At 36.0% G+C, this 72089-nt stretch overlaps 2 protein-coding genes across 4 annotated transcripts; both read left to right on the top strand.

Annotated features, from left to right (window-relative positions):
* The first annotated feature begins 19743 nt into the window (after nt 1-19743).
* Nucleotides 19744-25808, top strand: LOC121426605. Its single transcript, XM_041622962.1, has 2 exons — nt 19744-19881; nt 23971-25808. The coding sequence occupies exon 2, from the start codon at nt 24006-24008 to the stop codon at nt 25806-25808; it is 1803 nt and encodes a 600-aa protein (XP_041478896.1). The 5' UTR covers nt 19744-19881; nt 23971-24005.
* Nucleotides 25809-37412: 11604 nt separating this feature from the next.
* On the top strand, nt 37413-44853 carry LOC121426602 (carbonyl reductase [NADPH] 3-like). Of its 3 annotated transcripts, XM_041622960.1 has the most exons (6): nt 37418-37725; nt 39213-39478; nt 42465-42574; nt 43044-43172; nt 43555-43699; nt 44614-44853. In XM_041622960.1, the coding sequence occupies exons 3-6, from the start codon at nt 42504-42506 to the stop codon at nt 44818-44820; spliced, it is 552 nt and encodes a 183-aa protein (XP_041478894.1). In that variant the 5' UTR covers nt 37418-37725; nt 39213-39478; nt 42465-42503; the 3' UTR covers nt 44821-44853. The 3 variants fall into 3 exon arrangements, with proteins under 3 accessions (XP_041478893.1, XP_041478894.1, XP_041478892.1); XM_041622959.1 differs by lacking the exon at nt 39213-39478 and having other exon boundaries at nt 37413-37725; XM_041622958.1 differs by lacking the exons at nt 37418-37725; nt 39213-39478 and adding an exon at nt 40208-40496.
* The last annotated feature ends 27236 nt before the right edge of the window (nt 44854-72089 follow it).

The following is a 72089-nucleotide window of genomic DNA, read 5'->3' as shown; positions in this document are numbered from 1 at the left end:
ATTAACGAACCTTCGGAATTACGAACCTTATTTCGTTTTCGGATTAACGAACCTTATTTCGTTTTCGGATTGACGAACCTTCGGAATTACGAACCTTATTTCGTTTTCGGATTGACGAACCTTCGGAATTACGAACCTTCGGAAATACGAACCTTCGGAATAACCGAACCTTCGGAATTACGAAGCTTCGGAATTACGAATGTATGCGTTAGCGGTTACGGGATACAAGTAAATGGGCTAAATGTACTTAGCACAGAATGGCTGTTAAACACCTGAGTCTTGCCCTAGAAAGAGTTGTGATTGATATAAACATTGGTTATCGGCCAATTTCATAATTTTGTTTCTCAATACAGTAATTTTGTTCAATGGCACTTTAGAAATAAAGAGGAGCGTTCAGACGTGTCAAGACAATGAGGCATGTAACATAAAACATTATTTTAGAAAACACTTTGAACATACATTAGTTTTAGGTGTTGATGTTGTTGGCTTTCCTTAGCTAAAGTTGATCAGATCAAACGCAACTCTTTATTAAACGGGGCCAGTTTTAGATGAATTAGGATTACATGTATTATGATGAATATTGATTTGATTTCATTGGTTTGAGTGAATCTAATTTATCCGCATAATTATTACAACCGACATAATTTACTACAAAATGTTTGTAAAATACAGTAAACGAGATAAAACAGATTAGTAAGGATAGTAGACCAACTAGTAATTACCAGTTGATGGTCGAGTTAAAAAGAAAATAAACCTCTTAAGACGGAAGCACTTTTCTGCGCATGCCTATGATCATAGTGACGTAGATTTTTTTTCATTCGGGATTGGTAGGCATATTTGTTGCTTAAGTTTTTTTTTCATTGATTTGTTTCATTTCTTTTCTTTCCATTTTCACATACAAATAAAAAATGTATAAATACAAATACATGAATACAATTAATTACAATACAATTTCAGGAACGCCGATAATTATCAATCCATTTGATTCGTCCAGTGTTGATAAAGAAATTCCTTAATTTCATCTCAGATCACTGAAACGCATCTTTATCATTACAGAATGAGGAGACGATCTTAAAGAACACACATTGTTTTAACTTTCATATGTGAACAATAGCATTTTATTCAACGATTTACAACGGTGACACTTTATGTTATGTTTTTAACCAATATCAATTAGTGAGAGATCGCTATTTTGACAGGTTCCCTAAATTAATCTTTATTTGATACTCCGAAAATGAGTTTTCAAGAGGGAAAATGGGCCTACCACCAAAAATATATGCACGAAATTTAGGGACAAGGAACGCGTTCCACTATGCCTCCCTCTCCTCTCCACGAATTTGCACCTGAATACACTGTGAGAAATATTTATATAATATTGACTGGCCTTGAGGGGACATCAAGTATATTGCCAGCAAAAGAGTCATATTGGCCCGAGTCTTTAGACGAGGGCAATATGGGCCTTTTAAGGGCAATATATTTGATGTTCCCCGAAAGAAGAGCCAGTCAATATTTTTATTATCATCCAAATCAGATATCTAGAGCAAAAATCATGATAATATTTCTTTTAAAAATAGAGTTCTATTGTGTCATGTTAATATCGGTCTAGGCTCTGCACTTTACCATTATGACGTACTTCCAAGCGCTCGGATCCAGCGTTGTCTTTATTATGACGTATATTGTTGTTGCGCGGATCTTTATGAAGCGTATCTCTTTATACGCATCCACAAATGCCCAGATGTGAGACCAGGAAAATACAAAGGTATATTTTGCTTCGTCTCTGCATGCAAAGTTAATACGCGCATTGAGACCGAGGAAAATACAAACAATATACCTACCCTTCCCGATATTCAGAAAACGTAGGGCAATACGGTTTTGTAAATGACCAGCTCAGATGTCTGATACGGGTGATAATGGGTAATATTTTCCACCACGAGGGTAGTTATGTGTCCAACCAGTTTTGGGAAGTATTTTGCCCAATGTGGGAAGCATAATAATTGTCCAGTAAGGTTTAAAAAATGAAGCAATTACTTAATAGGCAGAATTGTCATCACACTGGATAAATAAAAATGCTCCAACGAATGTTGGTTGGACACAATTACCCTCATGAAGCGCTCTTACCCAATATAGTTTTAGAGTGTACATAAATTATATGGATACAAAAAATGAAGTCTGAAATATTTTGTTACTTGATTGTGGGGCATAAGTTAACGAATGCCAATGGTAATTTTGTTGCTTTGATAGCGGAAGCACATACACAATAATACAGTTTGGGAAATCTAGGTAGTAAATCCCGCATTATTCTTCATGCTGTACTGATCATGAGTCCTTACTGTTTGTACAGTGAAAATCAGATCACAGAGCCCAGGTCGTTTATACTATTCATGCTTAGAGGATTTTCATTTTTCAATACAAACATTCATAATTTCACAATAGACTCTGCACAGACACATGAATCCATAATTAAACATACCGTGAATGATTTGAAAAATGACGATGAGAGAGGGGGGAGAGAGAGAGAGAGAGAGAGAGAGAGAGAGGAGATAATGGGGGAGGTGACTGAGAACAAAAAAATATCGGGGATCTTAGAGAGCATGCAGTGATACATGTTTATTTGAATCTTTGGTCATAAATAATCCTTGTTGGAAATAACAGTGGGTTAACTTATTTGACAATTTATTCACACAGTTAAAACGTTCAATTTCAACCAGGTTAAAGATATTTTACACATCAACGGTGTTACTGTTCGTAGCGTGTTAACATATAATATACTATACATTAATATGTGATTCTCACAGATGATTTCACTTTTTTCCACACTGTGAAGATACTGTGTCATTCACGGTGAAGAGAGGGTGTGTGTGGGAGAGTTTGTGTGTGTGTGTGTGATTGAAAGAGAGAATGGGAAAGGGAGATGTCAGATTTTGAAAAAAACCATACCACTATTCATTATTATAATAAACCTTTCTTGTGATATTGAACTTCTGCAAGATGACGAGTAAGAGAGATAAAAAGTCTGCGAATGTGTGTGAAGGTTAATCAGGTGATGGGGGGGAGGGGTAGTTGGCGAAAAAATCAATTGTAATATGTTTATATACATGTTTGTTTGTTTGTTTGCGGCAGCCTGGTTGATGTCAAATGTGCGATGATATCAGGTTGAAGTGCGAGTTTAGCAAATCATTGTTTGATATTGATTGTCATATTGTGAGGTCTCCATTGAAGACCAGGGCTTATAGTTTACTTGTAATCAGGGTGACCAGACGTCCCGTATTTCCCGGGATTGTCCCGTATTTTGCTCCTTTGTCCCGGCGTCCCCGGCCGACAAACCCTTCCCGGGACGCCTATTTGTCCCTTTTTTAAGAATATTGAACCAAATGTAGTTAATAAAAATGATGAATTTAAATCAATTAACCAACAGATGACGAAGCAAAGATAACAATGAAACCAATTTGGAGGTGTAATCGGTAGAACAAATTATTAAGTTTTCATAACCAGATCTTGTTGTTTCAGCTTTCGTTTTGAGTGTTGTTGTGTATGATGCCGCTATGTTTCATCGAATTTTCAAGTTTGAAAATGTTTTACTTTGAAATTTTATTGTCTAAAACATTTAAGCTTTCAAAATTCTAAGAATGTATTAAAAAGCACCAAATATCATTATGATTTTTGTTAGATGACTGGATTTTTTGTTTGCTTGAAGTTTGATTTTTTTTCCTCTTTCTTTCTTTTGTATCATTCTTTGTTCATCTTTATATCCTTCCTGCTTGCCGTTTTTTGTTCCATCTATCTTTATTTCCGATCTTTTTTCCTGAACCTTTATCTCTCTCTGTTAATTTGTCTTTCTTTCCTTCTTTCTGTTACTTTCCTTTATTAAATTTCATTTTTTATTTCCTAAATTCATCTTTCTTTCCTTAAACTTTTCTTTGCTTCCTTCTCCCTTTCTCTCTTTTTTTGTTCTTTCTCTCCTTCCATTATTTTCTCTTTCTTTCATTCTCTCTTCCCTTCATTCTTTCTTCCCTTTCATTATTTATTATATATTTCTTTCTAATTCTTTTCCCTTATCATTTCTTTCCCTTCCTTCCTTCCTTCCCCTCTTCCTTCCTCGCTTCCTGTTTTCTTCTTTCTTTGTTTGTTTCTTTCTTCCAAAGAATGAAGGAAACATTTTTCTTTCCTTCATTCTTTCTTTTCACCCCATTTTTCTTATTTTCTTTTTTCCTTTCTCTCCTTTATTTTGTCTTTCGCACATTTATTCATTGCCCTTTTCTTTCTATGACGAACACCCTTCCTCTTTTATTCTTTCTTTCATCCTTCTTTTTTTCTAACTTTTTTTTTTTTTTCTCTTCATTTTCCCTTCAGTTCGTTTTCCTTTCTTTCATTTTAATTCATCTCTTTTCTTTTGTCTTTACTTTCTCTCCTCCATTCTTTCGTTTACCCTCCCTTTCAATTCTTATATTTTTTCACAAGTCTAACACTGTGTATCTATGTTGATCCTTTTTGTCGATTGTCCCGTATTTCATTTTGTGAAATTTGGTCACCCTGCTTGTAATTAGTGTACCAGTCAGGGGCGGATCCAGGATTTTCCAAGGGGGGGGCACATTTTCCGAGGAAAATTCGACAAGCAAACCCAAAAATCCCCAAAGCCCACGAAAGATTGGTACTGGTATTTTGGGGCATTTCATTCCATCATTGTTTGCTTCAGTGGTTGATGTTTGTTGACTTTTGTCGGCAACACAACAAAATAAAGTTATAATAAAACCTTTAATTCATTCTGGATGAAATCTTTAAAAAAAAACATACATGTAGAAAACTGGGGCATGTGTGTGCGTGTGGATGTGTTTGCTGTTTGTGTGAGAAATAATTGGTGATGGGGGAGGGACGGGTCTGTTTCGGCTGCCATGGGCATTATATTCTTAATGGCATTTGGCCTGTTATACTGAGCCTTTCATACGCCCTTAAAAGGTGATTATGTGTTTACATTGTGTTAAACCGAGTATTTTTTAATAACATGACTAGAGTATGATGACACCCACTCATTATGTCATTAGTATTCAACATTCCAAGTCATGTACATCAGTGTACATGATAAAGTCACTCCAGATTAAACTTTGATTAATTGAAACAATGCCTTTAAAATACCTTAAAGAATTATTTCATCAAATAATGTTTTTATGGCATATCATGTAGCTCATATTTATAAAAACTTTACACACTTATACGAAATCTTTTTTTTTAATGTGACCCTCCTTTCTACTCCATACCAACCCTTTATACACTTTCATACGTCCTGCGGCTTAATGCCGTAAGTTGTTGATTATCATTTATTCATAGCATATTGAAAGCGTAAGATCATTTGGATGTAACATAGCAGTAAGATTATATTGGAAATTTAACAAATTCACTCTGGTAAAGCCTGAAGACGTTAATTCAATAGTCTATTTCGGGTTTTTGTTGCCTTCAAAATTAGAGCATTTAGGAAGGCTTAGCATTGATCATCGTACCCCATCACCCCCCCCCCAATCACCCACACACATCCACACGCACACACTTTTTTTTAACCAAGTGCACACCTAGTTACCAATAACGGATGTAGCATTTCCATTTATTTGAAAGGAGGATAAAGAGCAATGTATAATAAATGCCTAGCATACGTACGTGCCGCGGCTGGGGATCGAACTTTGGACTTTCCATATATAGCCAGGCGCCTTAGACCACTCGGCCACGGCACCTCCACACACACACACACGCTTTTTTTTTCTTTTTTTAGCAAGTGCACACCTCGTTACCAATAAAGCATTTAGCATTTCCATTTATTTGAAATCTGGATAAAAGAGCATTGTATATTAAACATGTTAAATGCCTTGCTCACGGGCATATAGGTGCCGCGGCCGGGGATCGAACTCCGGACTTTCCATGTATAGCCAGGCGCCTTAGACCACTCGGCCACGGCACACACACACACCCTCTCTCACAAACACACTCACACACTCCGTCACACAGACACTCATACAGGCACACCCTCACACCCTTGACTGTTTTCTCTTCAAATATATTCGAATAGATCACAATGAATCTAACAAAAAGCCAAGAACTTTGTCAATAATATTATAAACATTATAAGGCAACGTTCACAACCTCGATTTGTCGCGTTCGATCATGCGTGATGTTGTTTTGAAATATATTTGATTTCAGATATTTACATTGTCATCACATACGGGCAGTCTGAGCCAATGATCAGAAATAGGAGTGTGGAGCCGTGATATGTGCAAACGCGGGATATGTGCAAACAACGGTATATGTGCAAAATTTCGCCGGGATTTGTGCAAACAACGGAATTTGTGCAAACGCCACGCCGGGAAATGTGCAAATCTGTCAAAATTTATCAACGGCATCTGTGCAAACGTGACGACGGGATATGTGCAAATGAACAATTTTCACGGGAAAAGTGCAAACCTTCGGGATATGTGCAAATCAATGTTTTTATCCATATTAAGGATATTTCTCATGAAATGTTTCATAATATTACTGTTGAAAATGAGAAACATGCCTGCATCAGGGAGAAGCTACAGCTAGTGTCATCGGCAATGAAACGCTTTTCAGAGAGGCAGTGGGGGGGGGGGGGGACCAGGCTTAGTGGACATTTGCTCCGGCTCAAATTGCTCTGATGGAAAATCTAAACATTAAGTGAAACATAAAAGCTAACCTCCAAAGTTAAATACACCCTAATTGTTATCATGAAAATATTCTGAACCAAAAACTCTATCACAATCCCAACACTAATCCTATGCCTTCTGAGATATTAATTGTCGCAATTGTCGCAGGAGTATATGTCGTGTCACCTTAAAGGGACATTTAGTACTGTTTCGAACACTGCATGGGGCAATTGATTAAAGGGGTGGGAGACGCAAGCATGATTTCCACTGATACACACATTGAACTTGATCTGTTGATTTCATTTCCAGATTTCATTAGAAGTTGTCGAATTTCTTTAAAATTTAATTATAAACCCAAAATGTCTTGATTACTATGGCATTATTTTTTTATGAATCTACGAACATTCAAACAAGACTCTGTTTCCTATCTCTTTCAACACACCAAGAGTGATGTACCGACGCCAGCTGCAATATCAGCCACATGTGTAAAAACACTGTACCCTCTAGTACTAACGTATATAAAATATTTCGCACACAATCATACTAGCGCACTTTACCAACAAGAGGCATTACTTTTGAACTATATACCCACAAATGCGATGCACTTTACTCTCTAAATGCAATATTTTTAGGTTGTAATTCATACACCTCGATTTAACAACGAATGTTCCATATGATATGAATGCAGGGGCTGTGATCCCGGGGGAGGGGTTCACAATGCCCCCACTTTTGAAGCACTTAACAGTTTTCCCTTTTAACCCAAGAACTTTGCCTCTTTCATCTTAGAAGGACCCGTTTTATGTATTAAAGTGTGCCCCTTTACCTTTTTATAAATATAAGTGCCCATTCTCGCATTAGATAAGTTTCCATTCCTTAAAACCGCTCTTTTCATGCCCTATCATTGCCCATTTTCCTTATTTCGCGTTCTTATCCCCCTCCTCCCTCAACGAGTCGCGCGATATTTTCGTCGCGCAAAATTTTTTGACAGCGCTGCTCGCAAACTTTTTACTTTTCAAGTCTTGCGCAACTTTTGAGACCAATTTTGCGTCACCCGGATACGCGGTTCCGAAGTTACGCAATGTTATGAAAGTGCATCTCAGACCAAAAATTGCTCAAAGAAGTGATTTCGTGTACAAAGTCAATGTAAATTGTGTTTTCAACGAAAAATCATAAATGTATAATTATTTTAGTTTTGCTGGCCTAAATGTATGTATTTTATGCTGTTTATGAACGAATTTCATTGAAAAAACAATGAAAAACAAAAGGTCCAAAAAACAAAGAAATACATAAGAAATTGCAAAAAACAATATAATACATAAGAAATTGATCTGATATCACAATTTTTTTCATGTACACTTGCAAAGAACATCACAAAGGGTTCCTATGCCAAAAATTATAATATTTGGAGCTTTATTTATGGAGTTAGAAGAAAAAGTATGATTTCACACATTAATTACGTATAAATTAGCATAATTACGTAATAACGATTGGCATGAAATAAACTACTATACAGTTTTGTAGATTATATCCCAGACAACATGCGTGCCAATTTTTGGTACGATCCCGCGGTCGACGGCCGAGTTCCCAAGGGGGGGGGGCCTGGGAGCCCCCCCCCCCGGCCATATGAACTCCAAAAAATACCCCGGCATAGAGAGGGTTAAGTTGCCCCTTTTCAGCGTGAATTTTTTCTTCTGTAGTGTGTACATTTTCACTTTTGATCAAGTGCCCCATATGAATATTTTGATAAATGCCCCTTCTCTTCTGGTTTGTCCAATTTGCTAATATAAGGTATATGTATTTGCAATTAGCGTCATTTCTTTTATGCAGGGGCATCTGAGCCGAGGGAGTGGGGGGGGGGGCAATTGCCCCCTTAAGAAATGGACCTCGTTCCTTGAACCCTAAAAGTTTTCAAGACCAAGAAAAAGAAAAGAAGAAAAGGAAAGAAAAGTGGTAAAATATGATAGTTTTCCTCAATGTCAAAATCTATCACAAATGTTTTTTTTCATTAACAGTTTCAAAATTTTTCTCGCTCGCTCGCAGCTTTAAATAAATTTGCCCCATACGCCATGTTTGCCCCCTTCAATCATTTTGCTCATTACCCTACTAGGGTACATATGCTTTTTTGTTTTTTTTTTAAGTTTTTTTGTTTCAAGTGCCCTTTTCAAAAGAGGAAGTGCCCTTTTTCGCTGTACCTTCCCCTCCCCCTATCAATTTTGCTCTGCCGACCCACGCTGGTAGTCTCCTTTTCCAGACCCAATGCGACCTTACCTACAAGATGAAGGTTATTAGTCTAGTTTTTAGTACTCAGTCTTGGCCATATACTCTTCCGAACAACATGATTGACGCTATACCTTGACTAGCTAAGCGTAGTCTTTACTCAAAACCCGGTGGTTAAAAAGATAAATAAACTTTAAGACTTAGACCTCACCATCTTCTAAACCATTGCCATGTAATCAAGCATATGGATATAGAGTTGTTATTTTCTCCAGATCCAGTCATTTGAAAAAAAAAATCAAGAATCTTCGAAACTTCAATCCCGTCATCTTCAATACTAAGACCCTGTAATGTAGAACATGGGTATACAGCGTAATTATACAGTGGGTGTACAGTGTAGTTTTTTTTAATAAATGGGTATGGAGCAAAGGCTATGCTATAGGTACCCGTGCTTTGTTATAGACTATTAGTTTGGAATATGATGGGGGTATGATGATGAAGTATTTAAGTTTTTTTTAATCACCAGGTTTGGAGTAAAGACTACACTCTATATCCATTTTTTCCCACAGAGATGAGACGGTGGGGTCGTCAAATTGAAGATCTCCTATTTTTTTTAATAACAGCGTCTGGGGTAAAGACTGTGCTCTTATATCCATGCTTTCTTACAGGGTCTTATTTTTGAAGATTATAACATAATTTTTTAAAATGGGTCTGGAGTAAAGACTACGATATGTACCCTTGCTTTATAACGGAGTCTTAGTCTTGGGTCTTAATTCTGAAGGTTTTTTAATCAAAGGTCTGGAGAAAAGACAACGCTTTATATCCATCTTTTTTCACAGGAATGAGACTGTGGGGTCTTCAAACTTAAATAAACGGGTCTGGAGAATTGAGAATACGTTATATACACGTTCTTTATAACAGAGTCTTATAGTAGTGGAAGATGGCGGGTCTTAAAGAGTTTTGAATTTGTTTAATCACCCGGTCTGGAGTAAAGACTAAAGAGCGGAGGACTGTAGATGATTGACAACTGTTAACCTTATGTCGCTGGTTCGAATCCGGCTCGGTGGATGTGGGTTTTTTGGTGCAAATATTCACTACTGAATGACCCCCGCCGTATAAGCTAAAACAACAGCAACAAATTATTCCATAGGAATTAGACGGTGAGGTATCAAATTGGATTTTTTTTGTGATTGATACAATAAGGTCTGGGGTAAAGACTACATTCTATATTCATTTCTACGAGGTCTTAATTTGGTAGACGGTGAGGTGTTGCAGTTTTTTTAAATAATTTTTGAATATGTGCGGTCAATTAGCGCTCAATTAGCATTTTGGTATTCTGAAAAGTCACTTAAGGGCGATTCCACACTAGAACTTCAAAAATATCATAAATTTCAACATGCTTTCAATAAGTCATAAGTAGTGTAATATTTTACTATGATACCTAAATTTTATGAAAATTATGAGTTTTAACCAAAAGTGAAGACAGAACTAGATTTTGGGGGGAGAACAATGGAATTTTAAATTTTCAATAATTTTGCTCATTGAATAGTCAAGTACAAATTCCGCCTGAAACAATTATTTGCAAAGCAAGAGAAGATTGAAAATATTGCAGGTCACTAGAATAATATATCATTGATGGTTCCAAATAATATCTACAACATTTTCATGATCCATAATAGGGGCAGCCCTGATTTTTCCGAACCTATTTTTGGCAATGTCCCGTACGACACATGACAATGCAAAAGTTTTTCCTACAATTTTATTTTTGATGATGCAATTTCATAAAATCAGTTTCTCTTTGTTTGACCCATGGGTGATCGATTTATCCCATAAGGATCTAATTACTGCCCTTCATTTTTCAATTATTGTCCTATTAAAAAATGTCCCGTACGACACAGCGTGTGTCGTACGGGACATGTCCGTACGACCCACAATATAATAATGCATTTAATTGCAGGATTTGGATTCAGAAACCATAAATAGTAGGCATATTTAAATTCATTTAATTGATTTAACATAAAGTGAACTGAAAAAGTATTTTGTTTATCTCCATAGAACATGAAATAGGCGATTCTAAACATTTAATTGATTTCATGTAGGCTTATTCTTTTGTGAATCCCTTCAGCTAAACTGGTGTTTTTCACTGATCAGAGCAGGTTAATTTCTTTTCATTGAGCATGAAAAGAAAACTTTTATAATTATTTCAACCTAGCTTGGAAGATGACTTCCTCTTGCATGCTAATGTGGAATTATAAGATGTAAAAAAAAATACATATCAATCATCATGATCATCTATTTGGACTTCCCTTGATGATCACTATTTTTATATACAGTATTGAAACTCCTTTTTTCAAGTTGTAAAAAAAATCTGGAAAATAAAACAAACCATATGGTTTCATGAAATGCAGTTTGTAAAAAATTGTTTGAAATGGGTTTGAAAAAGTAGAACCGGATTTCTTAAGAAAATTGTGACCAAAAAAAAAAAGCAAAAAAGTGACAGTTGTGACATAAATCATGTATAGATATACATTTTATATAAAAAATATAACATTTTAGCTCCATAATTTACACAAAGTTTCATTCATTCATTGTTTAAATAGTGTTTGGAAATCATCAATTAATTCCCTAAAATATAACTTCACACAAAACCTGAAGTTTTTCAGCTCGTAAAAATGCTGTGTACATTTCCCATCATGAAAAAAATTATAACATATTGCTCCCAATTGTATATATTGAGGTTACTTAATTGCATGGACCCTACTCCATGCTTAATTGTATTGTCCTGAATGACTACTTATTAAAAGATTTTTCATAAATAAGCAAGAATTTAGGGGCAATGCTCCTTCTGATTGATAAAAAGTTCATGTTTATTTATTCAGGCTGCCCAGTATAACACGCAAGTGCCTGTACAACACACCAGTGTCCCGTACGACACACAAGTGTCCCGTACGACACATAAATGTCCTGTACGACACACAATTGTCCCGTACGACACATTATTTTGGTTTATGATATATTGACAGAAATATTCACCTAATAGCGGTTTCTAACCTAATGAATGTCTTAGTTTGATAGGATTATCATTATCATCAGCCAAATAATGTGATTGAAGAAGTCAAAGTGACATAAAGCAAGAAAGTTTGGCTTCAATTTAGAGATGTCCCGTACGACACATTTTGAATGTCCCGTACGCCACAATGTTCTCGAAAATTATAATTTGCTTTATTTATTCATGAATGTTTATTTTGCTTTCTTTTATAAATGTGTTTGTTCTTGGGTAATTGAGTGTCAATTTGAGTTCAGTTTCTATGAAATTTATTTGCCCAACTCACAGACTTTTGAGTACAAACTTGAGGTTTCTAAAAAAGCCCCTTTTTCTGCGTCCGTACGACACATTTCTATTTTTAATCTGTATTATACAGGATGTGAATTCAAGTCATGTTAAGTCTTGGTTTTTCTTACACTCTGGTAGTAGTTGATGACCACCTATAGTTACTGGAATATATTTTGTTTTTACTTGTCAAAAACTGTCAAATGTTCTCTAAATGTCCCGTACGACACGTATGGAATCACCCTTAAGTGTCCCTTTCCTTATTTGGCAGGGTTGCGTTGCGCGCACTTGCAATACTACGCGTTATGACCGCGCGAAGACTTAATTGAGTAGTTACGAGACTTTTGGTATTCTGAAAAGTCTCATAGCGCTCAATTAGCGGACTTTCCAGTGGGGAAAGATAATGGTGATAAGAGGTCCATTAAGTCTCACCATATCTTGCTAAATGTTGCTTTCATTTCGTATAAATATCATCAAATCGGTTTAATACTAGGAGGAAGGAATAGGTCCATGGTAGAAACAAGTAAAATAAGGAATAAGGCTAGGGACTATATTTGGTAATAAATAAATTAGAAAAGGGGGGAAAAGGAGACAGAAATATTTGTGTACTTAAAGGGAAAACATGAATATTATTTTTCTATATCTTCTTTTATTATTAGCATCATAAACTATTTTGTTTTTGCACACTTTTTTTGACAATAATGAAATTGCCAAATCACGGCAGATGCAGCAATGTGCAGGAGTGAATTAAACCTTGTTTCTGACAATGAAAAAATAAGCATAGACCCCTTTAGTATTTAAACGAATATAGAATAAAATACAAAAGAAAAAATAGTGAAGTGATGCCATCGTTTTCTCCACCTATAGAAACCTATGTCACAACGTTTGTACATCAAATTTCAATAAAATTTCGGCTTTTTTTTTAATTATGCTTGTTTAATTTTTTAAAATATGTTTATTCAAATTTTGTTGGAGAATATTTCTCATATAAATGAAAAGTATGTAGTTTTTAGAATAAGTAGGAATTAAGTGAAAGAAGACCCCCCCCCCCCTCTATCATGGCCCCGAGACAGAGGCAAATAAAATATTGTAAAAAAAAGAAAAAGAAAGAAAGCTACAAATGGATTCAATGGATAGGGGGTTGTGAAAATCAGAACGCGTTCGAAAAAAAGAGAAAAGCACAAAGGTACAATAAATGAGAGAGAAAGGGAAAAGACAACAGTTAATTTCAACAACATAACGAACCTCTAATCTCCGATGCAAATATGCTTAAGCATTATTTTTCAGCAAAAATTCTTTGTATCAAGATCGTGGTGCAGTGCACCTGCAGCAGCCGGGCGCTGCGCTGCAAGGCAGCAAAGTGAAGAGACACTGCGCGCTAGGAGAAAAAGTTACGTTGTAAGAGCGCATTTGATTGGTTAATTCGGCTCAGTAGGGGAGTGGCCTAAAGGGACTTAATTGAGCGCTAATAGAGTTTTCAGAATACGAATTTGGAGGTACATTAGCGCTCCATTAAATGGATATTTAAGTGGAAACTTACGAGACTTTTCAGAATACCCCCCCGGGTCTGGAGCATTAAAAGACTACACTCTACATCCATGTTATTCCAAACGATACTAGTAGCTTGCCCCCCCCCCCCCCGCCTCTCTGAAAAGAGTTTCATTGCCGATGTCACTAGCTGTAGCTTCTCCCTTATGCAGGCATGTTTCTCATTTTTAACAGTAATTTATGAAACATTTCATGAGAAATAGCCTTTAAATGGATAAATGCAGTGATTTGCACATATCCCGGAGGCTTGCACTTTTCCCGTGAAAATTGTTCATTGGAACATATCCCGTCGTCCCGTTTGCACAATTGCCGTTGATAAATTTTGACAGATTTGCACATTTCCCGCGTGGCTTTTACACAAATTCCGTTGTTTGCACAAATCCCGGCGAAATTTTGCACATATAGGGGAAGGCGGGGTAAGTTGTGACACTTTTTGCATTTTGCATGTTAGAATTGATATGACTAGTACTATTGTAGAAATAAGTACCTTGCCTTTAAATTTGATTCTTGGGAAATGTTTTTCACCTACATATAACTTTCTACCCCCACACTGAAAGTCATCGTGACCTTTGAAAAAACCGATGTCAAATGGCTCAACTTGCCCCATATATGGGGTAAGTTGTGCCACCGTCTGGGGTAAGCTGAGCCACAAAACTATGTACAAAACGTATGGGGAGAGAACCAGCATGTCAATTTTTTTCAAAAGTCTTTTCACTTGCTAATTCTCTATAAATACTAACGTCCTTTAAAAGGGAAAGAGCAGTCATGTAACTTTGCTCCTTTCAGCCTGCATTTCAATCGATTTTTAGGGTTTGTTTGTTTTTTAAGATACATTACCATAAGAATTACCATGGCTCAACTTGCCCCATGCTGTTTGGCTCAACTTACCCCAGTGCGATAATTTTGTATCCACACATTTATTATGCATCCATCATATAAAAGACTATAACAAGAATGAAGATCCATACCTGGACTAACAATGTTGTTATCATGTCTTTACTATATTTAAAGACGTGTGTGTGTATAAAGCACTTATCTATTTCACACTCTTTTTTACTTTTTTGGCTGAAATTCATACTTTTCCCTCTAAAAAACTACTTTTTGTTTCAAAGTCGAAAACAATGTGGTGGGGTAAAGGGTTATGTAATGGGTCATCAATAAATGACACCACCACAATGTCTGACTCATTCATTATTGGCCTGGGGCTGGTGGCTCAACTTGCCCCTATGCTCAACTTACCCCGCCTTCCCCTACCGTTGTTTGCACATATCCCGGCGTTTGCACATATCACAGCTCCACAAGGAGTCAAGGGAAGCGAGGAACAGTAATGAAAGAGACTGGAAAGCTGGGTTGTATTATACCTGATTTTTTGTTTTCGAATTGACAATAAAAGAGACCAATTACACCCCCAATGCAAAATATACCAAATCGTGTCCTTTTATCAAGAACATTATTGATTGGGAAGTTGTTGGTACCGCGGCAGCAAAATGGCTAACGTGTACCTGGTGTAGTCAGATCGTCGAAGCACAATCCCATATTTTTTTTTTAGGAGGGTGGTGATTAAAGTGGTCTGAATTCTGAGCCTAGCAAGGAACCACGGACTAATCCATTGCGTGCCTTTTTTTAAGATAAAAAATCACCCAGAGAGGGCCCGATAAAGGAGACGATACCAAATTCAAATTCTAACGGTTGGAAAAAGGATGCAATGGCCCCCAATAATGTCAATTTATATAGCGCTTTTCCCATAAATGCCCAAAGCGCTTTACACATTACCTTACATATCCGGGCATCGGATCTTTACTTGCCCGCATACAATGTATGCACCTTCTCCACTCCCGGGAGAGCATTCCAACAATAGTTCCAAGACTTAATTGCTAGACATACTACATAGGCTTTCGCTTCAGAACTACGGTCATGACGGTAACGGGTACCCATTTAGCACCTGGGTCGAGAGTGGCAAAGTGTGGATTAACACCTTGCTAAAGGACGCTAGACCGCGGTGGGATTCGAACACACGACCCTCTGTTTTCAAGGCGAGAGTCAGAACCACTACACCACGGCTCTTCCCTATACACTTAATTCTGATTGTACTCAAGACTAGATGATACTCGAGTTATGAGATCGACTTATTGACCCTTTCAAAATGCGATAGACGGGCATTAGAATGTTAAAATTATTTGATAGCCATCTAATTTCTAAGCTTAATGATAATAAAAACAATAATAATTGAAATTCATATGATAGATCCATCCCTTTTCTTTGGAGGCAAGCGGACTTTTGACCAATTTTAACCCCTCCCCGTTGCTACATGAGCATTATATTTTATTTTGAATGACTATGCTACATCTTATAAGCTTGATATTGTAATTATTAATTCCTTGGTGTAATTATCAAAACAAAAAAAAATCCCTTATGAGGTTAAGGTGTCACGACCATCTACTATCACTTATATTCTTTTATATAAATTATATTTCCTTCTTTTCTCCTATATACTACTGCTCCTATTTCCACTACTACTACTACTACTACTACTACTACTACTACTACTACTACTACTACTACTACTACTACTACTACTACTACTACTACTACTACTACTACTACTACTACTACTACTACTGCTGCTGCTACTACTACTACTACTACTACTACTACTACTACTACTACTACTACTACTACTACTACTACTACTACTACTACTACTACTTCTACTAATAATATACTACTACTACTACATCTTCTAATATACTACCATGACTACTAATATTACAACTTCGCATTCTTCTTCTTCGTCGATTCCCTTGTGTAATTACTTAACTCTTTTTTTCGAATTCCCTTATAAGCTGTCACGCGCCCATCCTATGCCATTGTGTATTACTATTCCTCCTCTTTTTCTACTCCTTTTTCTTCTTTTTTATTTTCATTTTCTTATTCTCGTTGTTTCTTCCTAGTATTATTTTCCTTCTTCTTCTTCTTCGTCTTCCTCAACACCTCATCATTCTTCTCCTTTTCCTTCTTCTACTGTTTAATTTAGAAGTGCTTAAATCCTGTAGGTGTGTGTATACTCCCGATATCAAGTCAACTCAGTCATTTTACGTCACAGTCGTTAAGATAATAATTAATAATAATAAAAAATAATTAGCATTTATATAGCGCTTCATAAATCTACAACTGTTCAAAGCACTTCAAAATTAGTATTACCTGGTCACTGGATTCATATAGCATTCGAAGCAGCCAGTTAGGCGCAAACTTGCTAAACCAACCACAATGAGGGTTGTTTCCTACCGGTACCCAATTAGCACCTGGGTGAGAGTGATACATATATAATTATGTCCGTAATGTATCAACATAATTCAACTATTTGTAAACAGTTAAAAATCGTTTTCATGATAAACTTATACTCATTGAATGAGCCAAGTGACTCATAGAGAGATGGTCTAAAAATTATCAAAACAGACAAGAAATTAAACCAAACATGCATGGTGGGCATCCTGGTGAGGCTACTGCTAAAGAAAAATCGTCACAAATATATCATACATTTCTTTACTGATAAACAACGTACCTTGCATGTTGTAATCTAGTTTTCATTTCATTATTATTATATTCATGAAGTGCAGCAGTGCCTTTCATTAATTTCTTTGCTCATGGCATTACTTTATCAAACTATGTATTCAAGCATGTCAAATAATTCAGTTGTGAGCGTGTAGTGATTCTACATGCCCCGTCACTAGATAAGTTCATTGGCACAACTATCATAATAGACTCCATGTTTGTTGCAAGATTTACTGCCAAGTTGTACCTTTGAACTAGTTTTTGTTTCTACAAATTGTCAACTATCGGAGATAACCGACTCGGCTAAACCTGTGACTTACAAAGGTAAGAACAGCACTTATGTCATGTATGTGTTAGTTCGATATAGTGTTTTCGTCATGTGGTGGAATGATAATTGTAATTGTAAAGAGTGCGTGATTTTGGTCACATTTACGTGTTTGTGTAAGAAGCACATTTTTTTTTGTAAGAACGAATATCAGAAGATAATATATTATAGGTAAAAATGAAGGTACGCGTACTTAGAACTTTAAATGTAAGTGAACAGTAACCCCGCTATCACCCCCCCCCCCCTCTTCCCCTGGCTTCCTCTCTCTCTCTTCCGCATGCTTTTATGAAAGATTTCTGACTAAATGGGACAGAAAATCGTGTACAACTCTTGAACGCACGCACAGGTCACAAATGTAAGCAATGCAACATATAGTGCGGACTTTCCAATGTTTGGAATAGTTACAAGTTGAGCATTAAACATGTTAAATGTATTTTTGGCTGATAGTTATGTTGAGGACATGTATATTTAGAATCTCTCTTTCTCTCCCTATGTGTGTCTGTTCATCTATCTCTGTCTGTCTGCCTCCCTCCCAGTCGCACACACTCTCTTTTCTCCCTCTTTATCGGTCAGCCTATTTCTTCACTCTCTCCTCCATCCTCTAATTTGTATTCTTTTGTTTTCTTCTTTGTTTCGTGTGTGCGTGTCTTTAATAGTGCATGTCGTACCGTACTTCTTTCACCATATTTCCATTTCCATATCGTTTCATTTTTTCTTTAAGATATTTTTCCTATTATATTTATCACAAAGTCTCTTTTACCTTGATAGGAACTACGAAAAACAGAAAGAAAAGTAAGAAAGAGGTATTTTACCCATGATGTGTAATTTACGACCGGCCCTACCCCGAAAGGATACCAAAAAAAAGGTGAGGGGAAGAATTGGAAAATAGACTTTATATAGTTTTTTTCGCTCGCGCTTCGCGCTTGCATTGCCTGTGTAATGAATCCCATTAAAGAAGGTTAAATGACACTAATATATAACCAATATATATAACCAATATGTATCAAAATGTTCAGCTCGCGCTGCGCGCTCGCATTGTTTGATTTGTGAGAAATCTATGCTCTTTGGAAATTCTTATTAAAGTTTGTCAAAATGCTCCTTTATCATGTCAGTATATAAAAAAATTAAGCTCATGCTTTGCGCTCGCATTTAATTGTTTGAGACACACGGCTTGTTTATTTAAATAAAAACGCGCTTAGACTGGTCATTTTTTCAGGTCGGAATATCAGAAATATTAAACTCGCGCTTCGCACTCTCATTATTTAATTGGTGATACTTGTATCCTTTTCATTAATCACCAACAACAGTCCTAATTGAGTCACTTTTCACGTTACTATATGATAGAATTTCGGCTCGAGCTTCGCGCTTGCATTGTTTAGTCGGATACTTATCTTTGATCATGATTATGAAAACTGCTCTGAATCTTCAGTTCTAAGGACATAAAATATCAAAGATTTTTAGCTCGCGCTTCGCGCTCGCATTATATATATAGAGACCACATGAGATACCTTATATTGTTTATAGCAATAAAAACTAATACTTAAAACTTCAGTCTTTAGTCAGGACTACCCTCTGAACCCCCCCCCCCCCAAAAAAAAGCCAGATTGTAGCGGTCAATCGAGAAAAATGTTGATCAAAATATTTTTCGACCCCCTCCCCTATTGGCGAAAGCTGGATCCGCCCCTGAGAGTGGTAAATACATGATATGATACATATATAATTATGTCCGTAATGTATCAACATAATTCAACTATTTGTAAACAGTTAAAAAATGTATTCATGAGAAACCTATACTCATTGAATGAGCCAAGTGACTTATAGAGAGATGGTCTAAAACGTATCAAAACAGACAAGAAATTAAGCCAAACATGGTGGACATGGTGGTGAGGCTTCTGCTAAAGAAAATCGTCAAAATATTTCATACATTTCTTTACTGATAAACAACGTACCTTGTATGTTGTAATCTAGTTGCATTTCATTATCAGTATATTCATGAAGTGCAGCAGTGCCTTTAATTCATTTCTTTGCTCATGGCATTACTTTATCAAACAATGTATTCAAGCATGTCAAATGATTCAGTTGTGAGCGTGTAGTGATTCTACATGCCACGTCACTATAGATAAGTTCATTGGCACAACTATCATAATAGACTCCATGTTTGTTGCAAGATTTACTTACAAGTTGTACCTTTGAACTCATATTTTGTTTCTACAAATTGTCAACTATCGGTTATTTAACTGGCTCGGCTACACATGTGACTTACAAAGGTAAGAACATCACTTATGTCATGTATGTGTTAGTTTGATATAGTGTTTTCGTCATGTGGTGGAATGATAATTGTAATTGTAAAGAGTGCGTGATTTTGGTCACATTTACGTGTTTGTGTAAGAAGCACATTTTTTTTGTAAGAACGAATATCAGAAGATAATCTATTATACATGTAGGTAAAAATGAAGGTACGCGTACTTAGAACTTTAAATATAAGTGAACAGTAACCCCGCTATCACCCCCCCCTTCCCCTGGCTTTCTCTCTCTCTCTTCCGCATGCTTTTATGAAAGATTTCTGACTAAATGGGACAGAAAATCGTGTACAACTCTTGAACGCACGCACAGGTCACAAATGTAAGCAATGCAACATATAGTGCGGACTTTCCAATGTTTGGAATGGTTACAAGTTGAGCATTAAACATGTTAAATGTATTTTTGGCTGATAGTTATGTTGAGGACATGTATATTTAGAATCTCTCTTTCTCTCCCTATGTGTGTCTGTTCATCTATCTCTGTCTGTCTGCCTCCCTCCCAGTCGCACACACTCTCTTTTCTCCCTCTTTATCGGTCAGCCTATTTCTTCACTCTCTCCTCCATCCTCTAATTTGTATTCTTTTGTTTTCTTCTTTGTTTCGTGTGTGCGTGTCTTTAATAGTGCATGTCGTACCGTACTTCTGTCACCATATTTCCATTTCCATATCATTTCATTTTTTCTTTAAGATATTTTCCTATTATATTTATCACATTTTACTTTCACAGTATATAATATTGTATATTTGTACATTTGTATAATCGAATGAATTTCCACATTTCATTAACTTCTATTACTTTTCTCAATGGCTTAAAACAAATTATTTCTTCAACTCGCTTTATTGGATCCACGCTCTACAATCAATACGTCTTAGTGGATCTCTTCATTTCCATACACGCTTAATACTATTTTATACAAACTTTTATTATATAGTTATGAAGTTGAGGTAAAATTCATCTTGTACTCATACTTTGACTTTTATCTGTATTTGATTTATATTTGTCATGGAAATGAAATAAACTCCTTGAATCTTGAATCTGACAGGGACAACTTCGTTTTCTGACCGTCTTTTTCACGTAGGTCATTTTCACATAGGTCAGCCTCTTAATTCTCATCTAGTATACGAAATTATCTAGTATACGAAATTATCTTATCTATTATACGAAATTAACGTTTACCCTATGGTATCAAACTAACGCTTATGAAAAATGGAATGTACATTTATACAAAAATAAAACACATGCCAAGGTCACCTTTCATGTCATTTAGGCTCATGAAAGGTCTAAAGAAGGCGGGAGTTTATCAGTACTTACAAAAGTGTAACATTTTTTTTTCTAAATAACCTACACAAGTGTGATATTTTACACCATATCGTGTTATATTCCTCTCTCATCTGGCATCTGTCCCTTACTCCCTTTCCTCTTCGACCATGTCGACCAGATGCTCGTCCGATTCCCCTTCCTCAACAATATCGACTGCATGTCTCTACCTAACCTGTATACTATAAATACTATACATATATTATAAAAATAAATGGTATTGACTTCCAAAAGAAAAACAAAGTTAAATTTGATTTTATCAATTTAGAATTTCATTTTTGGAATAAAAAAAAATGTAATGGATGGGAGAAATAGGAATTTGTCCGGACAATATTAAAGGTTCATTAAATTAAATGACCTCCCTGATTATGAATGCAGTCCATATGATGTCGATGAAAAAATTGTGACAAGTCGACTGAAGTAGCGGGTCTCCGATGACCTTGAAGACTGATGACGTAGAATGACGTGTGTCGGGGGTTATCGGAGATCCACGAAGTCTGTCGAAGAATGGCGTCACCTAAGTCTAGGCGCTTTCGACCTGTCGCATGACGTCAAGAAGAACTTAGCAGAACTCAGGGCTGAAAACTCAGGACATTATGGTCTTGGCTCAGGGCTGACGAAAACTGAAGACATCTATTGGTGTAGCCCCAAAATAAAATTGATGTCTTTGGTAAAAGCTCCCTGACCAAAGGACCCTTGAAAATTGAATAAATTCCCATTGTATATAATGACAAATCCTAGTTTTTAAATTTCAATGATTTATAAATCATTTGATCAATACATGTCTTTCATATAATTTAATAAGCATCAAAAGAATATCTAGATAGTATTAATTCATTAGCATAAATGTATCAATCCTTGAAAAATTGACATAAATTCACTCCTGGAAAATATTGAAATACAACCATTTCATAACTGCAATATTCTTTCGATAATTTATTTAACCCTATCTAGGCCGGGGGGGGGGCCTCAACGAATCGCGCGATATTTTCGCCGTGCGAAATTCTTTGACCGCGCCGCTCGCTGACTTTTTACTTTGAAGTCTTACGCAACTTTTTAGACCAATTTTGCGTCACCCGGGTGCGTGGTTCCGAAATTACGCAACATTGTGTAAGTGCATGTCAGACCGAAAATGGCTCAAAAACGTGATTTCGTGTACAAAGTCAATGCAAACTGTGTTTTCAACCAAAATTCATAAATGTATGATTATTTTTAGTTTTGCTGGTCTAAATGTATTCATTTTATGCTTTTTATGATCACAGAAGAGTCCCCAACAAATCTCATTGAAAAAACAATGGAAAACAAAAGGTCAAAAAACAAAGAAATACATAAATTGCAAAAAACAATATAATACGTAAGAAAATGATTTGATATCACAATTTTTTCATGTACACTTGCTAAGGACACCACAAAGAGTTTCTATACCCAAAATTAGTACATTTGGAGCTTTATTTAGGGAGTTAGAGGAAAAAGTATGATTTCGCATACTAATTACGCATAAATTAGCATAATCACTTAATAGCGATTCGCATGAAAAAAATTACTATACAATCTTGTAGATTATGTCCCAGGCAACCCGCGTGCCAATTTTCGGCGCGATTGCGCGGTCGACGGCCGAGATCTTAGGGGGGCCTGGGAGGCCCCCCCGGCCATAGGAACTCCCAAAATACCCCGGCCTAGATAGGGTTAAATCCGGAAAGTGATAAAAAAGCTCACAACGTACAATTATGCCTATTAAAGTTACAGAAAACAAGCTGATTGAATTATTACAACAAAATCAGGATCCAAATTCAGTCAAAATAACCTTTTAGATTAAAGAATCTAATAATATTTTTTTTAAAGCTGAAATATACTGATAAAATATAAAATAGACTCACATCATTATGGGTAGTAAAAACTCAAAAATGAATTAAAACTGTGTGTCATTTCTTGCTTGCTCCTCAGAACACAACCTCTCTCAAAGAGTAACAAAGTGAAAGTGATCCTACTCTCTGTGCACAGCAATTAGGTGCACTGTACAATCAATAGACCTCGGGCGGGTCTTGGAATATTAAGTGTTTATTCCACCTGTTACTAGAACCTGGGACCTACAACAAAAGAACCTGCAAGAGCTGAATGCATTGTAGCCCTTTCTATTTAAAGTAATTAAATACATTGGTTTTCATTACACAACTCAATCGATAATATTGCCATCACAAGACCAAAATGAGTAATTTATCATTAACTTTTTTAATTTAGATTATCTACATTATTTAAACACAACTTTCAGGATTACACCATTAAACATTTTTTCCTGTTAACATTTTCTATGTTAAATAAACAAATTTTAGAATTTGGCTTAAGTGCGAGAAAAAAATTGCTTGCATGCATGCATGCATGGCGGGCATGGTGGTGAGGGTTCCGCTAAAGAAAATCGTCACAAATATTTCATACATTTCTTTACTGATAAACAAGTACCATGCATGTTGTAATCTAGTTTCATTTCATTATTATTATATTCATGAAGTGCAGCAGTGTCTTTCGTTTATTTCTTTGTTCATGGCATTCCTTTTTCAATATGTGTTTTCAAGTATATCGATATAGTTTTGGGTGTACAGTGACTCCACACGTTCTCTCTCTCTCTTGTGTACTGTGTTCCCGGTAACAGTGAATAAAACAACATTATCTAATAAACTTATATGATATTTTTCCAAATGCGTCTCGCCCTCAATCCTACTTTTTATGCCCTTTCTTTACAGCCCCCAACCTTGAATCCCTTTAAATTCTTTTCACGATGGCGTCTAAACTCAGCTCAGATGAAGATGGCGCTGTTTGTGAAGAAGCCGACTGCGAATCGATTACTGACGTCACCTATGTGGTGAAGGAAAAGAAGAAACTCTGTCATGACTGCGCCTTGAAAAAAGAATGCATCGGAATAGCACGAAGAGGTGTACCTAATCTCTTCTGTGAGAAACACGAGAAAATCATGGATATGTACTGTAAGACGCATGGCGAAGTTTTATGTCTTTCTTGCGCTATGATAGATCATCATGAAAAACCTTGTGTACGGCAGGACATAGAGGACGCACTACGGGAAAACAAAGCAAAGCTCAGCAGCCTTCATAAAGCAGTGATGGACAGATTGGAGCTATTACGAGTTTATGGAATTGAGATTCATCAGGGTAAACAAGTCCCGGACGAACATTTGAAAACTATTCAGAATGACGTTGATTCCGAAATCGAAGAGGAGATCGAAAGAGACAGAGCCAAGGAAAAAGAAGATGCTGATAAAATCGACAAGGAGGTTGATGGGGAAAATGAACAGCATCAAGAGGAGATTCGAAAGCTCCAGGATAAAATTAACCAGAACAACGCGAAGAGAGAGGAGCGACATAATGAAAATCGATTAAACGCAGAGAAGAGACGAAAACAGATAATTGACAAACATCGCATTCTTCAGAATGACATTCAGAACATCGCTCAAGAGATCGAGAGAAAGATTGGAGAGCTTGAGAAATCATGGCAAGACGACACCAAATCAGCAGAGAAAGCAAAAGAGACACTAGACAGAATTCTTGAAGATGATAAAAATATTGTCATAGATGGACATCGCGTGAGTGCATCAGTGAGCGAGGAACTAAAGAAGCAACTGAATGAGGGTGAGGTGAAAGAAATAAATCGTGTTGTATCAGGTGTGAGGTTTGTGAAGGGTGTTGGGAGAGAGAAGTATGATGGAAGAATTGATGGGTATGATGGAGAGTGGAAGCTCATTGATACAATCAATGTCAGAGATAAAATCACATTCCCGCGCATTGTTGGATGTATAGATAAAGATAAGGTAATTATCACAGATTGGACGCTTAATGGATATACCTACATGTTAGATTTGAACAGTAAAACCACACAGAGAGTGATCAACGGTAGTGATACATCATATATAATCTCATGTGCAGTACTGAATGATGACAAGATAGTATGTGGTAGATACATCAAAGGTTGTACAGGAGACAGTCTACCTGGGTGCATCAGTGTATACGACAGACAGTGGAATCACATCAATGACGTCACAATACCAAGAAACACGACGCGTAATAATGCAGAGGTGCGCGTTGCAATCGATCAGGATGGGATGATCATCGCTGCTGAAGCGGGTCAGTCTACGATATACGTCATCAACCCAGCTAATGATGAGATTATCAATAATAAAGAGAAGATAGTAATGCGCGATGTGCTGACATCAGGTCACATCATCGCTCGACCTTCACCACCTGATCGCAGAGCACTCATCATTGACAGAGAGGGTGATCATAGGGAAATCCCCCACAGTGATGTCATCTTGAATGTGTGTGTTGATCGTATGACAGACGACCTCTACGTCGTGACATCAGATGATGAGTACAAGACGTGTGTGATTGATCAGGTGATGAGTGAGGGTGATATGAAGAAGAGAAGAGTAGCATCATTCCCTTTATCAACTACACTGAGGGATGGATTCGCTCACCTTGTTTTATCTGGAGTGATCATGACATCATCAGGTGATATGATTGCTAGTGATGAACATAATATTCTCAGATTCAAAAAACGATTCATCTTCTAGATCCATGACAGATGAAACCGAACAAACAAATGATAGTGGGAATGATGCTACATCTAACCAATATATGCTTTCAAATTAAAAAGAATAAAAAACACAATGCAAACGCATGATTCATTGTAATTCATGGTTTCTTTATGGGTAAGCTTCATATTCATATTGAAAACCTATCAGGGTTAATACTCTTTTATTGTACACGTTGTTTCAGAATATCTTATACCAGACTACGCCGTCGCTTTGTTGGCGTAAGTAAACATTAATATAAATTATGTCTGCATAGCAGCTTTTTATTACTATTCCCGTGTATATTTCATTTTAGTTCGACATATGTAAAACTGAACAATTAAAATGTTCCTCATTTATGTAATCATGCTGGTTTAAAAAAAAAATCATCCTTTTAATAGTCCATCGCGTGTTTTAAAGCTACCACGGTCTTATCCTTCTAATGAAACAGTAGGTGTTACTCTAAAAAAATGTTCAGTGGTATCTTGATTCAGTAATGAAAGTTAAAATTAAACGAAGCGCTAGCTCCTTTACATTAAAATTGTGTACTTTTGACTCCTTTCAAAGCGCGTTATATTAGACCATAATTGTTTTCATAATAATGTTGCGATTTGGACCGTGCTCACGTTTCCTGTATCTCGATGCGCATTACATCTTAACATTGCTTGCTTGTTTGTATATTTTCACTTCCAACATCAGATCAACATAAATCAACAAAGTTTATTACATCTAAACATTGCTTGTTTGTATATTTTTACTTCCAACATCAGATCAACATAAATCAACAAAGTATTTTGCTGTAGCTTCATACGAAACAGCCCTGGAATGATCTCGATCAAGCATATTATGATTATAATTACCTGAATTTACCGAGAAAGGGGACTGTTGCAATGATTACAATACATTTTGGTTGATTGCACTTTGTGCTCTTGTCAAAAGAAATACATTGTAGATAACATTAAGCAGTAGTGTATAACATTCCAATTTGGTCTTGGTAACCAGAATGTACCATAGTGTTTATTTACCAAACGGGATCTGTTGTTACAAGAATGCGCATTTGAAAATGATTTATTACATTTTTGTCACGTATAGCTATGTTATATTTTCTTTGGTCCATAACAGGATAAGAGTGAAATGGAAATTTAATTAAAATGGTGACTGGTTTGAGTTTGAATGTCCATGACGTCAATAACTGTTTTGCTTGCTAGAAAGTTTATGAAATTTAGTTGCAGGTACAATAAAACGATAACTGCAATTTGTTGGATTTTTTTTTAATTTTCATCCTACCGACAATTCTTTTGATAATGCTTTGTGTAATCGAGGCCGTTTTTACTTCATCTTTTCTTCTTCAGAATCTAAATGAATATCTGCAAGAGTTTGACATAAATTGTGTCGTTGATTGCTGGTCGGTTTTATAATATCAAAACATCCAGATACATAAAGATTGATTCATTCGCTTTAATAAACATGATCAGTTAGATGTTTGTGGTTGACTGATGTAAATACGTTTATTTCAATAGTATATCGGGCAGTGACTGTTTTGCTGTAAATTTATGTTCAGTTATGTATGAATGACACGGACGGAGGAAATTGTGTATTCGTAAGCGCGTTTATTATAATCACCTAAAGATCTAAAATCGGTTAGATTTCTTTCATTTTTCATGCGTACTGAAGTTATATCTATCGATGATTTGTTTATTCAAGATTGCTTTGACTACATCTTTTCATCTAAAGAATGTAAATTAACTTGATTGGGAAAGACGATCAAAACTAAATTGGGAATCTGGGATGTTTGCGATAGTTGTTGTTTCATATACGATTTATCCATGCATCTTTTGCTGTTTTCATGTATCATATTTTACTATTAAACAAAAATTATTAAAGGTCATTTGTACATACTACAACTATATCATTTGAATATCTAAATCTACTGTAAAAAAAAGCCATTTAAATAGTTTTAGAGTTATGTATTATTTGGTTCTTTACAAGGATAATGCTTTACTTATACTTCTATTTAATCTATCTTAGTAGATTTAACAGGTGATTTTGCTATAGTCTAAAAATATATCGATTGCTGCTATATTTTTTTTTTGAAAACATGGCCTATATTGTAGATGCATTTGCTTGAAGGAGATTATTTTGCCGCAATAATATTGTATAATCTTTTTTTCGCAAATAAGATAAAAATGAAAAGAAACATCAAATGTGAGTAGATACAAAAGCTATTGCGTGCATGGCTTTACATGAGGTTATGAAAAAATCTGTAAGGCTGGATCGCCAAAACACGACAGTATGAAATATTATGAATGAAATTTGAATTTTCAAATATGTATACCACTTAGAAAATGATGTAGTATTTTTATACTATGATTATGATGTACATACATGTAATCACATAGGGGTCCTGAAAAGTTTCGTTTGTAATGGATTAAATTCGTTTCATGTTTCGTACTAACAGGTGGGTGTTTCATAAGCATGTTCGTAAGTTGAGAGCGACTTTAAGAACGATTGGTGATCCTTTCTTTTGGTAAATGTTATACACCATTGGCGGTGGTTTAGCGCGTAAGAAAGGTTCACCAGTCGTTCTTAGAGTCACTCTTAACTTATCATACTTACGAACAGCTTTGTGAAACGTCCTCCCCCCCCCCCTGTAATGACTTTGTATTAATACTTAGGAGTATAAAATGAAAATGGGATGTTAGCGCAATAGTCTGCAAAAGGGGTTGTAAACGCTTTCTGAGATCGTCTATTGTTGTTTTTATGAATTATATTTTACTGTTAACCATGAGTTAGCAAAATATTTGCATATTACATTACACTAAATCATTTCAATACAAACCTGTATATTTGTATTACCAAAGGAGATCTTTAAAGTAAATTTGGGATGTTAGCGATAGTTAGAATATATTTTTTTTCAAACACAAATCCAAACACCTTTTTTATTATTATTTTCATACGTTATCTTTACTATTAATCGGGAGGTAACCGAGTTACTGATCATTAGCATATTCTTCACACTACTAATAACTTTAACATCTTTTTAATCTGCTTTCAAAAGATTTTCTAAATAAAGTTAGAATATGAGTGAAGGTTGGGAAAGTTTATTGAACGTATTATCTGGTATTCTTTCTTTTTAGGGGGCTGTTTTCATGTTCTTTATATTAGATAATTTTAATATCTAAATCTGCTTAAACATGTTAAAGGAAAAGTCCACCAGCAAAAAAAGTAGATTTACGTAAAATAAGAAAAAGCAAACAAGTCAATTTCGTTTAAGCTGGTTATTGTCAAATCTGTAAACATTGAAAGTTATAAAATGTCAAACAATAATAAAAGAAAAAAAGTGGGTGAGGATATCATTGTCTCTCTCATTTACATCACTGAGTTATTATTTTACATGTAAGCATATGACTGTCTTCGGAAAAACTGAGAAACTGTAACGTGCTATACTTTTTTTTTTTGAATCAGATTTTGATAAAATTTGTAAGTGTTATGCTTGCTTGACTTTTCTCTGTTGATTCAAATCATTATTTTGGGCGGGCCTGACCTTAAAAAACAATTAATAAAATTAAAATGGGTGTTTATCATTGCCTTTACATGCTTGGTTTCCGCTTTAATAAATTTCATCGCTCCTCAAAGAATCCTGTAAGACTAATTATTTCAGGAATTAAATGGGACCATTAAGAATCAGCAAGAAGTTGTTAGACTTTAGTTAGAGAGAGAGAGGGAGACAGGGGAGGGGGGGGACGGGGAAGCAAAGACACAAGCAGTGAAAGAGACAGAAAGGGAAGGGAAACACGGGGAGAGGGGAAGAGAGGGAGAAACAGAAATAGAGACACATGAAACAAAACAGAGGGAAGGGAGAAAGAGAGGGAGAGATGAAGAATCGGACGAATTTATTCAAGAAATGAGACAGAAAGAAAGTAAAATAGGGAGAGGGAAGATGGCAAATGAACATTCAGAGACAGAGAAGAAACACCAGAGAGATAGATAGAGAGGGGGGGGGGATAGTGAGAGAATGTGACAAGCAGAAAGGGGAGAGAGGCAGGAGAGGAGGTTGTAGTGAAGTTGACGTATTTTTATTCTCCGATCATCATCTAACACACTTGGTCTACGTGTACCATCAATGTGGTCTGGTATTAGTTTGGTACAACCATCCCTTGGTCTTAAATGTCATCTAGTCTAATGCCCAGATTGGGTATCGCTTTTATTAAGTCTATTATCTGTTGTACTTACATAATGGAAATGTGATCCATAATTAATTCATATAATGATATACCATAAATGCTGTTAGATCCAGTGGATATATAAGACGATATGGGAATGGTCAAACTCGACATTACACAAAGTGCTCGATTTTCTAAATAATAACTCAGCCCAGAATGGTTATTTATACGGACTAGTGATAACACATTGAAGTATGAAACGCCTTGCAACTTGATTATGTGCTAAAATGATAGCGAAACCCATTGCTTTTTTTTTCTTTCACGAATTTCGTAAATAGTAGCGGAAACCCCAAACAAGAATACATTTTGGGAAAGCAAGGTAAAACCCCATGATTCTTCATACTGTATTGTGACAAAGTCTAACCTGAATAGGATAGTCTGTGACGTGAGTAATGTTTGTATAAGAAAAATTAGATCACATATTCCAGGGTATTTATTCTCTTCATGCTAGATGATTTTCATTTTTCAATAAAAGCATTCATCTTTCACAATAGAAGCCGCACAATCTCGTGATTTCAAGAGTAAAAATACTGTGAATGATTTGAGAGACGATGAGAGAGAGAGAGAAGGGGAGAGAGATCAGTGAAGAGAGAGAGAGAAAGGGGGAGTGAGGGGGGCAGAGTAGTCCAGTTTGGACCTTGCTGTTTGGAAGTGCCCTTTCCTCAAAGCTAACATAGAGGGCACATGTCTCCCAATCTCTAATCAGCGCCAAACCACTCATCTTCTGGTGGGAGGGAAGATGAGGGGCAGAGTGGTAAAGGGTCAGAAAAAGCAAGAGGCAAAAGGAGAGAGGGGGAGGTGAGACACATATAGAGAGGCGAAGACAGAGGGGGAAATGAGATAGCAATCAGTAAAATAAAAATAACAACAAATGGGAAAACAACACACAAATAGAGGCAGAGTGGGTTGGAGCGAGAGTGAAATTAAAGGGATAATCCAAGCTGAAGATATAAATCTTCATTTAAATAGAGTCAAATTCACAAAGCAAAATGCTGAAAATATGATCAAAATCGGATTACAAATAACGAATGATTGTGTGGTCTAGTGGTTAGATTATTCAACTCATAACCGCAAGTTTGTGAGTTCGAATCCCAACTCTGCCACTGTTTCCACGTTGATAAAAGGGCCCGAGAGTGATATCTGTCAGCCTATATAGACGTATATTGTTTCATAGGTTTATTCAAATACTTTCTACCAGGAACTAAAACAATTGAGTTGACAACTGATCAAGTGCTTTAGATTTATTGTTGCAACTTATTTCAGCATTATGGAGACATGCACGTCATGCAATTTATGACAACATTTATGATGTGACATCATCAGTCCTGTGGGTTCAGCACCCCCCCCCCCCCACCCCATCCGACCTTCTTTTTTTTCCAAATCCATGTTCATGTACAAATTAAGTAACAGTGACCATGTTATTATTAATAAAGAACATAAACTGAAACAAAAAAAACATGTTATTTTATATTTGCATAGCCAGATCGCCCCCCCCACAAAATCTTTTGGCGGCCCTACAATTTCCATGTATTCACAAATCTTTTTCAGATTTCCCGTGAATGGTGGCATCACAGGTCGCCAACAAAGGCTACATTTTACTTGTGTATTTCGTTTAAACTTCTTTAGAACTTGGAAGCTATTTGCATGTCGTTGTCACTCCATTCTTGTTATCTCCATGTTTTTACATGAATTGTACTCATTTCTAAATGATCATCAATAACAAATATAGGATTCCATGAAATGTATGACTGTGGTCTATTGAAAATTAAAATGGTATGCAAAATAACACGCAAATCAAGTGTCATAAAGTCACGGGATTGCATTTTAAAATGACAATGTCTTTGCCTGTCGGTTACTTCCGAATAGAGCATAAATTTCCGATAGGATCTGATGAAATTTGTGACTGATGGGACCCATTCTTTGAAATTTAATTTATGCAAACTTTACGCAAATCATGGAGTTGTAGGAGAATAATGTTGTATGTTTCAACCGAACCAAGTATTTAATATAACCATTCACTAAAACATCATGATCAAGGTGGACAAAATTGCTTCAAAAATTGTATGATTTGTTCCCATTTTTTCCAAGAAGTTTAACGTTATAGATCTGACAAATATAATATTAAAAAAAAGTTAATTCCGTCCCTCTTTATACAATGTGACGTACAAACATTTGCATAAATTAGCCGATAAAGCATCAAGTTGTAATTTCCAATAGTACTTTCTTTTGGAGAAATCGAGTATTTGATAAGATAAAGAAATGAGTATTGTCTACACCATTTAAATGCTCATTTACACGTATATGCATACACTGAATGCTCATTTATATGAATTAATTTCTTAGAGCATATTTGAACTTGAATACAGAGATATATCTTCAACCATTAGTTGTATTGGTGTTTTGGTTATTACATTGAAATATTGATTTTATGCATGCATAAATTACAATTAAATTACATAATGGCATTTATTTCTGATTGAAGATCCATTTTTAATATTTCCCGGGAGATAATTTGAGTTATTGATCTGGAAGAGATAGTTTCACCACTTTTTTTTCCATATTATGACATTGAATTGATCATCAATTTGGTATTTTTTGCATGAATAATGGGGGAAGGCAGGGGCGGATCCAGCCTTCGCCAATAGGGGGGCCCGGAATTTTTTTCAGCCATATTTCCCCGATCGGCCGCTCGAATATGATTTTTGCCGGGATTTTTTGTTTCTTTGACTAGTCCTAATGGTCACTTTTTAAATGTATAATACCATAACCCTTATTTATATAATGCGAGCGCGAAGCACGAGCTAAATTTTTTGGAAAACTTTTTCCTAAAATTTTGAACATTCTGGGAAATGTTTGTCTTCCTGAAAAAAAAAAGATGTGTATGCAAGTTAATAATTACTACGAACGTAAAGAGTGAGCAGAATTGAAGTGATGGAAAAGGTACTGTTAAATACTAGCTTGCAATTAGCCATGAAGACGTTACACATTTTTAAAAATGAAATAATGCGAGCGCGAAGCGCGAGCCGAAATTTTTTGACATTTTTACCTAAGGAATGGAAATTCTTAGCACTTTTTGTTTAACAGAATAGGTATATAATTAAACATGCGAGCACGAAGCGTGAGCAAAAAATTTCGAGATTTAGACCTACTGAACAAGACACTCTATTCAATTAGTTTTGTAAATCATGAAAAGGGTGAGTAAGTGGGGATCTTCCTTACATTAATAATGCGAGCGCAGAGCGCGAGCAGAAAATTTTTGTATACGTTTTGAACTGCTCGAAATTTTACCTGTTATGGACTGCTTGCAATTAGCCATGAAGACGTTACATATTTCAACATTCAAATATTGCGAGCGCGAAGCGCGAGCTGAAATTTTTTTACCTTTTTTACCTGAATAATGGAAATGCTAAGCACTTTTTGTAATCTTGGAAGGACTCTAAGTATATAAACTAAACCTTATTGATGCGAGCACGAAGCGCGAGCGGAAAAAATCTGGACACTCTATTCATGTTTGTAAATCATGAAAATCATAAGTTATTTATCCCCGAGCAGACACTTTTTGATATTGTGATCTGAACCTGGATAATGATTTAAATAGAGAACAATCTGCGTATCTGAATTAACGTGTGTTTTAGATTTCGACCTAGAATTTGGGTATTCTAAGTACCTTTCTTATCATGAAAATCAATAAAGCGAGCGCAAAGCGCGAGCTAAAAACATCTGATATTCCGATCTTACAAAGTGTCAATTTAAGCTCTGTATTGCAAACAACTTGTGGGAAAATTGTGAATCGTGATGGATGACAGTTAAAAAAGAGCTGATGTATTTTATTATTATTACTTTGAGTTTTTACATAGGACCGGGACATTCTATAAGGGCATTATGTCATCATAAGAAAATGATGACTATCTTCCTATTTCTCTTCCTAAGCATGAGAGCGCGAAATCTGTTAATATTATGGCCTGAAAACTGGACATTTAAAGCACTGTTGTAATTATGCATAAAATGCACGATATCTATCAATGCGAGCGGAAATCGCGAACCGAAATTTTTGATAAACTGTCATCAAAGTAGTTTGATTTAGAATTAATATTGGGATATACATAACTCACTGGGCGTTGTGGCGTGCGCTGTAATCCAAGCTGTGGGAAAGTTTCAAATTGATGCACAGGTTCGAGGTTCGAGCCCTGGTCACGTCTTTCGGATGGTGACGTTAAAGGTCGGTCCCAGACGTAAATAATCATATCTGATTGATACACGTCTGACAAAACTAAAATACACACACACACACTCACTAATCAAAATGCTAGCATGCAGCGCTAGCTGATATATACGTTTTGACAATCTGACCTGAATAGGGAACTTTTTGAGAACTTTATAGAATACAGGAAAATAATTAATAGGTACCTTACAAATCAAATTTTGCGAGCGCGCAGCGCAAGCAGAAAATGATAATATTCAGACCATAACACAGACATTTTTAACGAGCACTTTTTTAAAATCAATTTGTAAATCAAACAAAATAATGAAAGTTCAATTTGTTTTGTATATTGACTTCAAAGTTTGATATTTCAAGCTCCATATTGAGCAAGATATGCAAATCCCATAAAAGACAATAAGAGCGCGAAGCGCGAGCGAAAATTTTATATCCTAACAAATAGATTTTTCAAAAAATCATTTTCAAAGTCTTCCCCTCATGTTATTTTATTCAATCATGTTCCTCCTTTTATGTTTGCCTTTCTTCTTTTCTCCTCTCCTTTCCCTTCCTTTTTCTTTTTTTCTTTTTTTCTTCTTTTTTTTGCTCCCCAATAGGGGGGGCCCGGGCCCCTCGGGCCCCCCCTGGATCCGCCTATGGGAAGGGGCAGTCAAATACATTGCTGTACACACGCGTGACCCGCATACATTCGTAATTCCAAAGCTTTGTTATTCCGAAGGTTAGGGTATTCCGAAGGTTCGTTATTCCGAAGGTTCGTATTTCCGAAGGTTCGTAATTCTGAAGGTTCGTTAGTCCGAAAACGAAATGAGGTTCGTAATTCCGAAGGTTCGTTAGTCCTAAAACTAAATGATAACCTTATTTCGTTTCGGACTAACGAACCTTATTTCGTTTTCGGATTAACGAACCTTCAGAACATCAAACCTTATTTCGTGTTCGGATTATCGAAAAAAAAATAACGCCGCAAATGCTCGGATTAACGAACCCTTTTTCGTTTTCGGATCAACGAACATCGAGGTATATAGGCAATTTACGTGTTTCGGAATTACGAACCTTCGGAATAAAGAACCGTCGGAATAGCGAATCTTCGGAATTACGGAGTAGAACCTGCGTGACCAAAAAAAAAAAACGCGTTTAAAGGACAAGTCCATCCCAACAAAAACTTGATTTGAATAAAAAGATACAAATTCAACAAGCATAATACTGAAAATTTCATCAAAATCGGATGTAAAATAAGAAAGTTATGGTATTTTAAAGTTTCGCTTATTTTCAACAAAATAGTTAGTTATATGAACGAGCCAGTTACAACCAAATGAGAGAGTTGATGACATCACTCACTCACTATTTCTTTTATAATTTATTATATGAAATATGAAATATTTTTATTTTCTCGTCATTGTCATGTGAAACATGTGAAATGAAGTTTCATTCCTCCCTGTACACATGGAATTCCATCATTTTAACATTTTGTGCTTCAGGCAAGGAGGTCCTAATCGTCAAATTCGTAAAAATTGAAATATTGTATAATTCAAATAATAAAAAAACAAAAGAAATAGTGAGTGACATCGACTCTCTCATTTGGATGTAACTGGCTCGTTCATGTAACTTTTTTGTTGAAAATAAGCGAAACTTTGAAATGTCATAACTTTCTTATTTTACATCCGATTTTGATGAAATTTTCAGCATTGTGCTAGTCTTATTTTTCTCTATTGATTCAAATCAACACATTTTTCAGGAATGGACTTGGCCTTTAAAGGGCTGTTTTTTTCAGTTTTCGATGCGGTCCGCGCTTGGTATCAAAACACTGACAAGAAAAGTGGTGGTTTGAAAGACTGGTCGATGGTCAATCGCGGAGTCAAACGTATTAAGGGATTGTTTTTTCCCCAAAGCTTCAAGACTAACGTGTTCAGGGTATGTTTTTTCCCCAAGCTTTTTCCCCCGAAGTCATATTTTGGCGACATCTTAAATGAAGCCCCCGAAAAACTTATTTAGGGGGTTACTTTGCACACAAGAGAAAAACTCGTTTAGGGGTGTTTGGAAATATCTTCACGCATGCTGTGTACCGTAATATATTTGACTTCCCCCCCCCCCCGGGGAGGGGCATTAGCTTCACTGTTCAAAAGAATGATTTTTAAGGGACTGATCTGAAAGATCGATGTGTACATTTAAAACTACCATCCTTTCCAAGTATTTGATATTTTTACTCAATAGGGATGCTTTATGCACTAAAAATACAAATTTTTGCATAAAGACTCATTTTCAATATCGTGTTCTGGAGAAAAAAAAATGAGCTGTTTGACATTGGTTTGGTGCCGGCCAGTGTAAGCTCTATTCCCCAACCTTAAAGGGATGGTCCGGGCTGAAAATATTTATATCTTAATACATAGAGTAGAATTCACTGAGCTAGATGCCGAAAATTTTATCAAAATAGGATAAGAGGTAATAGAGTTATTGAAGTTTGACGTTTAGCAATATTTTCTGAAAACAGTCGTCATGAATATTCATTAGGTGAGCTGATGATGTCACATCTCCACTTCACTAAATAAATAGGGCCTATCTAATGCACTAAATCAGTTGTCAATCCAATTTTTCTCGTTCTTGGATAAAAAAAATTGAATAAACCTAATTTCATAAATACTACAAAAGAACAAGTGTGACATTATCAGCCCGTGCACCTAGTGAATATTCATGACGACTGTTTTCAAAAAAAAAATTGCTAAAATTTATAATTCAATAACTTTGTTATATGTTATCCGATTTTGGCATTCTACTCTATTTATTAAGCTATACATATATTTTCAGCCCGGACCATCCCTTTAAATTATAGCGAGGCCTATCTGTGTAGGGATCGACCTGACCATTGATCCCGGCAACTGTCACTGAACGCCCACGCTAGGATCTGAGCAAGGCACATATCGACAGTGCTCTTATATTAAAATCCATCATTCAAATTCATTCAAATAAATTGAAATATTATATGTGTGTACTTAAAAGAAAAAAGGTTTAGAAAAAATATTGAGCCCATTTAAAGAATGACAAGCATGTGAATACTATTTAGAGCTCCGTATGGCCGCATGAAATCACAAATCAATAAATGAAACCCTATTGTGACTGCATGTATGAGTTCCCACTAGTATGTTACGTGCCAATGCACGTGTACGGCCCGGTGAACGAGCTAACACGAAATTAATTGTAAACCTGAATATACATGTATATATACGGTACGCGGGTCATGACTTTGTACACTACGGTTCGTTTACTGAATGCTTGTTGTGAAGTTGCGTTCCTACCAATTTAAAGACACTTATTTTTGTCCCATCGGTACGTACCCTGGGTCTGTACTTGTTCGGAACTACGAATAACAGTACAGAGTTCGCTCTATAATCGGAGGTGTCCCAGGGAATTCACACGATAAAGATCCCTAGCTGCATGCCCTGATAAGACTCAGCAAGGAGAAAAAATGCCATTGCGAGTGGCTGTGGTGAGTATATAGTTACATTTACCAATATTATGACCTGTATACCTATTCTATTTCCCATATCGAGTACCACATATGTGGAGGCTTATGTGGCACGAATGCCATTTCCGCATTGTACAATGTACATGCTAATTGGAACATTGTCGTATATTTGTGCTTTTATATTATAGTGATCGTTTCTAGGTGGGAGTATTCCACTGATCTTCGATAGGGGAGAGATCAGTGGAGTATTCGGGTGGGCCGGTGCGCAACATACTGCGCGGGTAATTGACATTAGTGCATGTATAGGCCTATTAACTCTTATCCAGTGCTTGGTCGTTTTGATTTTTTTTACGTCTCGAAGTAAAAGTATTAGCCTATATACTCTTGGTTATTAAGGCAAAACCTTTCTTTTCCACAGAATGCACTAATAGGCCTATAGCATGAGATGTTTTATTTATTTTTTTTTGCTTGTCAAATTCTTTGGCAGACGAATTCCCCCCCCAGGCCCCCCCCCCTGTGGAAAATCCTAGGTAATACGCCACTGATCACAACGTTGATCTCGTACCTTAACTCAGTGGGGGTCCATGCTCAGTCAAAAATCAATCTGAATTACCAAATCTTACTTTGTCCTTCAGAATATAAAGGGAATAAGGGATGGTCCGCCCTGAAAATATTTATGTTTAAATAAATAGAGTAAAACGGAGTTATTGAATTTCAAAAGTTTATACATATTTTGGGAAAACAGCAACATACACATAGTCATGGATATACTCGGTGGGCTGATGATGTCACATCCCCATTTATTTTCGTATGTTGTTACATGAAATCAAATAAATGCTTCATTTAATTTTCATACATGTGGAAATGATGTGTCTGCGTTATGATGAAATAAGTTGTGGTAATAAATAACTATTGCACTTAATCATTTGTCAATTCAACTGTTTTAGTTCTTGTAGAAAATTTTAGAGTAAACCTAATTTCATGTGATAAAATACAAAAGAACAAGTGGGGGATATGACATTCATCAGTTCACTTAATGATGAATATTTATGATGACATGCATGCCTAGAACTGTACGTTTTACCGGAATAATCCAACTCTCTGAAATTCCATAACTTCGTTATGCGATTTTTATCAAATTTTCAGCATTTTGGTTTGTGAATTTTACTCTATATTCATTGAGATAGAAATATCTCCAGCCTGGACCATCCCTTTAAGATAAGGAGTTCATTTTGCCGATAATAGACAATTTTGTGTCATGCTGGATGCTATTCTTTATGTAAAGTTTTATTGCTTTATAGTGATTTACAGTGCTTTTAAAAACATATTCTGCCATTAAAAAGTTAACCAAATTATCAAAGTTATCATGATTATAGGGGGGCGAGAGCTTTGTTTGAACCCCTTCCCAATATTTCCATGAAGGCGATCGCCCCCCCCCCTTCCCCAGTAACCACGCCTCTACTCTGACGTCGTGAAATGATTTTTATTTTCTCCTGATTTTCATGCAGGTAACGGCGCAAACAAGGGCATCGGTCTGGAAATCGTGAGATCACTATGCCGCCATTTTGGACAAGATGGCGTCGTTTACCTGACGGCGCGCAATGAAGGGCGTGGCCTAGCAGCCGTAGAGCTCCTTCAGAAAGAGGGTCTCAATCCTAGGTTTCATCTTCTTGACGTCACTGACCAGAGTAGTATCGATACACTTAGGGATCACCTGGAAAAAGAACATGGCGGACTCGATGTGCTTATCAACAATGCTGGCATTGGTACACCTGTAGGTTGAGCAAATAGAAGAAGAAAAATATGAGTATTGTGGAAAGTGATAACCGACTTTACAAATACAATGCCTTTGAATGAAGACAACCATTATCACGCTCAATTTTAATCTCTTCCAACTTCACCCCCCCCCCCCGTACTCCCTCCAGAAAAGGTAGATAGGTCTGTGACAAAAACCAGTTATTTTTACAGTGAATTTCCTTTATTGCTCCCACGATTTTAAATACAAGAAACAGTAGAAAAGTATACTGATCATTGATTACAAATATTTTGGTCTATCCTTCCTGCTGGGCTCCGTAACGCAAAGATAAGCGATCAATCGCTAAATGAACTGACCAATCAATATCAATGTTACACGCGTACTAGGTTTAATACCTTGGTCACATTTGTTCTACGGCGGCCGTACGGCGAGTCGAAAACAGTCGTTTTATTCATTTTCATTCAGACCACCTATATGAAGCTGGTACAAAAAAAATGTTGAAACGGCTGTTTTCGACTCGCCGTACGGCCGCCGTAGAACAAATGTGACCAAGGTATACGATACTGACAAGGGACCGGGGGGCCGTTTCATAAAGCTGTTCGTAAGTTAAGAGTGACTTTAAGAACGACTGGTGATCCTTTCTTACGCGCTAAACCATCGCCTATGGTGTATACCATTTACCAAAAGAAAGGATCACCAGTCGTTCTTAAAGTCGTTCTTATCTTACGAACAGCTTTATGAAACACCCACCAGAGTTCTTTCATATTTTCTATTCATCGCACATCTTTGTGTTGTGGAGCCCAGGAAAGAATACAGTATGTGTTCCCATAGTGTGTGTCAAGATGGCACCCACCGTTAAAAAGCTGACATTCGACAGTGTGAACATTACTTAACACTGTGGAACCTTTAATAATGAACTATGTGAAAAGGGGTTCACCTTCAACCGATGCTTTCATATTGCTTTCCACACTGTAGACATTCTGGGGCATGCTGTGAAACACAGAACACACTGGAGTACACTGATGGAAACAATGTGGTACACATTCTAGATCACACTGTGCTACACTTTTGTGGAGCACACTGGTGCACACTCTAGAGCACACTATCGAGCACTATGCTATGCACTGTGGAATGCACTTTGGTGCACACGGACACTTTGTGGAGCACACTATTAAACACACTGTGCTACACACTGTAGAGCACACTGGTGCACACAGTGGAGCACACTTATTGAACACACTATGGCACACACTGTGGTGCACACTGTCGAACACTATGCTGTACACTGTGGTGTGGAGTACACTGTGGTGCACACAGTTGGAACCCTTTGTGGAGCACACTGTAGGACACTCTGTGGAGCGCACTATTGAACACACTGTGCTACACACTCTAGAGCACACTATCGAGCACTATGCTATGCACTGTGGAATGCACTTTGATGCACACGGACACTTTGTGGAGCACACTATTAAACACACTGTAGAGCACACTGGTGCACACTGTGGAGCGCACTTATTGAACACACTATGGCACACACTGTGGAGCACACTGTCGAACACTATGCTGTACACTGTGGTGTGGAGTACACTGTGGTGCACACAGTTGGAACCCTTTGTGGAGCACACTGTAGGACACTCTGTGGAGCGCACTATTGAACACACTGTGATACACACTCTATAGCACACTATCGAGCACTATGCTATGCACTGTGGAATGCACTTTGGTGCACACGGACACTTTGTGGAGCACACTGTAGGACACTCTGTGGAGCACACTATTAAACACACTGTAGAGCACACTAGTGTACACTGTGGAGCACACTAATTGAACATTTTTTGGTACACACTGTAAACACACTGTGGAGTGTACTGTGGTGCATACTGTTAGTCACTGTGGAGCACACTGTTTAGCACGCTGTGGGACACTGCATACATACTTTGGGACACTCTGTATACACAATGTGGAGCAAACTGGGACACTCTGTGCTACCCGTTGTGGAGCAAGCTATTGAATACACTGTAAACACACTGTAAACACACTATTGTATACACTGTGGAGCACACTGTTGGACACTGTTGAACACACTGTGGAGCATACTTTTGAACACACTATATACACATGCACACGGTTGATCACACTGTGTGGTACACACTGTTGAACATACTGTGGAGCACACTGGTGCAGTCGCTGTAGAGCACACCGTAGGACACCGTGCAACACTATGTGGCGCACACTGTGTTTTACAAATTGTGGAGCACACTATTGAACACACTGTAAACACACTATGCTACATACTGTACATGGTGCACGCTACTGGACACACTGGTGAACACATATGATGGGTCATAATAACATATTGTGGTTCACATTAACACACTGTGGTATAGACATTGCTGAACACATTGTGTGGCACATTTTGGAACACACTGCAGTGTGCCATGTAGTATGAGTGTGTTTACACTTTGTACTACTAGTACAAAGTGTAAACACACTCATACTTTCCATTCATAATTACTTTTATTCCATTTTGATGTTCGATTTCATTCCATTTTCTCCACAGTCGATTCAAAACTACTTGTATAATTGAATAATCTGTTATATTTTGTGTTTTGTGTTATTTTGCTTCCCTCTGATGTAACTAAAATTGTAGATATGTTTTGTATTATTTTTATTTTTGTTTTGATCACAATATGGTCTGATGTCAATGATGTTCCAATTAATTCAATTCAATTTACACTCTGGGACACACTGTGCTACTAAACACTTTGCTACACACTGTGGCATAAACTGTTTGACACATGGAGCACACTGCGGGTCTGTGGGACACTGTTATTTCCAGCATGGATGACCTGGCACGGCTTTCTATATCTCCATGTTTTGTTTCACTAGTCATTCTTTTAGATTAATTTTGTATTAATTTCTTTTCCTTCTTTTTTATCCTTTGCTTTTTGTTTGTTTTGCTTCATTAACAGTTTTCTTTAACAATCTTTGACCATGTTTACAGAAGGAAAACATTTCGCTGTACGAGAAGTCATCACGGGTGATGAACGCGAACTTCTTTGGACTTCTAAATGTCTGTCGAAGTCTCTTTCCCTTGGTTCGTTCCTGCGGAAGGCAAGTTATTCGAAATTTTACCTATATAGAAAGATAAACAGGTTGGAACCATTTCCGGTCACCTATTGACCTGGATTGCCATTTGCTCAATACTATTGACATCTGATGAAAATAGATATCTCTGCCAAACGGTATTACATGACAGAATCATCCATAAGTATCGGAAGGATTACCCGTACACCATCGCGGAACCTTTTTAACAAATTTGTTGTATGACCTGAAGTGACTAGTAAATGATTTTTTTTATATATTCCCATTTATCTTCCAAAATGTCAATCAACGCTCGATTTGCAAGTCGAATATTAGTTTCTCGCAATGCTCACAAGTCTGTACTAAAATTTGCCATTTGTCTCTTCAGAAACAAAATCTCTCTCCCCCATCCCCCCCCCCCCTCACTCTCTCTCTCTCTCTGTCATATTCAAACAACTTTCTAATTTTTCATGTTCTTTTTTTTACATGTGTCTCGTAGGATTGTGAATATGGCAAGCACTACAGGTTATATGGTGTTTAGGGGTCAAATAAATGATGACGTCAGGAACAGATTCAGACAGGTGAAAGAAGAGCAGGACGTTGCGGATCTCATGACTGAATTTCTAGAGTAAGTCTCATTTGATTACCTTGTCGGTGTAGAACCTGTGTATCTGGACTAGCTATAAAGATGCAGTCTCCATTATGATTTGCTACTGCAGAAAACCTTTTGTTTTACCTTTTTCACCCTTTCACATGCAACCTGAACTTGTATTTTAGACATCCTTGTTCCTTCTGCAGCTTTGTATTTGCTTTGTAATTTGTCCTTTGTTGAAATACCGAATAATAATATTATTTTTATTAATAATACTACTAATAATGATAAAGTTAATAATAATAATAATGATTATGATGATGATAATAATAACAACAATAATCATAATAATGACAATAATAAGCCTCTGTTTAATAAAACCATTAATTGTCACCGTTTACAAACTTCATGTTCGTAGGTGCTGCAAAACCGAATGCAACACGGAAAGGAAGAGGTGCGAGTGGTCTTATGGAGTTGGTAAACTCGGTGTCATCTTACTTTCCAGGATTCAGGCTGATAGAATATCACAAGATGATTCCAAGCACGGTATACTACTCAATTCGGTAAGTATAGAACACAGTCACACCGATGCGGACCCATCCCATTAATGATGAATATGAAAGAAAAAATCTGCCCGCGCTACGCTCGCTCATATATTGTTTAATGTAGATCCCCACCTTTCTCGTGGTTACAAAAAAGTGGTAAGAACGTCCTGTAATCATCTTTTCTCAGCATAATAATAATTTTAAGCTTGCACTTCGCGCTCGCATTATTTATTTGGTGAGATATCATCTTCACGACTTAACACGTAAGTCGTTATAGGGCCTATAGAAATAGCTTGCGATATGCATTCGCTATTGTGAAACAGACCAAAAAAATCGTGTCCGCCAATGCCCCTCACAAACTGGTTTTTGTCCCCCCCCCCTCGCTCGTTTGCCCCCTTATTCTAAAATTTGTGGTGCCGCTACTGCCACCAACGTCATTTCCAATGGCATACCGTCGGATGGTTTGAAATCGGTTTCGTTGGTGTGACTTTAGCATAAACAGTGCGCGGAATATATTTTATTCTGTCATCAGGAATTAAATGGAAAAAAGTGGAAATACGATGATTCAATTCCGTTTGAAGATGATGATGTATAATTCTGTAAAGTAGTGATATGAGTGCATTTTATTTGTTCTATTGCATTATGCATTCCGATAGAGCGAGGATAAAAATGCCTTCAAGTGTATATCAAATTGGGGGTTTTGTTGAGCTGGAATGTCCTTAGATCTACTCTTTCCCAAATGTTGGTTGCTAAAACATTATCAAAGCAGAAGGATTTATGTGTGACCAGTGAATTAATCCGGGTTGGAGGTGCTCCAGTGAGGACCAGACAGAAGAGGAGAATGTCATTACGCAGTCTTGTCGCTAATCTTTTCTAAATGTTTCTCCCCCCCCCCCCCCCTCCCTCCTTATTATGATCTTTATTGTTTGCAGTGTTGTCCTGGATTCGTGCTTACCGACATGACGTCAGACCTCCCGGACAACAACTTCGGAGGCATCAGGGTTTCTACCGTAGAGGGCGCCGATACCCCTGTTTTCCTTGCTCTGCTACCTTCCAAAGTGACGGAACCAAACGGAAAGTTCTTATTAAGAAGGAAAGAATATGACTTTGTGAACACCGACGTGTTAATGCAGATATGAACATTAGAATTTATAGATCATGGTGAATTAATGCCCTATTTACAATAACTACTCCGATATGAAGGCTACTGTGTTTCAGGTTCATTGCCCTCGTTTTGTGTTCCATCATCTCAGTATTTCTGTCAGTCTGTTGTGGGATCCCAGTCCAGCATAGGTCTAAAGGCCACCGCACACCTTACGACCGTCACTGTCTACGACCCGATTTTTTTTACATTTTAATAAAACGTCGTGTATGCATTCGATACGAATTATGTTGATAAGGAAATCGTACTGTGCAAAGTCATTAGCCATCGTGCAAATATACTTTGTTCAAATTCATAACTATATTTATGGCACTCTCCTTATTAGTATAAAAGCGAATTCAATATCTAATCTCAATGAGGCACCCATATGATCGGCTATGATAAAATAAACTCTCGCAATTTTATTATCCGAATTGTACATATTTGTATTAAATATTTTTAACCTGAAATAAACAAATATATTCAATCATATTTTCAGGAAATTTCAGAGTACATTTTTTTCAAAATCGGATCGAAGACCCATTTGTACTGTGTGCATTGACCTCTATACTCTTTTCAATACACTACAGGAACTCTGGTGTTGATGTAACACCAGCCCGGAATCTATATGTCCACACCGGAGAAGTGTAAATAACATCAGTTAACACCAGATAAGTGTTTATACAACACCAATGAGTAGTAAAACAGCATCGGTTTGATTCCAAACTGGTGTTGTTTCAATACTTCTCTGGTGTGGATTCCGGGCTGTTAAATCAACACCGGAGTTTTTGAAATGAAACAGGAGATATATAAGATATATACCAAATGCGCACATCGATGATAATCTCCTGGGCATATCCCTGGTGAAAAACAGAGAAATCTACTCAGCGATTAGGAGATTATTTGGCAGGTGTTTTATGTGTGATTGCCATGTACATTGAAATTAAAAAAAGTAAACTATATATTTCTCATCCTTGTATATCGTTTTTCCTATTTTGTTTCCTATTGCTCATTTTTCAATTACACCTCTCTCCCTTCCCTTCCTCCCCCCCCCCCCCCTCTCTCTCTTGATTATATTTTTTCCTTGATCGCCTTTAATTCTTGTTTATATGAGCCTGTTGTTATGACAACCACACGCTTTGCTTTTCGATGCTTTATTTTGCACTTCGCATTATCATGTGAGGAACCCAAAGGGGCAAACTATAGATGACACGACGTTTGCTCCGGCGACAATTGCTCCGGACTTTATTTCGTCTAAAATATGAGGCTAGGTTAAAGGTTGCAATATAGGGTTTCATGCTTGGTTTAGGGTTAGGTCTAGGATAGTGTACAATTTAATGCCAAGATGAAAGTTGGTTATTCCATTAATGTGTGGAATCTATAGAGGAGCAAATGTCATGGAACAAAATATTGATATTGCTCGTTAGTAATAGCTACATTGCTGTCAATGCAAAACAATTTTTTACATGGTGTGTGCATGTGTTTTAAAAATAATTAAAGACAAATAATATATATCAATGCGCTCGTCTCTTCTGATTATATTTGTACTAGACTAGGGGGCAATGCCATTACAAGCACTGGCGGATGCAGGGTGCACGTGTCCCCCTTTGAGAAGCAAAATTAAAATGTGTAATGCAAAAATGCCACTAAAATAGAGGTTTTGAAATTTAAGACCATTTTTTTTGCTTGTCAATTTTTTGGGGTACGAAATATCCTTAATTTTAGGTTGAAAACCTTTTCATTTCACTTTTTTTTTGTCAATTTTTTTTCGAGTACGAAATATCCTTAATTTGTGGTTGAAAGCCCTTTTTTTTTGCTTGATTCTGGATCCGCCCCTTGATCACTGTTCTCACAAAGGAATTTTTAACATGTTTGTATTTAACGATCGAGCTACCGGAAGATATCACCCTGAAGAACAGTTTGTTGTAATAATAGCAGAAAAAATATAATGATTGATATTGGTGAATGTTTGATGAAAATCCATCAAAGATCAAGGATTTCTTTTTTAGTTTCAAGTTTTAGGTCTGTGACGTTAGCCAAATAACTGATTCCTGTTAGAAGACATTTCCAGTTACTCAACTGGTTCCAGTTAGGATTTCCAGTTACTCAACTGTTTCCAGTTAGAATTCATTTCCAATGAAAAGACATTTCCAGTTACTCAACTGGTACGTACAGTTAGGATTTCCAGTTACTCAACTGGTTCCAGTTAGAATTCATTTCCAATGAAAAGGCATTTCCAGTTACTCAACTGGTACAGTTAGAATTTCCAGTTGCACGACTGGTTCCAATCGGTTTCAATTGGAAATTGTTATATTGTTTTTATTTTGTGTTATACCATGTAGACACCAGCCAATGTGGAAAACCTCTCGACAGAATTTTCAATTCTTTTAGGTGATCCCCAGGCATTGGCTGGTGCTCAATTATACATTTCTTTTGTAATGTTTTCTTTCCTGGAAATGAAATAAATAAATTATATTCCAGCTAAAACCAATAATTGAAAAAAGTTGGAAATCCAACCGGTTTCCATTGGATTTTGGTCCTGCATGGGTATCGTGAAGTGAACTCAAATACCCTCATCTACATGACACCAATCGGGGCCTGGTGGGTGTTGTAGATGAAATGGTTATGAAAATCATTCTCAAGCATTTAGAACATGTCAGTTTTCGTTCTCTCGCTACGCTCCCTCATATAATGTTAAACAGATTTTGAGGTCCAGGGGCTTGCCCGCCTAGCTGCTTGACCAGAAATATACTCTGTCACGTATGCTGCCTCCCTTTTTATCATAAAATGTTTAACAAACCATTAAAAATGTCGCTCTATGTCGAAGTGGGGGTAGACCAGACTATAGCAAAGACCTTTAACAGGGGTGCCCCCCCCCCCTCCTCTTTGGTCGTTATCTTTTATATTAGATCAGGTGTCGAATTTTTAAAAAGTGAAGCTTCCCCCTTTTTTCTTTAAGCTTGTCAGATTTCTCGAGAAGAAAATGACCTACAATTAGACCTTTTACAAACCCCCACGTTTTTCTTGTTAAATTTCTCTGGAGCAAAAATACCTTGATCTTAGTCAAACCTAGAGCCCAAAGTCCCCATGTAGGCCTACCTCGACATTTTTACTCAGCCCTGCCATAATATAGGCCTAGTACTGTTATTATTATTATTATCATCATCATCGTCTAGTTCATCATCCTCATCATTATTATCATTATTATTATTAGTTAGTTATCCAAAACTTACCCTAAATTAATAGGATTTTTTAAATGCATAGGCCTATGATCTATAGAAAGGGATGCGATTCACATTCCAAACATGTCCTTTCCGAGGAAACCCGCCAGAAACTGGGGGAAAATAGGACAAAATATATATTTTTTTATTTTCTCTTTGTAAACTATCCAACTGTGAAAAATAAAAAATAAATACCGACCAATGAAATACAAAAATTTGTGTGATTCCTTATTCAATAAAAACAGAAATGCAAAGAACGAAGAGGGGAGTATATGGGGAAACGGCTAAATTTACAACAAAAAACAGCGAGGAAAACGAAAAAAGAAAGATCGCTGACTTAAAAAAAAACTCTCATCTGACCAGTCTTTTCCAAACAAGAGAAGCATGAAAAGCTTCCCTTTCCCAATTCTGTTCAATATTCCTTTCTTCTCCGACTTTGATTGTTCCTTAATTGGTTTGCCCTGGGCAAATGCCGTCATTTTCGGCCAGGACATTGCCATATTGAACCAATTATCGCGATCTATAGGGCAATTATCTTGATTATGAGTAAAGTTTATTCAAAATGGGATTTGAATTTGAATTGTCTCTATAATAATCGTCCTTCATTTTCAAATGAAAGCCAAGATATCTTTTCAGGAGTCAGGACTAACCAATTATCATTTTTGTTTGTTAAGATGCATGCCCCTGCCAACCTGAACTAATCATTCAAACGATTCTGACCTATATCATCTGTTTTTTTTTCTCTATTATAAAAGTGTATGCAACTTGCTTAATGTAGGCGAAGTACAATGAATCGCAGCACACGAGCAGATATAGAATCGGAAGAAATTATCACGCTTACCATGCTTACTGTATAAGATGAATGTTCCAGTTGCTAGTACAGAATGATGAAGTACTCCTATCCTCCAACGAATGGTATCATCTCCCACAAAGAGTAGCTTATAATGAAGCATTTCATACATTTAAATCAGCTCATTTGTTAAAGTATCTCCAATTAGACACTTGAATTATCGCTATACAATTATAGTACTTATAATAATATTTTTTTGTCTTCATGCTGTACAGTGTAGTTCATTTTGAAATTTTGCCTTTTTGTATTTATCGGGGTATTTCTTGTTTCATGTGCCATTGATACTCTGGGATGCATGCAAGAGGCCTACTTATTGGGTTTTCTACCTTGTTGGGGAATGACATGTAAATATTTCATTTTATTTGTTTGAATAAATTCAAATCAAATCATATGTTTTCCGTCGAAAGAACAATCTAAAAAAATATTGGGTAAAAATGCTTCGTGAGGTGCGTATTACGTGTGCAACCAACATCGGGCATTTCCTTTGGGAATTTTTATTTATCCAGTGTGATTAAAACGGCCCATTCTAAAGTAATTGCTTCTTTTTTTGGGTAATATACTGCCCAAAATTGGTCGGACACAATTTCTTTCATAATTACCCTCGTACTGGTTAAAATTTTACCCGATATTTGTTTACAGCGAATTAGTATAGGCCTAAGGCTTTGGGTGATAGAACAGTCCTATAATAGTAGGCTATCAAACTGATGAAAAAAATAATAGGCTTTTCATGGTGTAAGCATCATTACCGGAGGTAGACCAGGGGAGCGTACTTTCATGTGACAGTTACTATAGCAACAGTGCTTCTCAACCAATCAGAATCCAGGAAAGTTGTCAGATCTGACAACTTGTCGGGACGAACATATTGATGTTCACACCCCCAACATGCCCGAGAGCCCCCCCCCCCCCCGTCTTTGATCCGATCAATCGAAACTATGGACGGCGCCAGCAACGTCAACACCTAAATGCATGTTTGTTCAAAATATTTTCTATCAATGATTGTATATCCATAAATTAATTGATTTATTGACGATTTGGGTGTGTTCTCCTTTGTTTACCCAAGGACATTGAGCAAATTTCCTGAAGAAAAAAAAATTATGACACTGATGGATTTCCATAGAGTTTCGATTGATTGGATCAATCCTTTGTAACACTGGGCTCAGAAGTTACTGTACAAAGAAGCAAGATTTTCCTGCATTATCTCAATTTTAACCAAATCTAACCCCCCCCCCGCAGGCGCGTAGCCAGGGAGGCGGTGGGGCCGGTCGTCCCCCCGGCCAAACGTCCTTAAAATAAAAAAGAAGGGAAAAAGGAGAGAAAATGAAAAGGGAAGGAAGGAAAGGGAAAAAAGGTAGCTCTTAGTTTTTTATTCTTTATTTTTTTCCTCAAAAGAGAAACTCTTTCAATCTTGTTCTGAATTTATATATGAATTTTGCTTCCGCGCTGCGCGCGTTTAAACGATAATTATGAAGTTCTCCATTGTTTCCCCCTCATTATGAAAGATTTCTGCCTAAATGAGACAGAAAATCGTGTACAACTCTTGAACGCACACACAGGTCACGGAGTGACCCTGAGTGCAAACAGCTGACTGTGTTACAACTTAGGGGTGATACATTTTCTAAATAGGGGTGATCAAACTCACTGGAGGGACTTTAATTCACTTAAAACAAAGAAATGTGTACTACAGTCATGACAGTACTCCTGTTGAATGCACTGATGAAAATTATGTGAGTTTCACATTCATTTGAACGGGAGGACAAGATTATTGTAAATATCGAGTGCATTATGCATAAATCACTACCATTGCGACCCCTGCCCGGCCGATGGTTCAGGCATGACGATCCTGAGTGACGTCACCGATAGAGACCTCAAATGCCAGGAGAGCCTATTCGACAACTAACTTCATCTAAAAAACACGTATTGATCTAACATCCAATGGGGTAATGGCTTTCATTTTCGTGAAATATACACTCCATTCTTCAATAAATCTTTCACCCCGTCGTTAACTGCCCGTTCATTCTCGAGCAATGGGGGAATGAATACAGAGTGTCTCAAAGTTTGTGTGAAAAAAGGTGCATTTTCCATAGAACTTCTGCCAAAAAGCAATGCGTAAGGGAAAGATTAGCCCCAAAACACGAATAGATGAGTTAATCAAATGGAATGAATCATGAAAATCAGTGAAATATAGTTTCTCCTGTACTCATTACTGAATACCCCGACTTGAGACGATTAATTTTTCCCCTCTCCATCAACTTTTAAGAAAAAGGGTGCATATTTTCATAAAAATATTATGTGTTATATCGACGGACACGTACACCCGTGCGTACGAGCAGGAGGAAGCCAAATGTCTCGTATTTTTCATCCTCCCTTTCTCTAACCCTGTTTTTCCACCTCAGTATGTGTTACTTGCCAGTTGAAGATTAGGGCATGGAATAAGAGTAAGGTTTTAGGCCGAAGTAATTTATATGAAGTTATCTTTTTTTTAATCAGTGATCGCGCAACTTCTGGACGGGTCGGCTCCCGGCGGGCGGGTAAAATATTTATATCAATTTCTACCGTCACCTCCATAAAGTCTCCCGCTTTTCAGCTCATTACTAAACAACCATAATTTGGGGGCAAACGGGTTAATTTAAAAAGAGAGGAAGGTATAAAATTCGTGTCGTACATATAAAAGTTCAATATTTATCATCAAATTCTATTAAACTTCATCACATTCATCTCATGTCATGTTTTGGGCAGTCAATTCACTCTAAAAATTCTCATGTTAAATCAACGGGTTGGAGGAGTGACAACATTTTCCAAAAGTTACATCCAACATTGTACAAAGGTGAGGCCAACATTTTAAGTGTTGGGTAGAACCATTTAAAGTGGTAAATGCAACACTTAAAAAATGTTGTCACTCCTCCAACCTTTATGTTAAGTAAATTTCTTGATTTTATTTTGAATGACACTTAAGCTTCTTTATAATTCAAAATGAAGCGCTTCAGGATAAGTCAAAGAAATTAGGCATCCTTTTATATATATATAATTTCAATAAATCACATTACAGTTTCAACTTTTTGTGCACTATGAAGTTCAATAATCTTAGAAAATCAATTGCCAGAGCTTTCTGCATTTGATGAAACGTCCGCCCTTTGAAATTTCTGAGTTTCATAGTGTGCATGCGCGGGGATCTTCCTCCCGGCATGCACTGTCGCTAAATTGTCGAATCTGATTCAATATATCTTTGAGAATATCCTTTTCATGGCGAAAAATCATGAAAAAAAAACGCTTTAGCGAGCATCTGCGCTCGTCGCTCACATACATACAATCACTTTTGAAAACAAGGTTCATGAAAAAAGGTTCAAAATCACGATATTGACAATTGAATTGGAGCCTGGTATATAGGCACTAGAGACAAGAGAGATCCCTCCTTTTCATTTTGATTTATGAAACACCAATAGCAACTACATCTATTAACTATATTGCGAAATTTGATGAAATGTAACTGAGTAATAATAGGCCTATAGATCTCCTGAGGTTTTAAAATACTAAATTCTCTTTGAATGCGCACTGAACTTTGAAGCTGTTAGCAAAAAATGCAAGCATATGGACCCATGTTAATATTTTCATATTTTGAATATTCTGGTGCTAAAGTACCTATGCGCAAAGATTGGTGAAAATGACATGGATTTCACTTAAATAGCTGTGCCTGTGGAACTTGCTTATAAATCATATTTTGTTCAGACGCTTAGGAAAATACACTATGAGATCCCCGGCCAAAATCTCTCCATACTCTCTCGTTACTAACTCATCAATGTCACGAATGGCCTCCAATTCGACTAATTTTCTACTTGGCCAAAATCACTCGTTTTTATCTCGTCAGGGTGAAAGGGGGTAGTTGTAAAATAGTTGGAAAAAGGATATATTTGAGATTTTTCATACATCGTTGAGCCAATGGCGAAGGTCAGAGAACTTCAATTCCTCTCAAATTTTGACAACGGTCGTAAACCATTGCTGAATCGCTAGAAACCGTCTCGATTAAGGCTGCGTTTATGCGACCTCAACCCAGAATCATGATTGGAATCACGATTTGAATCATGATTCAAAACAGAAACATGAATCACGATCCGACAGAATCAGCGTTTATACGACCATCTTTCTAACGCTGTTTCTCCCTGAATTCGGGCCGATCCAGTGCGCATCACAGTGCGCAGTTTGACCCAGGAAGTATAGGTCAACATTTTCGCGCGTGTTTCTAACTTCACGTCGGCTGCTAGATTTTTGCTGCCACCGGAGCTAACGCGCGATCGTTTGTGCAAGTGCAACTCGGCTTCCGAAAAATAAATCTTTTACTTCCAGAATTCCGTGTATTGTACCTCGTATTGTTTTTGTTTCTTGTATTCAATCTTGTCGGTTCATCAAAAATGGTGTTCGGTAGTACTGGGCACGAATTCTGTTAATTTTGTCTCGACAGGCGGTGCCACATCTCCGTTGAAATCCCTCCCTTGCAAGCGCCCATGAAAGGGACTAGATCGTCTTATATTTCTGTGAATCCCGGTAAGGGATGCTTGTGCTTCAGGCTCAGCCCAAAGCACAAGCAGAGCCCTGAGTTCGTCGTGAGTCCAATTTGTGCCTTTGGAACTTGAAGACATGATTGATGAAAACAGTGAAATCAGGGTGACCAGACGTCCCGTATTTCCCGAGATTGTCCCGTATTTCAGAATATTGAACAAAATGTAGTTAATACATTTAAAAGTGACGAATTTTCATTAAATAACCAACAGCTGACGAAGCAGGGACAACAATTAAATCGATAACTGTAAACTTTTGCAAGTTCTGCGATGATTTCTTGCTAATACATTGCAAACGAACTGGCCTCCTGCCTGTGTGTGGCAGGCTACTAGCTAGGCATGGAGGATCGAAGCAAATTCTCAATGGTGCAAACACCTCACATGATAAACAGTTTTTCCACCAAAATAATCACAAAATCGGCGGGAAATTCTTATAATTATACTATGGATTCTCAGTTTAATGATTTGGAGATGTAATCGGAGGAAAATGTTATTGACTTTTCATAGATCTAGTTGTTTCAGCTTTCGTTTTGAGTCTTGGTGTGCACGATGCCGCGATGTTTCATGCATACATTTAAAAAAACACCAAATAAAGTTATGATTTTTATTAGATGATTGGATTTTTTGTTTACTTGAAGTTTGAACTTTTCCCTTTTCTTTATTTTATATATACCCTATCCTTTCTGCTTGCCCTTTTTTGTTCCATCTATCTTTATTTCCTATCTTTCTTTCCTCGACATTTTCTTTTCTCTCTCTCTCTCTCTCTGTTCATTTTTCTTTCTTTCCTTCTTTATCCAATATACTTTTTTATTTCCTTCATTCTTTCTTTCCTTATAATTACCTTGGCTTCCTTCTCTCTTCGTCTCCTGTTTCTTTTCGTTCTTTCTCTCCTTCCATTATTTTCTATTTTTTCGTTCTCTTCCCCTTCATTCTTCCCTTCCATTCTTTATTCCTTTCTTCATTTTTCCCTTCTTATTCTTTTCCCTTATTTTTATTTTCTTTCTTTTGTTTCTTTCTTTCAAAGAATGAAGGAAACATGTTTATTTCCTTCATTCTTTCTTTCCTTCTTTTTCTCACCTTTCCCCCTTTAATTGTCTCCTTTATTTTGCGAGACATTTATTAATCTTCCCTTCCTTTCTTTCTTTCTATATTCATTTCCAAGAATGACGGAAACCTTTTTTTATCTCTTTTATTATTTCTTTCATCCTTTTATTCTAACTTTCTGTTATTTTTTCTGTTTTCCTTTATTTTCTTTCCTTCCCAATCATCTCTTTTCTTTCTCTCCTTCATTCTTTGGTTCACCTTCCCTTCTAATTCTTTATATTTTTTTCAAAAGTCTTATTATACTATGGATTCTCAGAAGCCCATACTTTGTGTGGGCTTCTTTGTTGATCTTCGTTTGTCAATTGTCCCGTATTTCATTTTGTGAAATCTGGTCACCCTGAGTGAAATATACAAATGACGCTACAGTACAACCCCGGGGTACAATACACAGAATGATAATTCCTAAATGCACATGACAATTGGCATATACCGGTACTAGTACACTGGCAATCTGCTACACGAAAATTAACCTGCACGAAACACAGCGCGCGCCTTTGAGTCGAACCCGGAAGAAGCACGACACAATGACGTCATAGAATCATGATTCAAATCACGATATCGTTTATACGACCTTTTTCGTTCGTGATTCTACAGAAACGTCTTTCCAAACGCCCCTTTTTTCGTGTTTCATGTTTGTGATTCTAATCATGATTATATTCAATTTCGACTAAACGCAATCGTGATTCTGCAGAATCGTGATTTGAATCATGATTCTAATCATGATTCTAGGGTAAAAAAGTGTCGAATAAACGCACCCTTAATGTCCCTTTTTACGAGCGGCCGAAGGGCGCTCACTCCCCAGATAGGTCATCAAATAGTCTGTATATTCATACATTGGATTGGATATGATAATGGCATCGACCAACATGGCCAGCATTTTCTATTCTGCAAGTAATATAGTTAATGAATTAACAATGAAATGAATCAATGTATCATATACTTTAATTCATTTTTCCACCAACACCATTGTTTATTGTTTTTTTATCTGACATTCCCACCAATTTGGTCTGGACAAACAACTGTACGTAGACTATGAAGTCTGGCCCCGATATAAATAGAAGGTCATTGGTCTGGGTGAAGTATAGAAATTAGCTAATCATGATTATTTCCCTATCTCATTTACATGATATCGACTAAACATGTAAAAAAATGAATAGAGTATGAAATTTCATGTTAAAACAAACTTTAAACGAAGGAAATTGATGTACGAGAAGTCGACTTTCTGCACATGGAACATAGCCTCATGTCAAGACTTTTGGTATCGGTTTATTATTTTGTTCTTTTGGTGGCAGCCCCATAATAAGGCTATTTCTGCTGCCTTCTGAGCGGCTGTCTCCTCATTTCACAAATCATTCCGATTTCTTGTGTATCTCTCGCATGAAGAAATATTAAGCTTACCAACTAAAACTTTTAAAGCAATTTCCGCCAACATCTAAATAATTCTGGCACTATGGTGGTTGTAGCAGGGTTTTTTTTCAATAAACCTCGCCTGAATTGAATTAAATCAGTCGCGTAATGAGCCCCCCCAAAAAAAAAAATAATAATAATAAATGAGGGAGCTGTATAGCTTTTCGGGTATATTTATGAAAAAGATTTCAACATTTCAAAACAAATTTACGATATTGTGATAAATGTTGGCATAATACTCAAATAATAAATTTGACACTTCTCTATTTTTTCATTCTTAATCGTGATTTTAATTTCTTTTGGGGTGGGGGGTAAAGCGCCCCAAGTAGGGGGGGCATCTGTGCGCCACTGAAAATAATGATAAAGCTTTAAGTTGAGCTCCCCCACCAAACTTCGAGGAAAAGGGGCCCAACTGCATAAGGCTCTAAAATACCATAAACACGATTCCACCTATTATAATGATCATGGTACTGCATCCGTATTCATTGAAAATATTACGCAAGCTTTGTTTTCAAGAAAAAAATAATAATAAAAATGATTTTTAAATCATTAAATAATTGATTTACTTATTTATTCAATCATTTATCTATTTTCATGTACAATGAAAATGTTCAGGACAGGCCTAACGGAAGAGCTGTTTTGATTAAATGCAGAGACGCAGTCATGTGAAAATTACATTTATTTCTTGACGTTTATTTAGAGAACCTCTATTCGTATGCTTATAGTATGCAAATATATTTCTTTCAGGAAGGATTTCCCTTAAATTAATACAATATTAGGTCTATAGGATATATATATGTATATATATAGGTATATTCTCAAGCATCAATGCGCTCCGCTGGTCATGCATTCTATATTTGTACAGGTCTAGAATTCACTGTTAGAAAAAATAGAAGTTCCTGCAGCAGAGTCTCGAGAACACCTGTAATCTTACCGAATTGCGTAATCTTACAGGAAATTGGTATTTGATGTATGGAATCTTACAAATTTCCTTGAATAAAACACCCTTTTCCCCCTTTTTAAACAGACCTGTTCTGTTAAATTGCAGAAAAATACTTGTTTTATGAATTTACAGAATGATTATTACGCAATTCGGTAAGATTACAGGTGTTCTCGAGACTCTGCTGCAGGAACTTCTTTTATTTTTTCTAACAGTGTTGGTATACATTAAATTGTCATCGCAATGAGAGTCATGTACAGACGCTGGCGCAAAAGCATATTGAAATTCCTCAGTTTATTTTTTCATTGGGTAACTCCCGCCACCACTTATGGCAGTTACACTATACGGGCGAAATTTTGAGTTATTGTACAATGTATATCCTTGGTTTCGCCATGGACACATCCGTTGAGAATACACGCATGTATGTGAAAGAGGATAGAGAAAGGGAGAGATGCGTGATTGATTCAATCCATATGTTGGCATTTCATTGTAAGTTTGTGCTCCAACTCTTGGAGCTTGGAGTGTGGTAATATCTGTTAATAGCTCTATGGTAATATTGATAGAGAAAGTCATTAAACTTCTGTTTATTCTAGTGTAGATCTAAACACTTCGTTTTGTCCAATATAAAACAGATAGACAAACAATCAAAGTATAGACACACTGGCGTGAATGTAAGCGGTGGTGTCATACCCTGTCATCTTTGTGGAGGCGGATGATATTTTTTACAAAAAAAAGTCCTATCCCATACTGCAAGGCAATCAAGAGTGTATGATGAGATTACATTGATCAAATCAACCCGTTAATGACACATTACGTTTGGACAATATTTCCCATATAATTATCTTTGCAAAGTATCCAATATATATGGTGACTGCATCATCTTTGAATATAAGTTTAAAATCTGTCCTATAAATTTTTATTTTTATTTTAATCATCCTGCTATTTCCACGTATTTATATAAGCCTGTTGTGGCTGTGGTGGATTATAATTATTTCATAAGGCATCCTAGATAATGACAACAACCAATTTGACCAGCAATAACTATTCTGAAATTAAATATGCAGTTTTTAAATTAGCAATTAAATGAAGCAAAGTGTAATAAATATAACACCAACGCCATTGTTTTTGTTTTGTTTAACTGACATTCCCTCCCGACTGGTCTGGACAAACAAGAGCGACTGAAATCTGGTCCAAATAGAAGGTCATTGGACTAGGTGAAGTACAGATGGCTAATCTATTTCCATTGCTCATTTACACGATTTCGAAAAAAAATATGCAAAAATGAATAAAATATGAAATTTTATGTTTAGATAAACTTTGAACAAGAAAATTGACAAGCTTTACTCCACATTGAGCATAGCCTCATGCCAATACATTTGATATAGATTCATTATTTTGTTCTTTTGGTGGCAGCACCAATAAGGCTTCTCTGTATTCTATGCCTTCTCCTCGTTTTAAGCAAACATATTCGTTTTTATACATTTTTATCTATATTTTTAATTGCACACATTTTATCTCTCTTCTTTATCATTTACTATTGTGAATATAAATCATTTTTAATTCTCAATTCATTTTTCAATGGGTACTCCAATCTGAACAATATTTACATCTAAATGAATAGAGTATAATTCACAGAGCAAAATGCTGAAAATTTAATCAAAATCGGATTAGGAATAACGAAGTGATTGAATTTCAAGTTTTATCAATATTTTGTGAAAATAGTTATCTGCACGTTTAATATTCATTAGGTGGGCTGATGATGTCACATCCCCATTGTCTTTTTTCTAATGTTATTACATTAAATCAATACGTGTAAATGATGTGTTTCCCTTTTAATGAAATCAGTTGAAGCAATGAATATCTGATGCACTTAATATGTTGTCAATGCATTTTTTTCAGTTCTTGCTTGAAAAAGAATGTATAAAGCTAATTTCATATAATTAAATACAAAAGAACAAGTGGAGATATGACTTCACCTTGCTCACTGAATATTCATAAAGACATGCCTAGAACTGTTTCACCAAAATAATTCAAATCTTTAAAATGCCGAAACTATTCCTTATCCCATTCGGATCCAATGTATTGTTTGCCTGATTTTTATTTATCTCTTTAAATTATATTATTTTCAGCCCGGCTGGAGTACCCCTTTAATTGAATTGAATAAGTGGCATAATGAGCCATTTTTTTGTAAGGGCTGGATATTATACTATAGTAAAGTATTTATTTTCCGTATATTAAAAAAAATGCAAAACGGATGGATAGCCCATTTTCAGTTTAGTCTACATGACTATACTGTTCTTTCATGGGTCCATATATACAAAGAAAAAAGTAAACACATATGTAACATATACGGTAAATCAAACAGAATAACAAAAGTGACATGATATATGTTGTTATAAGAAAAGATCATAAAATTAAATAGTTTGGCAAGAATTTACACTAAATATTTTATAAAATTGAATGAATTAGGCTGATACCACGTTATTGAAAAGGCTTTCACAAGGAGCAAGGAATAATAAAATAGGTACAATGATTCAAAATGAATATGTAATTATTGGAAACTGTCATCATAACACACAATTCTGGTGCACGCATACAATTTTAAGAGGACAAACAATATAAGAGTGTAAAAATATTGAAAGGAATTCAGGATAAAACTACAGATTGCATTGAGACAACATCAATATAAATATATAAAAACATGTATATACACTAATTGGAATCATAATGAGGGGTAAAAAATAAAAAGGGAAAAGGATCATGGCTTATTAGACAACATTTATGAAAAGTTGTCAGCGTGCAAGCAAAAATTCTGACATAAGTATTATGATAAATTTTGACATATTCAGAAAATGTATTTCACCTTTCTCTCTTTTCAATTTCTTTTTTTCTTGGTCGTGATTTTTTTAGTCAGGAGCAAGCGCCCCAAGGCCAAGTTCTCCATATGCACGCCACTGAGTTGAATAAAGTTTATGTTGACTCCCCGCCCCCCCCCCCCGCCTTCATGGAAAAGGGACCAACGCTCAAAAAGATCAAAATGATAAATCCTCCTGATATCATACTGCTCGCGCATATTCATTCATTCATTCATTCAATTGTATTTACTCTTATTTACAATGGCAATTTACAGGATTTATTAGGCAACAGGCCTAATAAACGAGCTGCTTTAATTTATGAGACGCCAATCATGTGAAAATTACATTATTATGTTGACGTATGTTTCGAAAACACATATATATTGTATGTGGTTATAACATTAAAATTTACTTTTCCTTCGGGACGAATACAATTTATAGGGAAAAGGTATACTCACAAACATCCACGTGTTCTGCTGGTCATTCATGCTACTGGTGGACAATTCGTCGCCATGATATATATCACAATATTAATGTACAGAAGCCTGCGCGAAAGCATATTCCCTCAGAGTTTCCCAGTGAGATAGTTCCCGCCACCACTGACAGTCACGTTACGCGCGAAAGTTATATCCGCGCATCCCGGGGTATCCCTGGGTGGGTTCACCGTATAAAATACACACATACATGTGTTTAGAGGATGGAGAGCCAGAGAGAGAGAAAGCATGATGGATTGTTCAATGAAAATATTAATCCATATACTGTTCACATTATTGTAAATTTGTGCCAGATGATCCAACCATCTTGGAGGATGGCAATATCCATATAGAGGAAATTCATTCGTCTATAGATCTGGACGTCTTTATTTTGTCCAATATAATTATGGTCCACGGTATGACCATAGACCAATAAATCATAATACAAATGTTCATTTCATCTACTTCAGACCTTGTAGTTTGAGCTAGGGGTTAAACCCTTGACCCATGGAGCTATTAGCCCCATTCTCAACCACTGCCAGGAGGACTGGACATGACTTGTGTCATGCAGAACATGGATATATAACTTCCACATCCAAGTAGGCAATATATGCAAGCATTGCCCGCCAGTAATAGTATTTTCATTAGAGATAATCAATACGCACCTTGTGAAGAGAAATGTACTTAAAAGAAAAAATATTAATTGATTAATGTTCAAATAATAACGCGTGAATTCATAATTTAATGCACTCAAAATGTTTTATTTTGCCTATTATTTTGCATTCTAAAAACGAAAAGTTCCTCTGCGGTCTTTCCGCTTTTGCAGTCAATCATGATATAATATTTTTTTTTGTTTCTAATTCATTTTATCTCGATTTTTAAGTATACATATTTTTTTTATTTATTGTGAATATCAATCATTTCAGATTCTCATTATTCATATGTTACTGTGTACATAATATTGTGCACAATTAAGTCTATGACCGCAATCATGTTTCTTATTATCATTAACGGCTCCGTATATGAACTGTATGATTTCATTAACTTTAATGATATAACTTTGATCATGAACCGAACCATCCTGACATTCACTGGCGTGGATGTTAGCGGTGTGTGTGGAAGCGAGTGACATATTCTTTTCTTCTTTTTTTAATACTTCAAAACAGTTAAGTGTATATATATGATCAATGTCATTAATGAAACACTTATACGATAGGACAACAACATTTCCGACATATCTCTACAATTTTATTCATTTTATAGGGTAATTACATCATCTCTGCATAGTTTTAAAGATTGTTCAAACTCTGTCCTTTTCGCAATATTTTCCTTTTCATTTTATTCATCGATCGTGATATTTCCAAGTTTTTTTTTGAAGTTGTGGCCTGTAATGGCATAATCATTTCATAAGACATCCCTATACCCGATAACCATCGTCTAAATATCTCACCTCTAAAAAGTTAGGAAACTAGTTTTCATTTCAATTTTAGTTTTATTTTATTGTTCACATGGAAATTTGTTCTGCTCATTATATTAACATTTGTAATAATTACCTAATACTTAAATGATTCGACTTCAAAGAGCAATTTGTTTTTGTTTTTTATCCTTATTTGCCAACTGTGATGTAACAACTAATTTATATTTCGTTTTCCTATTCTTATTAGAGTTCAAGTCCACCTCAGAGCAATGTTGATTTGAATCAATAGAGAAAGATCAGACAAGCACAATGCTGAAAATGTTATCAAAATCAGATGTAAAATAAGAAAGTAATGACATTTCAAAGTTTCGCTTATTTTTAACAAAATAGTTATATGAACGAGCCAGTTACATCCAAATGAGAGAGTCGATGATGTCACTCACCCACTATTTATTTATTTTGTTTTATTGTTTGAATTATACAATATTTCACTTTTTACGAATTTGACGATTAGGACCTCCTTACCTGACGCACACAATGTTAAAATAATGGAACTCCACGTGTTCAGGTAGGAATAAAACTTCATTTCACATGACAATGATGAGAAAATAAAAAATATTTCATATTTCATATAACAAAATACAAAAGAAATAGTGAGTGAGTGATGTCATCAGTTCTTTATTTGCTTACCGACCGAGATGTGCATATAGGCCTAACTGATTTGTAAAATGAAGCGAAACTTTAAAATGTCATAACTTTCTTATTACATCCGATTTTGATCAAATATTCAGTGTTATGTTTGTTGAATTTTTTCTCTTTTTATTCAAATCAAGTTTTTGTTGGGGTGGACTTGTCCTTTAAGTTTTCGTTCTTCTTGCACTTACTTTCTTCTGTAATAATATGCACATTACTTTCTAAGCAATCTTCAAGGCTCACTCACTACGCTCGCTTACATACCCCTTGAACGACGTTTTAGATACTATTCTGCCTTTAGCTGCTAAAGATCTAATTTCCATAGCAATAGCCATCTGAAAAAAAAATCGAGAGAGGCCTTATCTGTTAACACGATATTAAATTCAGAAATGGTAGTATTATTGTTCACGGAGCCCCATATGCGTGTGATAAATACTGTAAACTACACATTACTTGAAATATGGTTTGGACAACATAATTCTGTCCTTTGATGTAGTAATAATTGAAAACTGTTTCACTCGCCTAGTTCCACATTGATTTATATCATTTACGCCATCAAATAAATAAAGGCACAATCTATCTGGGTCGAGGGGGGGGGGGAGGAAACTTTCCATCTCCTGCGATCAAACGAAGTCGGGAAACTCTTTCATGAAATTTGTAGACGTGTTTCGTAAACAATAAAATCTTGCTAGAAGTCAGTGCTAACAATAATGGAACCCCGCCTTGACCCCCTGACCCATGGTCTGCACGCTTTATGGTAGGTCTAGTATTAATAGCTCTATGGTCTGAGGCATTTATACTTTCTGGCAGGAGACGATTTTTTTTACATGCTATACATGCATGGAGGGAAGGAGAGGGGGTGCAAATGGAGCTTCAAAGCTTACCACTTAATATTATACATCTCTTTCGGAACATAGCCCCTTGATTGTTATACCAGTGAGAAGAAAACAAAATAAAAAGAAAGTTGCATAACATACGAGAGAGGCAAAATAATTTTTCTATTAAAAAATACTCCCTGCTAACATAAATAATTGTTTATAGCCTAAATGATTCGTAAAAAATATTTTTAGCCAACACGCCAAATTTAGACTCTAAAATACATGTAGTATATTTTGCTTTAGAATTCAAGGATGAGACCCCCCCCCCCCCACTTCGGATCGTCGGGTGTGCCAAAAATGTGGCAGCCAAAAGGCATATGCAGCGTGCAACGATCTTTGGTCGATATCATGGTGCGTGTGCTTATCTGATTTATTTTTACATGAGTCATGGCAGGCATAACTTTAACATAGGGGCAATGATTTTCTTTTCTTCAGCTGATTTTGTTTTCTGTTATGTTGTCAATTACAGCTGAGATTCCGAAAAAAATATACGGTAATCAAATGTAGACCGTGAGTGTAACCCCGGGGAGTGTAACCCATCAGTATGTCAGTGATCTTATAAATTTGCAAGGAATCCTGTCCTCCTAGCGCCGAACAGTATTGGATTAAACGAAATAATTAGAAGTACAGCAATCACACCACATTGGTTTGCATAGCTTAATACAGTTAGCATTTAAAAACAATCAACAGGAACCATGATCGTAATATTAAAGCTGTGTGAAACATTTTAAGCCAGAATACTATATTTCCTACGTTTTTCAGTTTCATTTTTCATCACAGCTATAAACGATGTATCGATATTTTTTGTTGCTTCCCAAACTTTCTGTTGGCCAAGAATTATTCATTATCGTCACAGTTATTATCATTGTGTTGTTGAATAACTATCATTGTTTTCTCGTACAAGATATATTATTCCAGAGGTCTTTTTTTAATTTACTTAATCTACTGATGGGTTACTTTTCTGTACATTGTTAATCCATAGATCTGTAATTAAACTTTTATAAAGGTGCACCCCCGCACGGACCTCAACATTTCTTAACTACAAAATATGAAGACTGGATTCCCCTTAAGCCCGCGGTGCAAAACGATTCGTAGCGATCCGAAAAGCAAATAAATTGTAATAACATTTGATGCAAATTTTATTAACATTACATCCAATAAAATCTTAGCGTTCAAAGTAGTGGTAATGAAATCGAAATTCTATCTTGTTCGAGCCTTTGTGTACGAGAACAAATTTATTTTGATAATGAAATTCATCCCTATAACCTCTAAATTATTGATTGTCCTACATAGTAAAAAATATATATACAATGCTGTTTACTATACGAACCTTACAGTAATTGTGTAAAATGATTAAACAAGGGTTAGTGTTTTACTCTTAAGCAACAAAGTTTATTTTTCAATATCTTATCTTCAATAAATTAAACAGGATTGTTTAAATGGTTAAACAAATACTGCAAGGTTCATATAGTAAACAGCGTTGCATAAAGTCTTAAAACATACCCTTGTTTACTTTTGATAAATTTTCAATTTGATAATGTTCTAATAGCGTCCCTTTTCCTTTTGCACAAGTTTTCCTATGTATTAAGATTCTGGAAACACACATTTTAAATTACTAAATATTATATCGAGCCTCGAGGAAAACGAGGCTGTTGCTAAAATCAAATGATAAGCTATGTACATTAGTTTCATGTCAAAGCTTTGTGAGTGCAGTGAGTGCCATTTCGGGAAAAAAATGTGCCCTTAACCCTCCCCCTTTTCAACTTTGCTCCAATATGATCGACTGTATTTTGTTTAAATAATAATAATAACACATTGATATAAAGTCATTTTATATATACTATTTAATTTGTATTCAACTTTGATCCTGCCTCATTTAAACTATGGTATAACAGCATGGGGGAATTGTGCTGACTGCCTCCTGAACAGAATTTTACTTTTGCAGAAAAAGGCTATTCGTATTATTTGTCATGCTGATTTTCGTTCACACACTGACGAACTTTTCTATAAATATAATATTTTAAAGATTGGTGACTTGTATACAATCTCGGAAAACTCATGTATAGTTTAGATAAAAATGAACTTCCAAATATTTTTTATTCCATGTTTACTAAAAATGTCGATATTCATCATTATCCTACTAGGTCTGCCGGGCTCTTTCATCCACCAAGAGCTAGAACAATCCTCTTGAATAAAACATTTATTTTTACAGGTATCAAACTATGGAACTCCCTTATAGAATCTCGGTCGAGGGTTGAAGAAAATTTTTATCCTTCAGTATAAACCCCAGAACTCAAACATTTCTGTGTATGCAGCTACCACCTCTTTTGTTCTTCTTCCCTTCTTATCTTTCTCCCTCTCCTCTCACATTTCTTTTTTCTCTCTCTCTTCCTGTCATCTTTATGTCTAGTTCTATTGCTTTTATAATCTTTCTGTCCGTCTATGTTTTGTAGTGTGTTTTGTTATGTTTCTTTTCCTTTTTTCTGCTGTCTTGTCCTGTTCTGTTTTGTTTTTGTTTGTGTGTGTGTGTGCCATTTTGTTTCTTTTCCTTTTTTTTGCTGTCTTGTCCTGTTCTGTTTTGTTTTTTGTTTGTGTGTGTGCCGTTTTTGTTTTTGTCTTTGTTTTGTTTTTAGTATTCGTCCTCTCTTGTCCAAGTGATTGTCTGTTCAAACACTCCTGAACTTAGGTTTTTTTTATTTATACAGCAGGGGCACGATATAACATTTTTTTCTGTTAATTGTAACTTATTTAGTAAACATAAAAAGCTTGACCCCACTGGTATTCTTTTTCATTGTACAAACCTTTTTAATTTACGAATTGAATTTCATCGATCAAAGATATACTTTAACTATTTATTGCAGGGAACCCATACTAACAAGCTTTGCTTTCCAGTGGGTTCCCTTTTTTCATTTCTGTATATGATATTTTTGTGTTATGCTTTACATTGTAACTTTTGTTAAATTTGGAATGAAAAAGAATAAATGCAATCAATCAATCAATCATTTTTCGGTGCTCTTCCCACCAATTATTACCACTGCAACTTGGCTGTTATAGAGCTGTGGGATAACTTTGTATTCTTGATATTAAACAGATCATACTGGTGGAATTTTTTTAAAAATATATCTTACCAACCACCAACAAATACAAATTTCACAAATACAAATTCAAGTTAAAAGGCTTCGGTTCATAAATAACTCCATCTGTATGGTGATGTGTTGTTCTAATAGGGAATACACGACTATGTTTGTGTTCTCTTTAATCCGTTTCAATTATGCAAATTAACTTTTAATGGATGTCATGTAAATTGTATAATATCCAGTTATCTCTATAATTCATATAAACAATCTTCACTTGATTTTTCTGTAAAATGTGCAAAGAATTCTAAATCATGTCAAGCCTGGCAATTCAAGCCTGCTGCTTCTACGGCTATGCCTGACACATCCCGCCTTGAGTTCCGGGGGAATTACAGTCCGGGTCGGGCATCATTCCTGCTGGATATTTTGAAAGATTTTATGCCATACGTAATATTTATGTTTTCTCCTTGTTTTCGATAAGATCCGTATAATTGTCCCGTTAACAATATAATCAAATATCATTTCAACAGAGTTTTCGTTAAATTTGCTCCTCTGAAATTACATGCAACATGTTTGGGCCTATAAAATGAGGTCATTTTGAAAGCTGTAAAGAAAATCAACCTTTCTCCAGCTTCTTAATCAAAGCACTCGCTATTCGATAAAAAGAAATTTTACAAGGCTGATTTTTTTTATGCTGACTAATTAGACATATCAATAATTTATTTCACTATTTGCATGATTTTATTTGCATTTGATGATTTTTAAACAAATATTTCTGTTTTGAAATTTTACGCCCTCTATGGTTGAACATTGATTCAGTATGAATATTATAGAATTATTGTAACAGTTTTCTTTCTTAAAATAGTTTAAAAGTAACATGATTTTATACCATAATACAATGATATTATAGTGCATTCCTTTCCCATCTTTTTAAGACTGGATTCAATGTATAAAAACTTCTGACATATGGTCATTTTGTGATGTTTGAAGTCAAAAGGCCTACTTTTTTCCATTACATTATGCATGTACTGGTAAAAGGGCGAATGGGATGTTTTTCCTTGTCTGATTATACTTCACTTTTGCTTTCTTTAAATTTACAGGTTCACACATGTACTGTAGTATAAACTTCTCAAACACACCCATGCATCAAACCAAAGTTTGACAGACTTCCCAAATGAAATTGTAAAATGCTATCATTATTTTGAATAAAAGTTAATAATCTTGATCCATATCCCTGTTATGGCATCGACCAGATCTTCTTTTGAATAGGACTGTATTTTTTATAATAATAACTAAAAATACACTCTTAAACTGTTGGGTAACAAACTGTCCACACAACAATTATTAAAAAAATCAAATTCTGGGTAATTTTCAACCAGTACTGTAGTTTCACCCAAAGCACACATTATTGGTTTAAAACTACACAAAATTGAAATTTTTTTTAAACCAATTATCGTTGTGTGGACAGCATGTTGCCAAACATTCTAGGAGTGTGGGAAACATTCTAAATATCATATATTGCCAACCACCAACAATGTTTGACAACTGTTCGCTATTCAGGAACACCTTTCACAAATACAAATTTAATTTAAAAGGCTTTGGTTCATTTAAAATAACTCCATCTGTATGACTGAATCTCTGATATATCGAGATCTTACATCAATACATTTATATATTATATACATTATATAGACATCTGTTTTATTTCTTAGATAGCCCTTAGCCTACACTTTGAGAACCACCTAAATGGAAGGGTCACGGTGATGTGTTGTTCTGATAGGGAATTACACGACTATGTTTGTGTTCTCTTGAATCTGTTTCAATGAATATGCAAATTAACTTTTAATGGATGTCATGTAAATTGTATAATATCCAGTTATCTCTATAATTCATATACACAATCTTCACTTGATTTTTCTGTAAAATGTGCAAAGAATTCTAAATCATGTCAAGCCTGGCAATTCCAGCCTGTTGTTTCTACAGCTACGCCTGACACATCCCGCCTTGAGTTCCGGGGGAATTACAGTCTGGGTCGGGCATCATTCCTGCTGGATATTTTGAAAGATTTTATGCCATACGTAATATTTATGTTTTCTCCTTGTTTTCGATAAGATCCGTATGATTGTCCCGTTTAACAATATAATCAAATATCATTTCAACAGGGTTTTCGTTAAATTTGCTCCTCTGAAATTACATGCAACATATCCAGGCCTGTATGAAAATGAGGTTATTTGAAAGCTGTAAGAAAATTAACCTTTATCCAGCTTCTATAACAAAGTATTCGCTATTCGATAAAAACAAATCGTGCAAGGTTGATTTGTTATTCTTATTGATTAGACAAATCAATAGGACAAATCAATAAATTATTTCATAATTTGTATGATTTTATTTGCATTTACTCTGTTTTGAAATTTTACACATTCTATGGTTAAACATTGATTCAGTATGAATAAAATTGAAAGTAATATGCCTTTATACCATAATGCAATGATATTATAGTGTATTCCTTTTCCATCTTTTTAAGACCGAATACAATATATAAGAACTTCTGAAATATGGTCATTTTGTGATGTTTGAAGTCAAAGGCCTATACATTTTTCATTATAATTATGCATGTACTGGTAAAAGAGCGAATATGATGTTTTTTCTTGTCTAATTATACTTCACTAGTGCCTTCGTTCAATTTACAAGTTCACACATGTATATACACTTCTCAAACACGTAAAATGCATGCATTCAATCCAAAGTTTGACAGACTTCCCAAATGAAATTGTAAATTGCTATAATTTGAATAAAAGTTAATAATCTTGATCCATATCCCCATTATACAGCAGTATCAACCATATCTTCTTTTGAATAAGACTGTATTTTTTGTAATAATAACTAAAAATACGCTCGTAAAATGTTGGGTAACAAACTGTCCACACAATTGGCCAACAATAGTTTTCAACCGGTACTGTAGTTTTCACCCCAAAACTACACAATATTTAATACAGTTTTAACCAATTGTTGTGTTGCCAAACATTTTAGGAGTGTGGGAAACATTCTAGAATAACATGTCTTGCCAACCACCAACAATGTTTGCCGACTGTTTGCTATTCAGGCCCACCTTTCGCAAATTTGAATTCATTTAAAAGGCTTTCCGTTCAATTGAAATAACACCATCTGTATGACTGAATCTCTGAATTTATCGAGATCTGCACATCCATCTCCTGTCTGTTTTGAATATCACTGAAGTTTTTTTAACCAAGTTATATAGAGGTTATTTCCAAGCCTCGCCTACACTCTAAATTACAGGGATTTAAAATAAGTCCACATGGACTGTAGTTAGGGACCAATCGAATTCCGGATTTAGTTTGAATCCTTAAGATTCATTTCTAAATCTCGAAAGATTTAAATTTAAATCATTTGAGATTTAAATTTAAGTCTTTGTGATTAAAACTAAGTCCAAAAATCGATTGGTCCCTAACTACAGTCCATCTGGACTTAATATTTTAAATCCCTGTAATTTAGAGTGTACATGGAAAAGTAAAAGTCCCGCATCTAGCTTGCAGCATGTATATGCCTTTCATAATCATGTTGAGCTCTTTTTTCTTCGTACTCGAGTTATATAAAGAATATCAAAACTAGAGCAGGTTAAAGTTTCAGAAAAAGTTCTAAAATTCAGAGCTTCAACGCCATTCGCGGGAAGGAGTATTTGCTCCCTTTGCACATTTTACAGACAGATCAAGTGAATATTATTTATATGAATCACTGAGATATAAACTGGATAGTATACAATTTGCATAACATCCATTAAAAGTTAATTTGCGTATTTGAAACGGATTAAAGAAAAAAATGAACACAGTCGTTCACCCAAAGCACACATTATTGGTTTAAAACTACACAAAATTGAAAAAAAAAGTTTTAACCAGTTATTGTGTGGACAGCATGTTGCCAAACATTTTAGGATTGTGGGAAACATTCTATATATCATATCTTGCCAACCACCAACAATGTTTGACAACTGTTTGCTATTCAGGCCCACCTTTCACAAATGTGAATTCATTTAAAAGGCTTTCGGTTCAATAATTAAAATAACTCCATCTGCATGATCTGTATATCACTGAATCTCTGAATTTATCGAGATCTTACATTTGAGAAACCCTATACGTTTGGAAGTGTGTCACAGTGATGTGTTGTTCTGATAGGGAATTACACGACTTTGATTGTTTCCTATTTTAATCCGTTTCAAATATGCAAATTAACTTTTAATGGATGTCATGCAAATTGCATAATATCCAGTTATCTCTGTAATTCATGTAGATAATCTTCACTTGATCTGTCTGTAAAATGTGCAATGGGAGCAAATACTCCTTCCCGCGAATGGCGTTGAAGCTCTGAATTTTAGAACTTTCTCTGAAACTCTAACCTGCTCTATAGTTTTGATATTTTTATAAATTTATAACTCGATTACGAAGAAATAAAGAGCTCAACATAATAATGAACGGCATGATGCAAGCTAGATGCTGGACTTTTACTTTTCCATGCAGGCGAGGCATGGAAACCTCTGTAACTATAATTAAAACACTATTCAAAACAGACAGGAGATGGATGTGAAGCGATATAAAAAGTTTCATCACATATACATTTTCATGTGGCATGACACGAATTAAATGCCTCCGCCCCTGTGAGCAGATACTTTGCTCAAAAATTGCTTGCTGAAAAGCGGAAGAAATAGTATTTTGGAACTCGGGGAGTGACGGAAGTGTTAATCCGCTCCGAACAGAAGAGCCGAAATTTTGAGTATTTATGTGCAATGAAAAAAATACTTTTCATACCCTTACATCGTGTATACTTTACAATTTCTGGTAAGATAGGGGAAAACTGAGTAGAAAAAAGGTATGGGAACTAATGGAAACCAAAATTTATATGGAGAGAGAGAAGAATATAGGTTTTATTCTTTGGACAGAAAGAAAAAAACACAAAGAGGACTGTGTATTAAACGTTTGTTCTATCATGTGCAAAGGGACCGTGTTCATTATTAGCTGCCATGGCATTTGAAGCTTCATATCCCAGAGCAACAAATAGACAAGGTTCTTATTCCCCGGTCTTATTCGCGTTTCACTGTTCATTTGAAATCATGATCATGTTCACAACTTTTACTATACATGGTGATCGGTCCAAACACACCCATCTTTCTAGACGGTGGCACCTTAGTCTACATGCAGACCCACATCTGCACCTCAGCTGATTCAACGAGTCTGCACAGCAGACTAGGTCTACTGAGGCTGCAGAAGATGGATGAGGCTGCAGAAGATGGATGAAATGGCTCGCTTCGCTCGCCCTTTCAGGCTGGTTTGCTTCGCAAACCAGTAGCAGATCCCACCTCACGAGCCATTCAGAGTCTGCATAGCAGACTAGTGGCACCTTTGTTTTCCCTCTGAAGTACCCATAAAAAGGCTAAGGGTTAAGGTCGAGAATAGTTTATCTACATCATGGACCCTACCACGTAATAGGTCCATGATGTGACCATAGAGCAATACATTGGGAACAACTTAAAGGTCTAGTCCACCTAAAAAATAGTGTAATTTGAATCAAAGAAAAATCAGAAAAGAATAATGCTGACAATTACATCAAAATCGGATGTAGAATGAGAAAGTGGGGACATTTTAAAGTTCCGTTTATTTTTCACAAAATATAGTTATAGGGCCTATGCACAATTTAGTCACATGTAAATGACAAAATCGATGATGTCCCTCACCCTCACTTACCACTTCTATTGTGTTTTATTGTTTGAAATCTACAATATTTCAATCTTTACAG

The sequence above is a fragment of the Lytechinus variegatus genome, chromosome 13, assembly GCF_018143015.1.
Source record: "Lytechinus variegatus isolate NC3 chromosome 13, Lvar_3.0, whole genome shotgun sequence".
Classification (NCBI taxonomy): Eukaryota; Metazoa; Echinodermata; class Echinoidea; order Temnopleuroida; family Toxopneustidae; genus Lytechinus; species Lytechinus variegatus.
Note: the sequence above shows the minus strand (reverse complement) of the source record. Positions and strands in the feature narration are given on the sequence as shown.

Coding starts and splice junctions, on each gene's coding strand:
- LOC121426602 (XM_041622958.1), top strand. CDS start 40,407: ATGCTTTCATATTGCTTTCCACACTGTAGACATTCTGGGGCATGCTGT. Junction 40,497..42,464: donor ACACTGATGGAAACAATGTG/GTACACATTCTA, acceptor CCATGTTTACAG/AAGGAAAACATTTCGCTGTA. Junction 43,173..43,554: donor CTCATGACTGAATTTCTAGA/GTAAGTCTCATT, acceptor TCATGTTCGTAG/GTGCTGCAAAACCGAATGCA.
- LOC121426605 (XM_041622962.1), top strand. CDS start 24,006: ATGGCGTCTAAACTCAGCTCAGATGAAGATGGCGCTGTTTGTGAAGAA.